The following is a 60948-nucleotide window of genomic DNA, read 5'->3' on the forward strand; positions in this document are numbered from 1 at the left end:
AAATCACAAATTAGGGGCACCTGGGTGGCTCAGATGGTTAAGCGTCTGCCTTTGGCTCAGGTCATGATCCCGGGGTGCTGGGATCGAGCCCCGCAGCTCCTTGCTCAGCAGGGAGCCCGCTTCTCCCTCTGCTTGCCACTCCCCCGGCTCATGCTCTCTCTCTCACTCTCTCTCTCTCTCAAATAAATAAAATAAAATCTTGAAAAAAAAACCCTAGTAATTTTACTTGAGATTATCTTTTAATAAAGAGCTATTAGGATCTGGATCTTTGCATCGTCATTCTCCAAAGACTATCAAAAGGTTTAGTTCATTCCTCTCACAGGTGGTGACACATTTATTATTTAGCAAATATTTAATATCATGATTTCTACATGCCAGACGTGGCACTGGAGCCAGGGAATATAAAAACCTTCATGCTTGAGAACTTACTCTGCCCAGTAGATGTTTATAAGTATTAACTCATGTAATTCTTAATAAAGTACACACCTATCATTCTCATTTTACACATGAGGAAATTGTGTCAGAGAAATCAAGTGACCTACTCAGAGTCAGACAGCTAGTAAATGGTGGAGAAGGAATTCTAACTCAGGCAGCCTGGCTCAGGAGCCATGCTCTTAATCATTACCCTACTGACATATATTATGTACCTCCTTACATACAGCATTCGTATGAGCAGATAACTGCCAGAACCCCCATTCATAGATCCACTGCTGCCCCCTGGGATTTCCCTTGCCAGCATCCCTTCCTCTGAGGCCCATCTAACTGAGATATAGCCCAGCCTCCAGGATCCTCCAAAATAAGAGCCTTGATCTTTACTTCCTCCAGACAAGATAAAATCTCTAACATCCTAAGCATGTTTTGGTGGATGTCCCCACCCAATATGTATTGAAAAACACAAGTTCATGATAAACTTAACTATGCTATAAGAAAATAATTCTGTTTGAAATTTTTAGATATAAAAATTCTACAAAAGTTTATTGAAGCTCAATCAATATCTCTTCTCTCTTTTTTCTTTCCCCTCTCTATTTCTTTTCTTCCTCTCTCTCTCTCTCTTTCTCTCTCTCTCTCTCTCTCTCTTTCTCTCTGTCTCTTTCTCTCTCTCTGGTACTCTTACACAAGTCTAGTCTTCATGTGGGTAATCCAGTTCAACCTGGCCCAGTATCAAAGATGGACTTGGGTAGGGTCTTCAGGTCATGCCCATCAATGGAGACTCTTCCACCAGACTGCAAGTTCTTAAGCAGAGATAATTGCTCTCCACAAAGAGAGATGAGCCTCAGTATCAACCACTGTCTGAAACTTCTTAAAGTTCTTATGATCTCTAAAACTACTTGACTGCAACCAACAACTCCAGGTTAGCTAATATAATCATTTTTTTTAACAATGAGAAATGAGAATACCATGACCTATGGCTTCTGTAAAGTTTTGGTTTATGTCTACCACACACTGTTCTGTGCATTGATAAATGTATTTAGTATATTAATTAGAAAGATAAAGAAATTGTATTTGAAAAAAAGCACATAAATCAATGTCTTCACACTATCAACAAAGTTTCTCCTATTATGTCTTCCTCTAATATATATACTTGGGCTTTTTGTTAATCAAAATTAGAAATAATTAAATCAATTACAAAAAAGTAACAATGCCAACTGCACATGGACTATTCTAAGTAGAGCAGAGTATAAGGCTAGTATAAGACAGTTATTGGGGAGAGATCTAAGTAGATTAAAATCACAAAGTAATAAATTCCCATCTACATCATGATATAGGTAAGATAAACTATTGAAACATAAAAGAAAGGGAGGTTGCTTTTGCCTGAAGTGGTTAGGAAAGACTTAAAGACAGAGCTGGAGTTTTCCTGGGCCTTGAAAGCTGAATGATTTTCATAGGAAAGAGATGAGGGAAAGACATTTAGGTAAGAGACTGGCAACAGCAAAGTAAGAAAGCAAGGGCTGTGGTTAGGAGGTAGGACTAGCAATTTAGCTAGAGAGGAGGACTTATGTAGAAACAGAAGTGAGAGCTAGCACTGGAAAGATGATTGGAAACAAAGTATGAAGAGCAGCAAACTACAAAACAAGGAATTCTGGTTTTATCAGGTTGACCATGGGGACTACTGAAGGTTTCTGGGTAAGTGCAAACAATGAAAATGGTACCTGAGAAGTAAACTGGCAAAGATCATAGCAGTGTTTCTTAACCTTTTTAAAGAATTATTGCCCCCCAGACGAACCATGAGAGACTGTGGACCCCGGGAAACAAACTGAGGATTTCAGAAGGGAAGGGGGTGGGGGAAGGGGGTAACAGGGTGATGGGTATTAAGGAGGGCACGTGTGGTAAGGAGCACTGGAGTTATATGCAACTAATGAATCACTGAACACTCCATCAAAAACTAAGGATGTACTATACAGCGGCTAACTGAACATAATAAAAAAAATAATAAAAGAATAAAGTTTAAAGAAAGAGACCCCCAAAACATAAAATAAAATATGAATTATAAAAAAAAGTTATTGCCCCCCAACACACAAGGGATTTTCATAGCCATTTTTTCCCTAATGCCCACTGCCCATGAAATTTTAATACCACAGATATGCCGCTTATCTGTTCATGTACTGTGTGTATATATCTGTGCTTTAGACACAAAAAGAGTAAATTTTTTTCAGCTCCCAAAACCAATTTCTATCCTCTTAGGGATGATATTGCCCCCATTGAGGATATATAGATTGTAGGAATTGGAGAATTGGAGGATGATATGTGAAGAGATGAAAGTACCAAGTATCTCTGTTATCCTTGTAGCAGCCCAAGCAAGCAATAAGTGGAGAGAAGATGGTGCCTAATGACAGAAAATGTGTTAGGTCAGAGCACAGTTGGAGGCAGACTGAAAGAACAGCAGGAAGGGCAACCAGGAGGACAAGGAAATGTTCAAAGAGGTGGCCACCTTAGCGGACAAACAGACAGCAACTTGCAGCTAGATTTCCAGGAGAAGGTAGTGAGGGCCCAGTGACACAGATGGTCCACAGTAACAGGGAATCTGAGATGGTGACTGGGGCACACTGGCCATGATCATCTGGCAGGTGTGCTATGCTCTGGTTGACTCGTGAGACTACCAACGGGCAAAGAGAAGAGGCCAACACAAGACAAAGTTGTTAGAAACAGAAAGAAAGGAGAAGTGAAGTCCCAGGAGTCTGGGTATAAGGGGCAGGAGAAGTCATGTCTTCAGGACAAATCTGGGACCCAGAGATCAGAACTAGGACTGCCGTCTATAGCCGAGCAGGGCAACTAGGATCATCCTCAGTGAGGGAGGTACAAAGGTGGTTTAAATACTACAGTTGACCCTTGAACGATGTGCGGGTTAGCAGTACTGACCCCTGTGCAGTCAAAAATCTGTATATTAACTTTTGACTCCCCAAAAACTTAACTACTGATAGCCTACTGTTGACTAGAAGACTTACGCATAATAGTCAATTAACACATAGTTTGTATGTTTCATGAATTATAGATTTTATTCTTATAATAAAGTAAGCTAGAGAAAATAAAATGTTAAGACATTCTCCTATTAAGAAAATCATCAAGAGAAAATACATTAGCAGTACTGTACTGTATTTATAGAAAAAAATACACACATAAGTGGGCCCATGTAGTTCACACCCATGTTGTTCAAGCGTCAACCATACACTGGCCTGGTAATAGGAATAGGACTGGGCTTCTGGAAAGAAGTCACAGCAGTCTCACAAAGGGAAACAAGGATGAGAAGGACATGGGGGATGAGGCAGGACTGGTAAAAGGCACTGTGAAGAGCATGGGCACTTGAGAAGTCATTTTAGAACATCCAGTTCAAGATGGCAGTCTGAGCAATTATGAGCCCTGGACACTATTAAAATGAGAATCAAGGCATTAAAAATCTCACAATAAAGAGAATGACAGGGAAGCCATCAGCACAAGAGAAATGTCATCAAATTTCTAGGAAATGGAAAGCTGAAAGAAGAGTGAAGGCAAGTGATGAAGCCCTAACTGAAAATATACAGAAAAGAGGCTGCAAGTGTAAAGAAAGGCAGTCTTCTCTGTGGCACCCCAGAAAAGCCTGTGACACAGATATCAAGTAGCATGGAGGTAAGGATGACATGCAGGATGACATGCAGGACCTAAAACAGAAGAATTAATTGTAAATCTGTATATGAAACAAGGCTCAGTTACACACTATACCCTGGAGCTCAGAACCTCTCTCACCAACTTCCTACCCCTATACTTAGCCAGAAAGAAAGGAAATAAGGAGGGAGGGAAGAAGGAAGGAAGGAAGGAAAGTAGGAAGGAAGGAAGGTAAGCAGATAGGCAGTAGGCCTAGAAAGAAAACAGTCAAATCAAAGGATGGAGCTGCGGGAAAGAAATCCCAGGAGGAGAAACGTGGGGAAGGTGCTAGATTTCCAGGAGAAGGTAGTGAGGGCAACATCCAAGCATTGGTACAAACACTTAAGAAACAATAAATGAGGGCGGGACATACAAGTACAAAAGAAGGGAAATGAAATCATGGAATGAAGGTAGGTTAGCTATGAGTTGATAATCTGAAATTCTTTATTCTCAAATTGTAGAATCAATATACTGACAAATATAGTGACTTAATTGGGATTATAGAATAGAACGTAAACAGAATCAATGCTGACAATTTGAAAAGCAAAATTACAGTTGACCAGAGTTGGAAGATGGAAAGGGGAAAGGAGAGAAGAAAGGTAGTCTCTAGTACCCTAGCCTTTCAAAATGAGGAGTCTAGAGATTCTTTCTATAATGGTTGGAACAAGAAATAAAAATGTAAACATATTGCTTAAAGTTACATAGATAAACAGAGTAACTTAAGTATGCTGAGAGGAGGTAGAAGAGAAGATGGAATAGAGTAAATGACCTTAAATAGTCATCTATTATAGCAGGAACCAATAGAAAAACGTGAATGAAGAAGAAAATAGTAGTTTATATATATCACACAGGAATATGGGTGGAACTACCTGGGAAAAAGGTAGGAATTAGACTTCAAAATCTTGGGGCAAAGGATAAACCAGTGCATTGCGGGGGGAGAAAATGCCCTAAGCCCAGGAAAACAGGATGATTCTAAACCAAGTGCCAGATAAGTAATCAAAAAGGGGGTTAAAATTTAGATTGACTTTTTGTCTGTGTGTTAGAGTGAGGACAATTGTATAGGAAAGCCATCTGATGCTGAAAAATTTTAAAGTTTGCTACTATGAAATAGAAGCGGTTTGAATGTGATGAAAGTAAGTTTATGCCAACAGCACCACCCACTGGGCATAAGATAGACTGCACAGGCCTGGCAGGAGAGGCCTCAGAGTGTGCACACACAGACTGACAAACTGATTCTTAACTTAGGTGAAATACAAACACACACAGGCATATGAGGAAGGAAAAACTTGTCCCCGGAGGGTTTAGATGATTGAAATTAAATACAAGTCAAAAAATCAAGTAAAGAGGGTCGCCTAGGTAGCTCAGTTGGTTAAGCGTCTGCCTTCGGCTCCCGGTCATGAGCTGGACTCAAGCCCCAGGACAGGCTGCATGCTCATCAGGGGGCCTGCTTCTCCCTCTCCCTCTGCCTGCCGCTCCCCCTGTTTGTACTCTCTCGTTCGCGCGCTCTCTCTGTCAAATAAATAAATAAAATCTAAAAAAAAAAAAAAAAAATCTAGTAAAGAAATGCTTTTCCCCATTTATGTCAGCAGAATTAACCAGGCATCTACTATGTGGCAGTTCTGTTCACACGGAGAATGTGGAGCAGCACTACTGCCCTAACAGAGGCAATCCTGTGTATACTACAAAATCATTTCCTGAAACCATCTATAAAATGTCCCCCACCCAAAAAATATATGTGTCCTTGTCTTAACCCTCAGAATCTGTGACCTCCTATGACAAAAGGGAATATGCAGATGTGATCCTGGGATGGGGAGATTATCCTCGATTATCGGGGGGGGGGGAGGGCAATGTAATTGCCAAGGGTCCTTCAAAACGGAAAGAGGCAGAGTAAGAGAAAGATGTGAGGACAGAAAGCAGAAATTAAAGTGAATGCTGGCTTTGAAGATGGAGGAAGGACCCAAGAGCTAAGAAATGCAGGTGTCCTCTAGAAGCTGAAGTAGACAAGGAAATGGGATTCTCCCCTAGAGCTTCCAGAAGGGGACACAGCCTTGTCAACACCTTTATTTTAAACCAATGAGACTTATTTTAGACTTCTGACCTCTAGAACTATACGACAATTTGTGTTATTTTAAGCCACTAAGTTTGTGATCTATATAGATATATATTTGATGTCTATGTATTAAAAATTATATGAAACAAGACAAAACCAGAGGGGGAGACAAACTATAAGAGACTCTTAATCATAGGAAACAAACTGAGGGTTGCTAGAGGGAAGGGGGGTGGAGTGATGGGGTAACTGGGTGATGGACATTGGGGAGGGTATATGTTGTAATGAGCACTGGGTATTATATAAGACTGATGAATCACAGACCTGTACCCTGGAAACAAATAATACGTTGTATGTTAATTAATTGAATTTAAATTTTAAAAAAAAGACTGACATGATCAAAATTGTTTATAACAATTGGAAATAGAGTACAGAATATTTTAGGGCATCTTATTTCTCAACTATTCTGCCAACACCCAGTGATGTGCAATGATTAATTTTGAGATAGATTTTTAGTAAACATTTCATTTTAATTAAAAAAATTATATGTATTCGATTTTTCAGTTTAAAACTTTCCAAAAAACATTCCAGGCCCAAATGACTTCACTGGAAAATCTACCAAACATATAAGTAAAATTTTCATGCCAAGTCTACACAAATTCTCACACAGACAGAATAGGAAGAAACACTCCCAACTTATTTTATGAGGCTAGTATTACTCTGATACCAAAACTAGACAAAAATATTTCAAGAAAAGAAAACTACAGGCCAGTATGCCCCATCAACACAGAAATAGTTCTCAAAAATATAGTAACAAAACAAATCCAGCAGTATTTTAAAATGATAATACATCATGGCGAAGTGGAATTGATCCTGAGAACTCAAGATTGCTTAACATTGGAGAAAATCAATTGATATAATTCACCTTATCAATAGAAAAAAGAATACTCACCTCCTTCCACAGACACACCAAATCTACAACTATATATGGAATAATTTCCTCTTAAAAAAAAAAACAAAACAAAGGGGCACCTGTGTGGGTCAGTCTGTTGAGCATCTGACTCTTGATTTGGGCTCAGGTCATGATCTCAGGGTCGTGAGATTGAGCCCCGAGTTAGGCTCCAAGCTCAGCGTGGAGTCTATCCAAGAGTCTCTCTCCTCTCTCCCTCTCCCTCTGTCCCTCCTCCTGCTCGTGCTCTCTCTCTTCCTCTAAAACAAAAACAAAAAACTAGTTGAGTGACTGCTACACATTGGGCAAACAAGAAAAAACCCACCTGGGAATGGGCAGGAGAGACCGGCACAATCTCCCCGTAAACCACACCCCTGGAAGGAGAAGCTACAACCCACAGCCGCAAGGGAACTCACAACCCTGAGCCTCTCCCTGGGAAGCACACGGTTTGAACCCCACAGTTGGCACTCCAACTTTTAAGCCCTGCACCTGAGAGATGAGCCCCCAAAACATGTAGCTGTGAAAGCCAACAGGGCTCGCATCCACAGGACCCACAAGGCTCTGGCGAACCGAGACACAGTTCTTACAGGGCTCATGGGGGCTCACCCACTCCGGGAGCCAGCATAGAGGCAGCCAACCGGAAAGCACCGAGACTTTCTGTGAAACAGGCCTATTTTGCTTATCTTAAAGCATCAGCACGGAGGGGCAGGCATCTAATTTAACGCACATCTAAGGAAATCATCTCCAAAAAGGGAGGTGTGCAAGGCACCACTTTTGTACTCTCCCTCTGCCTCACTCCAGGTCCCCAGTAACTCCCAGAAAGGCACGTGTCCACTCCTGGGAAGTCCCGTTGTGTGCGTCTGCCACCCAGGGGACACCGCTAGATCACCAGGCTCCGGTGGATAGCAGGGCTGACGCTCACAGGTCCCAAAGGACTGTAAGCAACAGAGAAGGAGATTTTAACTGTGCACCACCCCCAGGGGACAGTAGAGAGGTGACAGAGAGGGGAGCCTCATCTGTGAAAGAGGCCTAGTAGGTCTCATCACAGCTGCAGCCTGAGGGGCAGGCTTGCTTAAATTAAACACACACCCTTAGGGCTGACTATAATCCTCTCCAAAGCACTGGGTATTATAGAAGACTGATGAATCACAGACCTGTACCCCTGAAACAAATAATACATTATATGTTAATTAATTGAATTTAAATAATTTTTTTTTTTTAATATTTTATTTGACAGAGAGACACAGCGAGAGAGGGAACACAAGCAGGGGAAGTGGGAGAGGGAGAAGCAGGCTTCCCGTGGGGCAGGGAGCCCGATGCGGGACTCGATCCCATGACCCTGGAACCATGACCCGAGCCGAAGGCAGACGCTTAACGACTGAGCCACCCAGGCGCCCTAAATAAAATTTTTTTTAAAAATCCTCTCCGAAGACCTCAGAGGACTGGCACTGTCTTCTCACTCTCCCCCTGTGTGATCAGGATCTCCGTTGCCCCCATTTTCAAGGCTGCCACCCAGGAGACAATCCCTTTGATCACCTGGCTCTGGCAGCCAGCAGGGCTAGGGGTCGTGGGAAGCCCGGGTCTGGATCAAAGGAAGAGATGGTGCGGGCCGGCTACCACACCCAAGCACAGGGAGGGCAGACTGAAACCCACCCTCAATCTTTTTGTGAAAGAGGCCTATTTGCTTGTCTTAGAGCTTCAGCCTAAGGGGCAGGCTTCTGGTTTAGCAGCCCCCAGGCCTACCAAGGTGCTCTGGGTGACAGAGGCCGCAATGGGCGCTCTCTCTGCGCCTCCCACCACCTTGCTCGGGCTCACTGGTGCTCCTGGGTGGGAGCTGGTGCACTCGTCTGATTGTTACAGCTGCCACCAGGGGATACCTCTTGATCACCTGGCTCTGGTGGCCAGCATGGCTTGTGCTCACAGGGCCTGAAGAGCTGTTACAAATGGAGAAATAGTTTCCACCAGCTACCCGCCCCAGGGCAGAGCACAGAGGTAGCAGAGTGAAACACGTGCCCAGTCTTTCTGTGAAAGAGGCCTATTAGCTTATCTTTATAGTTGTGGCCTATGGGGTAGCTTCTAATCAAATAGAAGCCTAGAGGCTGACTACAATCCTCTCCACCAATCAGGCAGACTGGCAGGTGCCATCCTCATTTCCTCCCTCAGCCCCACTCCAGGTTAACACTCCAGAAAGGAGTTTCTATAGACGCCTGGGGCACCAGCTTTCATGGCCAATTCCAGAGGACAAATCCCTTGATAACCTGGCTCTGGAGGCCAGAAAGGCTCTGTTCACCAGTTCAATGGGAGAGTAACAAACTAAGAAACAGTTCTTAACTGGCCATACCCTAGGACTCAGTGCAAAGAGCAATGAGGCAAACAGAAATGCCCATCTCTCAGTCTTCCCCTGACAAAGGTATTTTTGCATACCTTAAAAGCTGCCGAGAGTCTGGATTCCAATCAGCCTCAATCTAGGTAATGACTGAGATCCCCCACTCTAGGACACTAATAGGTCTCGGCACACCTTCAACTCCTGGGAGCCACTAAGAACAAAAGTAGGCTGCTTGGACAATCACAAAGGTTTGAGAGACAACCCATGTTCACTGCAGCATTATTTACAAACAGCCAAGACATGGAAGCAACCTAATTGTCCATCAGTGGATGAATGGATAAAGAAAATGTGATACGTAACAGATTATTTAACCACAGAAAGGAAGGAAATCTTGTCATTTGTGACAACATGGGTGAAACTTGAGGACATTATGCTAAGTGAAATAAGTCAGAGAAAAGATACTCTATGAGCTCACATGTGGAATCCAAAAAAGCAACATCAACAAACCAAAGTTACAGAACAAGAGATCAGATTTGTGGTCACCAGAGATGGGCAAATGGGGAATGGGGTAATTGGATGAAAGTGGTCAAAAGGTACAAACTTCCAGTTTTGAGATAAATAAGTACTGGGGATATAATGTACAATGTGATGACTATGGTTCACACTGCTATGTGGTGTATTTGAAAGAGACAGATCCTAAGAGTTCTCATCAAGGAAAAAAAAAATTTTTTTAATTTTTATAAGATGACGGGTGTTAACCAAATGTATTATGGTAATCATTTTGCAATATATATAAATCAATTCATTGTGCTGTATACTTTAAACTTACACAGTGACATATATATAGCTTGAAAAAAGGTATCATTGTTAATGGTATTGTGCTCAGTGAAATAAGACAGAGAAAGACAAATACCATTTGATTTCACTCATATGTGAAATCTAAAGAACAAATGAATGAACAAACAGCACCTGTGTGTGAGATAAGCAGACGTAAAGCATATCTTGCCCCCCTCTGTCTTTGGAGCACTGTTTGAATGAAAAAACAGCATCAGACCTATAAATACGGAGAACAAACTGATGGTTGAGGGAAGTGGAAGACGCAGACTCCCAGTTACGGAATGACTAAGTCACAGGAATAAAAGCAGCAGCATAAGGACTATGGTCAATGATATTGGAACAGTGTCACATGGTGACAGATGGTGGCCACACTTGTGGTGAGCACAGCACAGAGAACCTGAATCACTATATTGTACACCTGAAACTAAAGGAGCCTTGTATCAACCAAAATCAAATAAAAATAATTTTTAAAAAAGTTTTTCTGAACACACACCCACACATGAGTCAGGGGGAAGGAAATGTTTATTTCTCATTAATCTTTTGAATGCAACCACCATAATTTTTCAGGTTTAGTTTAGTAGCAAACTTGATTAATAACAGTTCCAGGAGTTCATCATTTTAAGGCTAAGGTTCCGATTAAGGAAATACAGTTATCAATTTAATATAAATGAAGTTTTTTAAAAAGGCTAAAAGCAGTCGGATCTTCTAAAAGAAAATCTAATTGACCCAGACTTTAGACTTTAGTAACGTAAGTATGCTTCAGTACTACAAAAGACAAAGAGAAAGAGCTTTACTGAACATCAGCAAGAAGCACCGCTATTTTTCTTCTGCAACATGTATGTTTTGGTCATTAGCATGCTAGTATGAATAAGGCAATGCGTCAGGCTCGGGCATACAAACAAGCACAGCGAGAGGCTTAGGAAGGTCGCGGCAGCCGAGGCAGGCACGGCGCAGGATCTCTCTCCAGCTGGTTATCTCAGTCGTTCTCTCCTCCACAGAGCAGCAAGAGGGCTTTCTTATAGTCCCCAGACGTATCATCCTGAAACCCGAATGTACTCCGTTACCCTCCATGAGTCATAGAAGCCACAGAAAATCAAAAACTAAGTGTCTGGCAACAAGTTTTATTCATGTGACTTTGCTCCCAAGTGGATAATCTCTGTGTATGTGACTTTCACATTAGGAATGTTATACAAGGAGTTTCCTACCAATGTAACATGTGTTTAACTTTCTAATTTTACCCCTTAAAGGCACAGCTCTGAGACAATGAAGTATGTTCGTCCCTCTGGTAATGCAGAGAACAAGGAAGCTTTTACAATGACATTCAAACCGAGCTTTCTAAACCTTTAAGTTACTATCACATATTATGTGTCTGGCTAAGGGAGGCAATCCTGGGACTGTGTGGCTCTTATGTTTTTGCTTCAAAGACAGAGGGGCAGGATATGCTTTACCTCAGCTTATCTCACACATAGATATATGTGATAAATTAATGTTTCAAGCAAAGAGTGCATGTGAGAAGTCTCTAGTGCCCTTCAACCCAGCCACACCTACACACAAAGTTCAAAGCTTGCTTAGTTGAGATCCTGCTTTGCATATGGCCCACTTTCCCTTTTATCAAAAGAAAGAAGAAAGAGAGAGAAAAGAAAGGGGAAAAAAGAAAGAAAGAAAAGAAAGTCAAAAGGCCTTAAGCCAAATTTAAATATAGGCCACAGTCTCCCTAGCTTTTAAAGACAAAAATGATAGTAATACCTAAACTCTTTACTTATTTCTGATATGACCTGGCTGGTTCTTTCCTGAACTACGAACTAATACCAGAGACAAGGTGATAACAGACAATAAGGAAAGACCGAAGTGAAAGGAAGGAGGCACTGATAAGGACAGCTGGAACTGATAAAAGAGAGAAAGAACAAACACATTATCTTCAGTGGCGGGGGCTGGGTTTGATGAGTCATCTGTCACCACTACTAAATAATGTTCCTAAGCTCCCCAAGAGCCTCAGCCCCACCAAGAGCCCATCTTTCACTTGGGAGCCATCATCTGTACTTTAAGGAAATATTATAAGCCAAGCTTTATAAGTCATGGCTCTAATCACGCCACTAAAATTTGAAACTTTACACAAGTGGGTTCTCCCATCTGTTGTCTTACATGCTATCTATTAGTCTGCTCTGAATTTCTGAACATAGTTTAAACAAAGGTTCTACTACCTTAATCATGGAATAGAGAGAGGTGGCGAAATTCTTCCTGAACTCCTTCCTAATGTTAAACAAATCAATCTCGCTCCTGGACACCACGACTCTGATGAGGGTATGATCATCCGTCCCCGCTCCCTGTCAGAAAGAAAAAAAGGGAGGCACACTTTCAAAATGTCAAACACAGCATCAAACTTCCCTGAGTTAAGATGAATTGAGAAAGTAAAACAGTTTGGTAGAATTGAACTGCATGTTTTAAGGAGAAATAAAAAAAAACAAACCCAAAGTCTATCATTTAAATCATAATAATACACAGGGAAAGATAGCTAGAAAGATAAATTAATTAGATGGAAGATTCAAGATACGCACTTACCTTCATAGCATAGTAGAGGGTTTCTGCAAGGTAGGAGGGTATACTTCGAATAGATTTCACTAAGAAAATAAATAATATGGTCAGATGCTATACTGATAGGAAAAGAATTAGTGATTAAAAATCAAAACTTGCTTCATGCTTATTGCTCTACTTATTTACAAGCATAAAAGTAACCTACACTAAAAAACTGCTCATTTGCAGGCTGATCTGATCTCCATATTCACCAAGTATTTTCTTAAAAACTGGGATAGAATTTCCTTAAAGTTCCAAGTTCTGCAGAGAAAGTCGTGTAGGACAGGGCCTGTGAGGTTTTCAACACCCCTCTGTTCTGAGCACCTTTCTGCTATCAGAGTTTGGGCAGCCTGGGCTGTTACACCACAACCTTCTTCACCCTCAGGAAAGGATACAAACATCCTGAAAGTTTTTGATCCAACATATTCAAGCAAATAACACAAGGTACCCACTCCATCTAATCTTTGACAAATCTTGGGACTATCTTTCTGTAATCTTACCCTAGGTATTCTCTCCAGATTCCTTACTATCCATGATTCACATAGAGCAGCATGAGACTTATGCAATTCAGGAGAGACACCCAGATAAACTGGTAACAGAAAAGAGTATCTTCCCTGAACGTGTATGTATCTACTCTGTGTTAGGGCTGCTCAGACCTCAGTCAGCTCAGCTTCAGAAACTATCCCTATAAAAATTCCTTAATATATTGAGAAATAACAATTCATTAATTGGGGGGTGGAGTTAATCTCTCTCCCAGTGCTTAAACAAAACTCAAACAGTAACTAAAAATGCCATTATTTTAAGTGTATTCTAATTATGAAGGGGTTGTGTGAAAGTTTTCTATTAAAATTCATTAAGTGTGGAACTCAAATCAAAGACTACTATTAGTGCCGGTTCATGCACAACTTTAGCTTATTCTCCAGAAGACAGCACAAAAACTCAAGCTCAATGCCAAATACTCAGAACAAACAGAGGTTCACTACAAATCCATATGAAAACTAGGGTCCCTGGGAACTCACAGACTAGATTCTCCCTGGATTTGGACAGTACATAATACTACCATAAACTGCACAAACTCAGTTCTCCAATTTTTCCAGATCATTCTGAATATTTAGCTAAAATAAATTTCCAAAGTATCTGAAAACAACCATCATCACATCTTCCATCATACCAAAGATACTTTTTCTAGCTCAGATGCCAATTTCTCAGTCTGCCTCAAAGCTGTGAGGACAGTATCCAAAAGGATACTACAATTCCACCCAGTATCAGAAACAATATTTACAAGCCTCTGCGATAATGCCCACACTTCAGATTCATAACAAAATAATAATATTTTTAATAAAGCTTCAAAATGATTTTTATAAACAGTTGCTTTAGTATTTCCATAGGATTACATGAACTAACCAGATAATCATGTATTTCCAATATCAAAACAGACTTTGAATTGGAAATGTGGGAGTTTGCTTCGCTCAAATATCACAAAGAAGTGGTTATTTTCAGATACAGCTTCAACTGAATGAAACACTTTAGCTCTTAACACCATTAATATTATATACATTGTAACACCACCTACCAACAGCAAGGAGGAGTTGCTCCAAATTACCAGAAGTCTCTCGGTCAATGGTTTCCTCAATCTGAAATCCTGATATAGTCATGTACTTATCAAACACTATAAAAAAGGAAAATGATTTCTCAATCATGTAAGGATTATTCTGTACAGAAAGAAGATATTTACTCTAACCAGGTATTGTCCCACTGAATACAAATCTCCCCTTTTTCCTTGCTGACAGAACCCTGACTTTGTCACAGAGCTTCAATATACCCAAGCCCTAAATAATGGATTATAAAGGTTCTTTGTTCACTGAGTTCCCAGCCTCTACTTACTAGTTATAACCAATGTAACCCAAAGGTAAATCTACCAGAGAGGATTCTGAGTAATCTTTCCTTATCAAGAATGATAAACAGATATGATTAGTTTACCCCTTTCTTTTCTTCTTGCTGCTAATGTTGATAAATTTGGAGTTACAGTAGCCCTCCTGTGACAATCGGGTACAGGGCATGAGAAAGAAAACCCCAAAACACCAAGGACAGTGAAGCAGAAAAACAGAGATAGCCCACCCAGGTCCTGCCGAATCAGCCACGTGTTTAAGGCCCCAATTAGTAGGGTTTCCTGTCACTTGAACTCATTCCCACCTGATACCACAAGAACTGATGAATACCCAGCGAAGAGATCGTGGGTGCCACTATTTAGGACGAAATGCTTGAAGTGAGCCACAGCTCAGTGATCAGTGACTATGAGAGTTAACAATCTAGAGGCCTAGCTCCCTCATCACCCTGATAGCAAAGGGGGGACTAAGGATCTCTAGTTCTGTAAAACTACAACAGCAGCAAAGAGAATGATGAGATTTTTCAAGGTTACCAATAGGAAGAAATACAAAAACCGATTCACTCAGGAAGTGCCTATTATAAAGCACGTATTTTGGCATACTGGCTTCTGTACTTACAAAATTAACCGAAGTACCTGTACCATACACATTCTTTTCACTCACCCCTTCTCAAATGAGACACACTTCGTGTCCCAAAGATGGTGATAAACTTTTCTTCATCTGTCCCCCATTTCAGTTCTCCAGCCTGAAACAAAGCCTGTGAAAATTTCAACCTCAATTAGTAAGCCGTTTCTCCATCTCATTTCCAGGTTCTGAATGACACCGGTGTTTCACTCCCTGTACATTAATTAGCCTGATTCATCATCTTCTACTTTTCAATTCTAATGTTGCCTAAAGTCTCTGAGGTGAGTTTGGAGCTATCTGGAGCTTGCCACTGAACTGTGCCACAGAAGATTAATGAGTCAAAGCAATAAATCACAGCAACAGGGCAAGATTAAATGTTCCCAAAATGTCTACGGGACTTCCAGGCTTTCGAGGGCAATGGTGTGGTTGGTAGAAATTTCTGATTACCTCACTGTTGACACATCCACTTACAGACTGGAAAAGAATTTAACTAGGAGCTTAACTATGTTTTGTGTTTTCTTTACTCGGCAGTTGTTCAGCAACACATGATAAAAAATAAACTCCATATTTTCTTTTTTCAACTACAGTTTAACCAAAACTAGCTACAAAGAGTTTTCACATTTCTAAAAGATCATAACGAATTTTTAAAAGGTCGTGGGTATAGCACAATGCCTGGCATGTAGTAGGCAACTAATATATACTTTTTGAATAGTTTGAGTGTCTATATTTACTTTTTTTACATGGAAAATATATGCTTTTTAGTGTTCCTATAATTGCTGAAAAAATAAAATTATATACAAACACCATCATTAAACCTGAGTCCACTTATTGAGATGTGGATAATTTATTAAAACCCAGTGAATCAACCTTTAAAATGTCTACACTACCCTTTTGTTCATTTCTAGTTAAGTACACCTATTAAACCAAGACAAATGCAGTCTGCTGAGCCTGCTACTCGGAGCGGCCTTTCTGCTCACAAGCGGCAAACCAAGTAAGGACAGAAGGTGGTGTGATCATAGCACGTGTTTGGATGTAGAAATTTTGATCATAGTGTGTTTAAGAATGTAGATTTTGGTGATATATATCTGTTTTTTGTTGTATTTCCAGGGAATTTTGAAAAATGTATCACATCTTTACACTCAGTTTTGAAATTAATTTAACGATAAAAATAAATAATATCAATCCTGGTTATGTGAGCATGTTCTTCAAAACTGAGAAGAGACTTACTATGAAAGGCATGCAAGTATCTCAAGTTTAGAACTATATCATGGTATTATAGACCCGTCTTAAAATAACTTTTTAAATCTAATAACAAAAATAACATGTGTTCACTGAAAAATTTTGTATGAGATAAAACATGAATAAGAAAAAAATTACCATGAAGGCCAATATCCCAAAGATATTGGTTACCACCTCTAATATGTTTTCTACACATAGATAAGATATACACACACATTAACACCTAAAAGAGAGAGAGGGTGCATCCCCTAGTATACTACAAGCATTCCTGAAGCACTCCTTTCTTAACAACTACTCCATATTTCTAGAAATTTTCTCTGGTAGGTACAGCAGTCAAGCCTGTTATATGGAATAATTTGTGAAATGGCTATTTTAAACTATAACTCTTCATTTTATCAAAAGAATTATGTTTGAGATCAATATCTACTCTAAAACTATTAAGTAAGTCATATGCAGTAATGATAATCTTCATGTGGAATATTTAAAAGTTTTGTTTTGTCTTGTCTTAATGTAAGAGTGCTTTCTTCTAAATGAGGATGATGAACATCCACGGAGCAGCTCTGGATGAGGGCCCCTCACACCTCCTCACCCTCCCCTCTTCCCTCAGAGGGGGCTTTACAGTTGAGCACAGTTTGATAACCTCTGGTTCAGTGCAAAGTGCAGAGGTTTTGGAGTCAAAAAGACCTGGGCCTCATCCTTATCTGTGAGATCTTAGATGAGTTAATCTCTTGAGTCTCCGTGTCTTCACCTAGAATAGGATTAATATTTCTACAGAGTCATTAATGGAGATTATGCAACTTATATAACTAATGCATCAAAGAGTGTCAGGTAATCAATAGCAGGTACTCAGTAAACATTGATTCCCTACCCTTTCCCCTTTCTTCCGCCTCCTTCAGGTTTATCTCCAAGATCAGGAAAGGAGGTTTTAGAGAGGGAGGAGGTAAAATCAGTTTAACACATTAAAAATGTAAGAAAGTAAAAAAAAAAAAAAAACCCACTATAAATAAATGAATCAAAATAAAAATGTAAGAAAGTAAAGTGGATTATCTACAAAATGCTGAATTCCCAGGTGAATGACTCACTGTGGCTTATCAAATCCCTGAAATAAAAGGAATCCTCTTAGTGCCAGGTATCAGCAGAGAAAAAAATTCAAAAGCTTATATAAGGGCCCTTTGTTTGTCTCAGCTTACTCTCGGTTAAGAAAACTTAAATTCCCATTAGTGACAACAGTCCAGCTGCCCTTGCTACAAGAAAGAAATGGGTGTGTTCTTTTTCATAACACCAAAAGGAAAATTATTTTTAACAAGCTGAATTCATTAGTAATAATACATTTTTTTTCAAAGATTTATTTATTTATTTGAGAGAGAGTGCGCGCGGGCACGCATGTGAGTGTGAAGGGGGGGAGAGGCAGGCTGGGAGGGAAAAGGAGAGAAGCAGGCTCCCCGCCGAGCACAGAGCCCCAGGCCCTGAGGCGGCCCATCTCAGGACTCTTTAGATCAAGACCTAAGCAGAAATCAAGAGTTGGATGCCCAACCAACTGAGCCACCCAGGTGCCCCAATAATACATTTTAAAGAATCAAAGACTAATAGCCAGTGTAGCATGTTCTTTGTTGTTCCTGATCACCGAAAGGGTAAAGAAAACCTGAATTCTATTCAAGGGATTTTTTTTTAAAGATTTTGTTTTATTTATTTGAGGGAGCTGAGAGAGAGAGAGAGAGCACACGAGCCAGGGGAAGGGGCAGAGGAAGAGGGAGAAGCAGGCTCCCTGAGACCCTGAGGTCATGACCTGAGCCAAGCAGATGCTTCACCGACTGAGCCACCCACATGCCCCGCTATTCAAGGGATATTTTAAAGTAACTTCATAAGACAGTTTTCAGATGTATAAAGGTTCCCCTTCACGGTCCTGAATGGGCATATGCTCTGCACAACAGGTAGGTGACACCTATACAGCCCCGGCACTCAAAGTGTGGTCCCAAGACCCCAGAGGCATCACCTGAGAGCTTGTTAGAAACACAGAATCCCAGGCCCCACCCGGACCCACTGAGTCAGAACCTGCAGTTTAAGGAGATCCCCAGGTGATTCACAAGCACTTGAAAGTCTGAGAAGCACTGCTATACACTGAGTGCTCTGAGGAGAGAAATCAATGAAAATGAGGGGAAGATGCACTGTTTCCACTCCCTGGCCTCACACTGCAGCAATCCTCTCATTGCATCACCAACTGTGCTGGGAAATGAGCCCACTGCCCACCAATGTAGGCCTCATTGCGGTCATCTGAGACTACTAGAGTTGGCTTCTTCCACCGTGACCACCAAAAAACAGCTAGACTACTCTTGAGAGTCCGAGGGTGAGAATCACACCGTTTCCTATGAAGCTCACAAATAATTAATGCTTGGAAAGAAATAACGTTGTCTCCAACAGTTGGGAGTACAGTTTTGAAGGCCTGATCTAGCACTTTCTCCTCAAGGACACAAATTCCTTCCTCCAAGAAGGCAGAGTTAAGCTGGATTTGTGCTTCCAATCTACATTTAATAAGCCTTTTATATGGTGTAGGTGCTGGGGGGAGAGGAACTAGCAGGCAAGAACACAGACTGTTGTCTAGTTGAAAGAGAAAGGGCTTTGGGGTTAGACAGGCCCAGGTATGAATCCCAACTCCACTACTGGTCAGTGGTGGCCATGGGTTTGATTCTCAAATCCCTGAGCCTCAGTTTCTCTATCTATAAAAGCGAAATTATTCCCCTGTACTTCAGAGGTATACACTAACCCATTCACCAGTTATATACCGAGTGCCTACTGTATGCTAGATCCAAAGGATACAAACTGAACGGACAGCTCCGAGTGCCCTGGGCAGGCAGTCAAGTAAATAGACAGCTTCAATATAAGGCAGCTGGACTGCCCCTGTAAGGGGCACCTGACATACACTTGGGGGCGGGGCGGGGGGGAGAGTCAGGCAGGGATACCTGATAAACAACTAACCTGAGGACTGACTCCTGAAGAGGAAGTAGTCAGGTGAATGGGTGGAGGAAGGGGCAGGTGGAGACAGAGCAAGAGATGCTGGAGGTAAAAGCAAGCAAGGGGCAGATAACAAAGAGGCTTATAAATCACATTTAGGGGCTTGAACTTTATTCTGAGGATAACGGTATCCACTGAAGTTTTAAGGTTTTATATAGGGACATGACACAAGAGGTTTGCATTTTATGGAGGATAGTGAGGGAAGCATCAAATACTGCATAGACAGTCCCCAGTACATGTCCATTTGCTTTCCTTCTGTCTCCAGCAAGGCAAAGAGATGACAGCATTCTGAAACCATTATAAAATCTACCCACCCAAAAGAATAATAATGCTCTCTCTTTCCCATTAGCAAATTCAGATTACACATCCAATTGTTGTTTCATAGAGAAGAGTCAACTGGAGGAGTGAAGATGGCTCTTCCTTTTTCAATGGTGTATGACTAACAATCAGAATTATATATTACTTGGGGCGCCTGGGTGGCTCAGTCGGTTAAGCATCTGCCTTTAGCTCAGGTGTGATCCCAGAGTCCTGCTTCTGCCTCTGCCTGTCTCTCATGAATAAATAAATAAAATCTTTTTTAAATATTTAAAAAAAAAAAAAAAGAATCGTTTATTACTTGAAACATGTGACCAGAGAAACAGGACTACGGTATGTGATTCTATGAATGCAAATAATTCCTTTATTACCAATTTCCAGTTTTCAAGTCTCATGTTTCAAATTTCCTAATATTTATTTCTCACATTTGACTACTTATGTTTTTAAGTTTTTTAAACATATTTTAATTCCAGTATAGTTAACATACAATGTTATATTAGTTTCAGGCGTACAATACAGTGATTCAACAATTCTATACATTACTCCGTGCTCATCATAAGTGTATTCTTTAATCCCCATCACTTATTTCACCTACTCCCCTGCCCACTTTCCCTCTGGTAACCATCAGTTTGTTCTCTCTAGTTAAGATTTGATTACTTGCTAACAATAGTGAGACTATACTAGGATTTAAAAGCCACTTAAGTACAGAATTTCATTTGGAAGTCACTTAAAAGCAGCTGACAAGAGAACAATCTTATTTAGAATTCTATCGAAAGAAAGGTGGAGGAATTCCCAAATACTACGGTAACTGATAATCTACTGTGTATTAAAACACCATTTATCACTAAAATACCTCATTCTTTTTTCTTTATCCTCTCCTGCCAAGACACCTACTGCCTCACTAGCAGTGGAATCAATAATACCTGTATTTTTTGGTAAAATTACCCATTTTGTGAAGTTCCATAATCACCAAAAAAATATATATATCTAGGCAAAATTCACTATTTATATGTAACTCATTTTATTTCATTTCCCTTTTGGGACAAAATATTTAGCTGGCCAGATCAAAATGAGAAAAATATACTTATGAGTCTTATGATTTGTAAAGGGCCCATAAATAACATTATTTTTAGATGCTATCACAATCTATATTATGATTTTCCATTATCATGGATTCTTTTTTTCATTCATATGTCATAATAAAGTCACCACATATCACATCTCACCTGAGCATCTTGTTCAACTTGTGCTTCATCAATTCCAGCATCAGGGTCTCTATTAGCCTACAAGAAATAATGTCACATTATTGAATTACATGAGCATTTTTATTCAAAAGGAAAATTAGTTCCACCTGATGGTTGTGCACATAAACCTCTTTCTCTTAGGAATAATACGATTTTAAGATAGCAATTCTACAATATTTCACATCATTACACAGCACTGTCCAAAACCAATCTGACCCTTTTGATTTTAAATCCTATGAATGAAAGAGAATAGTGATATCTTAAATAAAAAAAGCAAAAAAAAAAAAAAAAAAAAAAAAACCGTAAGTTAGCTAGCTATTAAGAGTTTAGGTCAGATATTCTGAAAAACAAACAAACACAGGCAACAGACAACCACAATCAGGCAAGTATGAGAAATGATTACAGAATTTTAAATGACCTTACTTAACTAGATTCAGACAAGTCCAGCTTCAGATTTTTTAATCAAACTGTAAATAGTCTCCACCCAATACCTGAAGGAGAACCACCAACATCCTCTGGTAGAACCCTGATGTATCCCCCACCACGTCATCTTCCAGACTTGAGCCATATTCTGCAACAGAATAATTTCATACTTATTTATAGCTTCTTTCAACTAAAAAAGATATCCTGCCATGAATCAAATGGAGGAGACATAAAGGAAGGAATATTTGATTAGTATAAATGTTCTCTACTCCATCTCTGAGTGCTCTAAAGACTAAAGGCAAACGCTTAAATGAATGACTGGTAGAAAACAAATTAAAGTCTCTCAAAAGCACTCAATTCAAGCCTAAATCCAGACTCAGCCATTCAGAAACACTCTCAACCAATGCAATTAATACTCTGTAGACATGTGATGGGTACAGGAAAACCTCTAACATACAATTGATCATAATTTTAAACTCTGTAATGCTTTCTTTCACAAATTTTACATGATTAGTTTCCAAAGGTCTTCTATTCTCTAAAATTCTGAGCTTTTCTTTCTTTAGGCACGGCCATTCTTTCCCCTAATAAGATATTTTTTCCTCTGCAGCAAATAAAGTTAACTCTGAGAGACAGCTGTGATGTTTTAAAATATGCCCCCTCCCAGCTCTATTTCCAGTTATTCCACATAATGCCACAGGAAAGGGGAGAACTGGAATCTACAAAAGTCTACGCACCCTCTTCACTAACTCAAACAGCTGCTATTGAAGGCAGCTCTAAGACATTTAAATATTTAATCATTATTTGAGGGGCGCCTGGGTGGCTCATTTGTTAAGTGTCTGCCTTCAGCTCTGGTCATGATCCCAGGGTCCTGGGATCGAGCCCCACATTGGACTTCCTGCTCCGCGGGAAGCCTACTTCTCCCTCTCCCACTCCCCCTGCTTGTGTTCCCTCTCTTGCTGTGTCTCTCTCTGTCAAATAAATAAATAAAATCTTAAAAAAAAAAAATCATTATTTGAAAGCAGACAAACTTTAAAAGCCTGACACTTCTGTTTTAAAAGATCTAGAAGACCACAGGGACAGGAGGGAAAACTGAATGGAGAGAAATCAGAGAGGGAGACAAACCATGAGAGACTCTGGGAAACAAACTGAGGGTTACAGAGGGGAGGGGGGTAGAGGGATGGGGTAGCCGGGTGATGGGTATTAAGGAGGGCACATGTGGTGATGAGCACTGGGTGTTATACACAACTAATGAATTGTTAGAACACTACATCAAAAACTTATGACATGCTGGCTAACTAAATATAATATAATATAATATATAATATAATATTAAATAAATAAATAAATAAATGTCTAGAAGAGCTCCATCTTTATTTCAACCAGTTACCTAAATACAAAATGTTGAAGGACTCTTCTATCCCTTCGCGTACTACAAAACCTGTATGTGATTAACGATCAGACCCTTTCACATAGTTCCCCTCCCTCTAATCTATCCCCGTCATACCTCCCACCAACCTATGGCCCACCTAGGTTGGGCCTTAATGGCCTAGCTTACCTCCCCACATGTATAGCTATCTAATCAGCCTCTTGATTCAAATCTCCTCCCTTCAGTACTCCACCGCCCATTACACCACCTCTGAATCAAGTGCAGAGCTCTCACCCAGTCATGTAAAACCATCGACAACAGAGCCTGCATTTACTCTGTTTATCTCCCGCACGAGACATGCACAAACCCTCCATGACAGCCAGCTTCTTTCCACTCCTTCCATATACTGTTCTCACTCTAGTCCCCATGCCATTCCAGACAGGGACGAACACGCCAAAAGTGTTTTCTTCACCTCCCCAAAACCTACCTCGTCTGGAAACCTTGTCTGACTGCACCACAGGGCCTCCTCTAACAGCAAGAGCCTGGATGACCTCTCTGCTCTAAATGAATTCTGGCATGAAACATTTTTTGGTATTTGACTTTAGTTTGGGTTTTGCTATCCTTGAACAGCTGCAGTCAGTTTCCAAATCACGTCACCCCTAAAGAGACTGCGAACTCCTTGAGTACGGGAGCTATGGTATGGGCACCCTTTGTGTCATTCCTGACAGCCAGCGCACCACCAGACACACAGCCAGGGCGCAGTACGTGACAGCACCCCGTCTGTCACCCAGCACACACAGGCTCCCTCACAAATGTCACCATCCCCAGAGAGAGATCTTTGAATATTACATCAAATAAAACGCAGAGGTGATCTTCTGCAGTTACATTACATGTATCCCCTCTGCCTTAGTGGTTGGGACCTATCCAACTTTAACAAGAGAAGCAGGAAAGAAGATCCAGCACTTCAGAAAGTTAATTATTTAAATTTCACACTGTTCTGACTTTCTGAGTTACAATGTCATTTCTAAGATAAATAAACTAATGCCAAGACAGGGACCCATTTTCCTAGCTGAAGGCACTCAGCTTGTTGGTCTGCTGACTGAGCTGATAATTTCAACAGTCTGCTCAGTCAGGTAGGGGAAAGGGTCTGGTACAGAAAATGTGACGAGCAAAGAACACTCTACCTTTACTTTTTATTTCATTTGTTTGGTTCCATTCATAGAACATACTTCAGATTGAAATGATAGATTTTTTTTTCACAAAAAAAGTAAGGCACACCAAAGAGAAAAATTAAAATGCAGAGTATTCAAGCACTGCCATTGACTAAAACGACACACATTTACTCAAACATTTTCATCAACTCTGGTCTGGACAAGGTTTCTTTTCCCAAATTCCAAAAGGGCCTTTTAGGTAACTCTTAACTTCTACTAACATTAAAACTGATTTTTTTTTTTTTTTCAGGAAGAAAAACCACCTACATCTTGAAGTTCATGTAAAAGAAAAACAACCTGTATGTCCCTACACTAGTTGCAAATTCTACATAAAAGTAAACTCCTATCTTCATCAGAAGCTTCTCTTAAGTACCAAAATAGATACAGGTCTAGGAAAAAGCAGTCTTTTCCTTACTGAAGGAAAACGAGCTTAAATTGTTGCTTATTCATTCATTCGCTCACTCGTTTATTCAGCAATCACGTATGGCCTGCCTCCTATAACCATGAAGAACTGCACTCACTTTAGAAAAGTGTAAAAGTGACTGGAGATGAAGGGGAAATAAAATTCCAAATGTTTACCTTCCTCATAAACTTGTTTTATGGCTCTCAGTTCTTCAGGTGTCCTTGAAGCAATAATTTCTGTCAGTACTTTTTCATCTGTCCCAGCTCCCTGTTTGGAAATTTATTTTTAATAGAGAACATATGTCAATAAGATGAAAGAGTTATTTTCCTAGAATAGATGTTACCCAAATTGCATAATTATATAATTATATAAACTATCCAACTTAATATTCACTTCTTTGTATACAAGTTCTATTAGTTACAGAATTAAAAAATTTCCAATTTATTTTCTCTCCAAAGACAATTTTATCCTTTTTTGTCTAATGAAAAACGTTTATTGCATGTATGTGATATATGACACATAAGAGATTATATAAATTTTTAATTTTATTCTAAATAGTTTCATTCTAAATAGTTTGAAAGTAAAACATGTTAATGAAACATGAAATTAAGAAGACTGAAAGAGTAAAAATGAAAACTTTACATAAATTTACATGGAGGAGCACTGATACTTAAACAATTGTATCTCAAAACATAAAGCCCCTGCCCTCAAATTTAGTTTTCCATGGAATTTCCAATTCTGTACCAAAGGAAATAATAAATGTAGCATTGCTTAGTTACTAGGAACTGGATCAGTACAAAGGAATTGAAACATGCTTTCTGGATTTTTGGAACGTACAGTTGACCTTTGAACAACGTGGGAGTTAGGGGCAATGACCACCTCCCAAGTCGAAAATCTGTGTATAATTTTTGACTCTCTAAAAACTTAACTACTAAGAGCCTACTACTGTTCGTCGGAAGCCTTACTGATAACATAAACAGTCGATTAACACATGTTGTGTATGTTATATGTATTACATACTGTATCCTTACAATAAAGTAAGATAGAGAAAAGAAATGCTATTCAGAAAATCATAAGGAAGAAAAAAAAAAAATCATAAGGAAGAGAAAATACAGTAACTATACTGTACTGTAAAAAATCAGTATATGTACAGTTCAAACCTGTGTCTTTCAAAGGTTAACTGTAATTTTAGTTGGTTTTCTTTCTTCTTCTGATAAAAGTCTATCTACACTGCTAAATTAGAAGCTACAAGCAATGATAGAGCTGAACTTAATTTTTAAAAATAGCATATTTAAGCCTACAACAAAGAGTTGTATCTCTGTTTCTTTTTCAAAAATCAAGCACAAGGGGCACCTGGGTGGCTCAGTTGGTTAAGCAACTGCCTTCGGCTCAGGTCATGATCCCGGAGTCCCGGGATCAAGGCCCGCATGGGGCTCCCGGCTCGGGGAGGAGTCTGCTTCTCCCTCTGACTCTACCCCCTCTTGTGGTCTCTCTCTCACTCTCTCTCTCAAATAAATAAAATAAAATAAAATCTTTAAAAAAAAAAAATCAAGCACTGAAAAACCTATGTTTATGCTCTGGCAGAATTTCAATTACTACTGACATTTCAGAAATACTCCACAAAAAGGCCCTTTTTCAATAACCTGAGATTTTGTCTACTCCAAAAGAAGCACTGTGGGCAAATGAAGAGAATAAGCACAGAAAAGCTCCTAACTTGATAAGGCCTCTTCTCCTTTCACTCCATAAGTAAGAATCCCTGTGCTATATTATCTCCTTGTTGTTAAATCTCCTTTTGCCCATTCAAAATCTACTACTGACTGTACTACTTCCTGTCCCATAAGTCTAAACAAATGTTTCAAAGTAGTCATATTTATACAATATTCCAAACACCAGTCGAGGGAATGTACATTTAGTTATTTGCTACAATGAAATTATAATAAGATTATCAGCTACTATTTTGGTATTATATATATACTATTTTAGTATTTAGAAGTATAGGAAAGAAGGGAAGGGTATTAGAAAATCCTTCCTATCTGAAAATTCTCTCTGTAGCGTTATTTTTTTGACCTAAAATGATTAACAATATTATTATTTCATAATCGGGCAACTTTCTATTTTAAAAGATAAAACACTTAACCTGTAACATTTTTTAAACACATCTCAAAATTAGAAAACAGGCATGAAGATAAAATACAAAGAGCTACAAAAAATATTAAAATTTTAAATAGCCACTATTACTGAGTTAACTATACAAAAAGATTAAATGACACACTTGTAATTTTCTCCCTCCTTTTCTTCTTATTGCCTCCTACACAATTTTGTCCTCCAAGAAACCCTCACAGAAATAATTCAAAAATTTTTAAGTGTAATTATCAACACAAAATAATAGTATTCATGACAAGAATGTTCCTTTCACTAATTCTTTTACCTTAAGAGCATGCTTCAGTTCATAGGCATCATAAAGCCGAGAAGGTTTCATCAGAGCCACGATTAATTTTTCAAATTTTCCAGTCAATTCTGATTTCAGGTCATCCAGAAGGTCCTAAATTACAGAAAATACAAATCTGTGAACCAGGCAGAAATTTTAAGGAGATTCTTCTTAAATATAAAGCATAGCCCTTTGCACGAATGAATTATTTATGTTGTCATCTCCAAGCAGACAAAAGACATGTGAGTTAAACAAAACCCCAGTTTTGAATAATGTACTTTTGACATCTGACCTAAAGCTTAAGCTAAAACAAAGCCACTTATGTGTCAAGGTATTTGTTTTTAAGAAACGTTTTTCTGAACTTCAACAATTAAAAAATGAATAAAAATAGGTTAAAGAAAGTTTAAAAATACTGTTTTGAGAAACATGTGTATCTTTAAAAACAATTTTCCCAAAATAAAATCATAAATGCATTTTTACAGATGACAAAATCTAGCCTATCATACCTAAACAAAATAATTTTTTCTCTCAATATTTATTAATATTCCAATACATAATGAATTATGTTTATAATTATGCTCCTGACTACCAAGAGACAGCTGCTACTATGGAGAAAATATAATTATGAAAAGAAAAGCAGTATTCCCTACCCATTCCAGTTTCAGCACATAGGAAACCAGAGACTATGTTCAGAATACTCTTTTTGTTTGTTTGTTTGCTTTGCATTTGTTTCTTAATTAAATGATAAACACAAATTTTCAGAATAACAAAATTATGTTTAAGTTTCTCATATACACAGTAATTCATTTAAGTAACAGTAATTCATTTAAGTAACAAATTTAATTTTTATTTGATCTGTTAATCAAATAAGAGCATTTAAATCAATGAACTAAAAACACATTTATTAAAATACCACTCCACGAGGAACCAAGAATGTAACTATGTCACAATAAAACAGACTATCATATAGGTTTGCATCTAGAAAATAGCTAATAAAACAATCCTGAGAAGGAAGCAGGCAAGAAGAGAGGCAGCTATCACCATGGGATCTTTTGGCACTTTGGTAGCATCAAGCAAGGGAAAACAATTATGGGGATAAGTTGGGTGAACACTGTAAACCAATAGCTGATAATTAAGAAACTTTAAAAATGGGGCGCCTCGGTGGCTCAGTCGTTAGGCGTCTGCCTTCGGCTCAAGTCATGATCCCAGGATCCTGGGGATCAAGCCCCACATCGGATTCCCTGCTCCGCGAGAAGCCTGCTTCTCCCTCTCCCTCTCCCACTCCCCCTGCTTGTGTTCCCTCTCTCGCTGTGTCTCTGTCAAATAAATAAATAAAATCTTAAAAAAAAAAAAAAAACTTAAAAAGAGAAAAGGAATAGTAAAATCAGAATAATAGAATAAATAATGTTTACAAAGGAATATTCGTAGAGTTCAAACTAGCCTTAAACCATATCGGGGCTCTCACATTCTCATTTAGGATGAAGTGCAGTCTTACCCTGCCAAATAGAGTTTTAAAAGCCACGGCGATTTCCTGGCGCTGAGCATTACTTCGGGATGTCAACAGAGTCAAGATGCTCTCCTCATCAGTGCCTGCAATTTATGTTAGAAGAATTACATCTTGGCTCCCCCATGCCCACTGTCTCAATAACCTTTGGGACCAGCGCCCCAGTCACTTTGATTCCTTACCTCATAAAATAGACTTATTAAATAATTCATTAAGCTACAAAATGCACAACATATAACATGTTATATTTTCAATATAAACTATCCCCTATTCCTGATGTATTGTGAAGTAGGTAGAAAAATATTCCTGACTTTTTAAAAACTGAGCGCACCTAGTTTTTCTTGCAACAGATAGTTACTCAAACAATGGATATTCACAAGGCCGGTGTTGAGTGTTATAGCAGATTAAGAGAGGAGAAAGATACAGACCCTGGTTTCAAGTTACAATTTAGGGTAAAAAATACAAATACACATGGACAACCTTGAGCTAAGGCAGACTGTTACAAGTGCCTCAGGAGAGGTCCAGGTGTTGAATGGGGTTTCAGAGGAGGTTCTCTTAGCTGATAGGTGGAAGGAGTTTTGGGAAAACTTCATGGAGAAGGTGACACTCAAAAGAGTAGTGAAGGATGGAAGGGTTTTATCAGGCAATGATACAGGGAAAGAGGACAGGCCTTTAAAATGAGAGAGAAGCTCAGCAGTAGGAAAATACAGGGTTTTCATGAATAGCAGATAACCCAGCATGGTTGGGTCAGAGAACACACGGAGTGGTAACATGAGCTGAGTCCGACAATGTGGGCTGGGATACTAAGGAAGGGCGTGCAAGGCCAGAAAGCTAACGCTAATCCTGCTACAACGGAAATCTCACAAGATGTTCAGAATGGAGAGAGAAGGGGTCAGAACCAAATTTGAAGAAGGTGGATCCCCACTCATGGACACTAATATAGAAGGAGCCTGAGGACAGAGGATCAGTTCTGTGTAGAAATCCTCCAGATGAGAGGTTTATACATGGCTAGAAAGGAGACTGGGGAAAGAGAAGATAGTTGAATGCAAGAGACTGCAGAACTAGACACCTGATCGGGCAAAGGGGACAAAGGCCTGCACAGCTGATCACTCTCAGGAATGTCTGCTTATCTACTTGGTCAGCTACCTCCCAGGTAAAGCTGAAAAGCTAAAAAGCAAAGAGGCCAAATTTAACTTCCTGTTCAGTTCTAGAGATTGAATATTAGGGATGATCAGTCATATTATTTTGTTACCTTCATGTATCTTCCCTCTTTTTATACATTTCAGATAAAATATTCTAAAATTAATCTTACTGTAAATCAGTGACTTTTTGTTTGGAAAAACAAATGTCATGTGTTTGTTGTTGTTTTTTTTTTAAGAACAAAAGGAAGGTTGAATTTACCCAGGCCTTTCATGGCCTTCCGAAGAGTTTCTGCATCAGCCCGCTCATCAAATCCAGGGAAGGCAACCACGGTGCCTTTAAGAACCTGGGACAGGAAACACAGTGATATTATTCATGGCATGACCAATACAGACAAAGCAAATAATAACAAAGCAAGCCATTGCTCTATATCATGTTCAGTCTTTAAATAAATTTACCATTTGATAACCCCATTTGAAATGGGAAGAGGACCGCTTACAGTTTGGATTAGCAGAACCAATTCAGTGCATGAGCTATCCTGGTCCACCTGCAATACCATTAATGGGAAGGTCTGGCTTCCAAGGCCTTCATCCCTTGGGCATCGCCCCCAGTGTCCATGCCCCGGTGACACCCCCAGATTCACAGAGGGCACTTCCTTGCAGGATTCCTTCCATTTAAGTCTCTTGCCACTTTGATCGAGGGCATGCTGAACCTGCATTGAAACTTGATGCCCTGCCCTAGGCACTCAACTCCAAGCAGTATTTTCACTACGTAACTTTTCATCTAGTCCTGTTTCTTTATATTTACTTAGGGATTTTAAGATAACCTGGTAAAGCCTGAAAAGATATTTGGTAATTCATATGCCAAATCTTTAAATTTAGAACTTTATAAAAGTAGGGACACCTGGGTGGCTCTGTTAAGTGTCTGCCTTTCAGCTCCGGTCATGATCCCAGGGTCCTGGGATTCAGTCCTGCATCGGGCTCCTTGCTCAGCAGGGGTCCTGCTTCTCCCTCTGCCTGCCCCTCCCCCTGCTTGTGTGCACGTGCTCTCTTTCTCTGACAAATAAAATTTTTTTTAAAAAAAAGAACTTTATAAAAATATATTGGAAGACATTCGTCATAAGGTTTGTTGTTATGCGTATATTATCATACATGTAGTGCTTTTATTTATTTATCTATCTATCAGGGAGATTGAAAGCACGAGCAGGGGGAGTGGCAGGCAGATGGAGAAGCAGGCTCCCTGCTGAGCAAGGAGCCCGATGTGGGACTTGATCCCAGGACCCTGGGATCACGACCTGAGTAAAAGGCAGACGCTTAACCGACTGAGCCTCCCAGGCGTCCCCATGTAGTGCTTTTAATCATCAAAATATTTTAAGGCTTCCCCCTCAAAATCTGCAATATCATTAGTTCTTTAAAATCAGAAGGCTTTATGAATACTGAGTCCTAAATTTTTATCTTATGATAAAAGGAGGATTCCAGCATTAACTTTTACTAATAAATGCTTTTGCAGTCCTTCAAAACTCCTGTTAAGGTTCTATCTAAAACTGAAGAGGGGCGCCTGGGTGATTCAGTCGGTTGAGCATCCAACTCTTGGTTTTGGCTCAGATCATGATCTCAGGGTCCTGGGATCGAGCCCCACCTTGGGCTCCCTGCTCGGCGGGAAGCCTGCTTCTCCCTCTCCCACTCCCCCTGCTTGTGTTCCCTCTCTCGCTGTGCCTCTGTCAAATAAATAAATAAAATCTTTAAAAAAAAAAAAGTGAATAAATACCACAGGTTCTCTCAGTGTGAGAACCTAGGACTGACATGACAGATAACTTCGTTCTCTTGTCTGTTTATTCATTCACTCAATAACCATTTTTTGAATGCTTTCCACATGCAGACTAATTGTACTAATCACTAGGAAAAAGTGATGATCTCTAAAAGCCAAGAGAACATGCCAGGCACGTAAATAATCAAGTACAGTAGAGTATACACACACACAGGTTTCATCAGGGTACATATACACATAAAGGAGGGGCTGAGTTGGGAAGAGTGGAAAGAAAAGATATCAGAAAAACTTCCCAAAAAATGTATTGAAAGTTGCCTGTGATTTTCCAAGGCAGGTTCAAGAAAGTAGAGAAGTACAGGAAGGTATAATCCAGCATGCATAAAAACATGAAAGAATGAAAAAATCTGGTGCTTTGGACAAAGGATTAAGAGTTTGAACAGACTGAAACAAACAGTAAGTATGCAGAGAAAAGCAAATGGTGGTCATGGTGGGAGGTAAGGAGGAGCTGCATGGCCATGCTAAGAAGTGCTGACTTCATCCTGTAGGCAAGGGGAAGTCATTAGGGGACATTTCAGTAGGGAAGAACAATGTCGACTGTGCCCAGTGATATTACTGGGGCAGCAGTGGAGACAACGGAATGGACTAGGCAAGAGTGGAGACAGGAAGGCTGTTGTAAAAACAACTAACCGAGGAAGAAGAGAGGGCCTGATCCAAGTCAGGAGCGGTGGAAATGGAAAGGAGAAGACAGAGAGGAACAGAACCAAGGCAGAAGGGAACCAATTAGGATGATTCCTTTTTTGGATGGGCAATAGGATGACTGGTCTTACGTTTCTCCCCAGTAGGTATACTGGAAGAGAAGCAGGCTTTGTCAGTTACCAGAGTACATAAGTGGTCAGTGGGGCTGTGTGAGGAGGCTATCACAAAAGGCAATGTTAGTGGGGTGGCAAGGAGAACAAGCAGAGAAGGGAAGGTCCCCTACAATCAGAATGGCAGCTAAGGGGCGCCTGGGTAGCTCAGTCAGTTAAGCATCCAACTCTTGATCTCAGCTCAGGTCTCGATCTCAGGGTCATGAGTTCAAGCCCCTGCATTGGGCCCCTAATATTTGCTCAGTGTGTCAATGAGCCAAGCACAGTGTTCAGAGCTTCACATGGATCATCTCATTTTACAGGTGAAGATACACATTGGCTTAGAAAGGTTTGGAGAATCATCCAAGGGACCATCAAGCAAGTAGCAGAGTCAGTACCTGAAGACAGGCCATAGAACTGCAGGCTATTAATCATGATGGTGCATAGTCTCCCAAAAACAAAAAGGAAATCTCCGAAGATGGTGGTGATGGCATGGAGAAGCCAAAGGGGAAAAATGTTCCAGGAAGAAAAGAAGAAAAGGCAGTGTCCAATATCACAGAGAAGTCAAACAGGAGGTGAGAGTGAAAGGGTCCACTGCACTTGATAACGAGGAGGTCTTTGATGGTAGTAAAAAGCATGACTGGAGAACACCAAAAAAGCGAATTGTGAGGCAAAGCATCTCCATGAACTCTGATTTTACAAATGATGTTTTTTTTCTTCTTTTAAAAAACTCACTTTAAAAAAAAAATACTTTATCCAGTTTATAGGCTATGGAGTTGCTAGTAGATCGAGAAGTTAAGAACAGAGGAGATGAGAGATTTGCCTTAAAAAGACATCTGACCCCTGAGACTGAAGGAAATGAGGTGAAAGATGGAAGGAAGTATCCTCAGAATCTCAGCGACTGACTATGAAGAAGAAATAACTGATTGTATTTTTGAAAGCTTTCTAGAAATTGGGAAACACGTGCTACATTCCACATGATCCGAGTCACTGTCAAAGCTAGCCAAAGCCAAGTAGTGGTAGTAAGGGACCAGAAGTGAATCACAGACGTGAGTCACAAGGGCAGAAACCTTGTTTGGACATCCTGTCCAAATTCCATCCCAGTCCACACAAAATTGTCTGCACTGGGGAAATGTGACTTTCCATGACTCATGCTAGAGGGCTTCTCCTTTTTCCTATAGCCCCACTAGCCTCAAGTTAAACATTTATACCTTACCCAGGTTAATTCCAACTGTGAGTAGGTACTGCTCCCTTCCCTCATCCCCAGTTCCTCGTCAGTTACCTTCACTCCCTGCCACCAAGGTCTTCTCAAGTGCATTAGTATATATTCTCAGGCCATACATGGCCAAAACATGTAATTCACTCTTTTAACTCTCACCTTCAAAATTATCCACTCTCCTAGCTCTATAATTTTGTAGTCTTTTTTTGTTCCTTTATTCTAAATGAGAAAGTTCTTTACCGTCAAGGACTAGGTGTGCCAAAATAAAATGAACACAATTAAACCAAAAAAAAAAAAAAAAAAAAAGTGAAGGGTTGCTTTTCTAGACAAAATTTAAAGAAACGGGAAAACAACAACAGAAACAACAACTTCAAATTTAAAGATGAGAAAACATTCACCTGCCTGGAACCTTTTAAACTGAAGCCTTCCTGAAGGCACAGAAGAGAACGAAACCCTCTTTAAATCTGTCCTCCAGTTTAAGGAAATCAATACTTAATCAAACACCTACCCAGCGTTCCTCGTAATACTAATCAGGAAGCCAGAAACCAGGAAGCAAACCACTACAGCTGAGCAACTGCTAAGCGGCCACAGGGTGATTTTTAAGTATGGTTCTTCTGAGGCTCAGGTTTGACAAAAATCCTCTGGAGGCTGCCCAGAAAGGTGGGGAACGGGGAAGTCCAATGGCAGAACTCTGCCTTCATTCCCCAGCCAGAGCAGTTCAGGTCTTATCTGACGTACACAGTACAGGCCCCTTAATATTTCCTGTGATAATGCGTCCCACTGAGGAGCAAAAATTAAAAATCACTGTACCAAGAAAAATAAAATGAGCAAGAAAAGAGGGAAAAACCAGCATGACATGATTATGATCGAAGTTGCAAGGTAAAATAAATATCAGAAGAAAAAAAACCTAGAATCTCCAAGAGGACTGAGGGGTATAAACATAGACAATAGGGGGTGAGAAATAAGATCTCAAGCCCTAATTCTTACCCTTGCTCCAAATTTATCAAAAAAAGTGAAAGTTAAGTTCAAAGCCTTAAATTCAAATTGGTTTTTAGCCATTACCTTGACCCCTTTCTTAAAATCAAGTGTAAGAGGGGAAAAGTATCACTATAAATAATTTAAGTTCTACACATAAAGGTAGAAAAGAAGTTTTGAAAACGAAATAAAGGTTTTGTCAGTATGATTTAGGTTTTTGTTGTTTCTTTAATGCTCCCATGACTATGACTCCCTGACAGTGTAAGAATGCCTTCCCTTGGCAAATACCAACAAATGGAAAGTTAAACTGTCCATGAATAATGGTGATGCCTTGAGTTAGTTGAAGTGGGCAAATGCATTAGCCTCCAATGAGTACACATTTGAGGTGGGGAATGGGGGGGGGGCAGTTCTGTTTTACCTAACTGTTCAACTGGGCATTCTATGAATAGTACTTGAAAAGCTGTATCACTAACCAATTCATTAACCAATGCTTCAGGAAACAAGCTTATAGACTTCTCATATTAGAGAAGAGTGTGCACGGATTCACAACTTTTTTTTCCTTTTGTTTCTAAACAAGGGGCAGAAATCTAATAAACATGGCTGGTCCTACACAAAGGTAGGAAATGTTAGCCTCAAACCATTTTTAGTTGTAGGAAGAGGAATAATACATAAATAAATGACCTACAGAGATGAAAGAGGATTTAAAGATCATATATACCCTGCTGCTTACTAGACAGCACCTCTTAAATGTTTTATAAGGAACTCAAATTCAACAGATCCACTACTAACTCTACCTTCTCCCCCCACCTCAAAGCCGTATTCCTTTCTCAGAGAAAAACACAAATCAACCACTCAGTCAAGCAAGCCATTCATCTTGACCCTGACCGGACCCTTCACCACCAAGGACCACCCCACTCATGCACCCAATCTGCCTACTCTTCTGACAGTCCCCTCCTATCTCAAGTCCCAGCCACTGCCTAGTTTGTCTTTAAGATTTCACTGGGATCGTAGGGGCAGATTCCTAAGTGGTCTTCCACTATCCCACTTCTCTCTCCTTCCCTCCCACCCCCTGCACCATCATGCGGTTTCTGCTGCCCTCAGAAATGCAACATCACACCAGAACCAGGGTGATCTTGGTTAAATGCAAATCTAACCATGGCACACCCCAACTTAAAACTCTTTGATAGCTTCCCTCACCTACAAAATGGTTCATATTCTTTAGCTCTTTCTGGCATCCCTTTCCAAGGCAAGGCTCCATCTCCCCACCTGACCGCTTCACTCCAGCATACTATCTTGCCTGTGGCTCCTGGCCAGGCCAAACTCCTTTATACCTCTGAGCATTCACCCTGGCCGGTGTTGCCTCTGCATATAATGCCTTTCCTCCTTGGCCCACCTGACCACTGCCAGGTAAGTGACCTCAGTTTTCTCTTCTGTGAAATTGAAATAGTAATACTGATTTCTGAAACTGTACTGTGAGCACTAAATAATGCATACAACGGACTTAGCAATGCATCTGTTATACCAATAAATTTTTGTCCCATTTCCTTTTTTATTTCCCATGTCTAACAATACCTGGTGCATAGTGGGAACTCAAAAGCTTCATCCATTCATAAATGCACGCATGAATGGGAATAAAGAGAACAGTTAGGAGCAGGTGTCCAAAGAAATGATACCAACTGGAATATGCATTCATTCCAGTAAATCAACTGCATACAGGTTTACATATTATATAAACTACTAAACTGAAAGGATGGGTCCAAAAAAAAAAAAAAAAAAATTTAAGCAAAGGTCTTAGGAGCACTAATTTTTGTAAAGATCAACTAATGTGTTTGTGAAGTTTTAGAATAGTATACAGGTTATATGAATAAAGTTTATTTCAGAAATTGATCTATTATGTAAAAATATTATATTTCTACCATTTTAAATTTCTAAGTCACTAAAGAGGAGAAAACCATAGATTGCCCAACTCTCACTAGCTCTCCAACTGTGTCCAAAGGGACCAGATCTAGATAAGGGAATTAAGATTTGCTGAATGCCAATGAATTGCTCAGTGGCTTCCCAAGAAGCCAAGCAGTTTTGGGTCTAGTTCTCAGCATCCAAAATGTAAACAAGAGTCAGAGGTATCAGGAACTGAGAGACACTAACCCAAAGCAGTATAGGTAATCCTGATCTAAGATCCCAAGAGAGATCTCTAAAGAGAGAGTTGACCTTAAAGTGAATGGCATGAAAAGATAAAATCAGTATCTGGTCAACTCCTCTAGAATGAAACTCATCTCAAATCTATTTACATTGATCCTGCTTGTTCTGCACAGGCACTTTATAAATTATCACAGTACGATGATTTCAAACCAAAAAAATTTCTAAGCAAACCTTGCACAATTTATGCATGGAGGAGAGAAATCTGATGTTCATGAAGTTTCCAGTGAAAAATTATGTTGCCTGATTTTGCTTCATGACATTCCTGCTGCTTTAAATATAACTCTATAAACATTATAAAGCTAAGTTCAGATTGCCCAAAATCTATCTTTTAAAGAAAAATTATTTATTTATTTGAGAGAGTGGCAGAGACAGAGCACGAGGAGGGGGGAGGGGCAGACGGAGAGGGAGCTGCAGATTCCCGGCTGAGCAGGGAGCCCAATGAGGCAGGACTCCCATCCCAGGATTCCGGAATTATGACCTGAGCCAAAGGCAAACGCTTAACCAACTGAGCCACCCAGGTGCTTCCCCAAAATCTATCTTTTTTAAAGTTTGGTTATCATAAACAAAATTATACAGACTCAAATTGAATTAAAATATATTAAATGGATCATTAATCTTTGAAATGCAGCCAACTCCTGATTTTTCCAAACCAAAAAATACAGAAGTACAGAATGTACTTTTAAGTACCTAAAATAAATTAGAATATCTGTGAAATAATTTGGCTCTAGCTAAATAGTGAGATTTTAAAAACCTGCATGAGCAAGTTAAGCAATAAGAGAGAAATAGGTCAGGATCCAGTTTAAGAAATCCAACCCAAAATATGGTTAAGTCAAATAGAGAAAAATGACCCTAAAAACTAGTTTTTAAAAAAAAGTCACATATGGGCGCCTGGGTGGCTCAGTCGGTTAAGCAGCTGCCTTTGGCTCAGGTCATGATCCCAGGGTCCTGGGATCGAGTCCCACATCGGGCTCCCTGCTCTGCGGGGAGCCTGCTTCTCCCTCTCCCTCTGCCTGCTTCTCTGCCTGCTTCTCTGCCTACTTGTGCTCTCTCTCTATCTCTCTGTCAAATAAATAAATAAAAATCTTTAAAAAAATAAAAAATAAATAAATTAAATAAATAAATAAATAAAGTCACATTTAATTGCATGGAGCACTGGGTGTTATACACAAACAATGAATCATGGAACACTACATCAAAAACTAATGATGTAATGTATAGTGATTAACATAATAAAAATTTTTTAAAAAGTCACATTTATATAATCACAAGTTGACCATTGGAAGAAAAAGATGAAAGGATTCAAAAAATATTATACTCTATATAGATAATTCAGGCAATTAACAGCTCTTTGGCCATTCCTTAGTAAATATCTTGAACTAGCTTGTACCCAAATTTAGTACATTAGAAAACATTAGTGATCTAAGAATCATAATAATTTATCATTCATTTAGCAAAGTTTATTCTAAAACAATATGGGTGCTGTGGTTCCAAATCAGATAAATACAAAACCATTCAAATGAATGATTTCAAAGATAAAAAAAAAATAAATATTGTCCAGGAACTGTTTACATGCAGGTACATTTGTGATTCTTATTTTTCTTGCATGTCACGGAAAAGATACAGTCAACCAGTGTGTTATCTTTGAGAAAGACTGGGAAGCTTCATGTTAGACTACTTCTCTCCATAATAATAGTCAACTGGTAGACCCCTACATGTGTCAATGCTAGTGGATGAGGATTAGGACCAGAGAGAGAAGGGCAGAGCTCAAGGGGTGGTTATTCCACAAATACCCCCAGCTCTGAATGTATTTACTCACCATGATAATATAAATCACTTTTTATGTAGTTCACAATATCTGTTATGGATTTGTCCCCCTATACTGACATCATTAGGGTAAAATTTTAAGAATTTACAATGATATGAATTATATTAATTATGAGATAAAACTTATAATTTATTTATATAACAAATAAACAAAAAATATTAATACGAATATACACAAGAGTATAAAATATCCCTAGTAATATTTTTCATATACAAACAGAAACTCCAATTATCTACTGAAGATCAGTCAGTGCTTTCTCTTTAAATTCTTAACAAGACAGTCACGCCCACGAGCTACATATACAATTGATTCCTGGATCTTTGCAGGCTGTGACTGGCAGGGTGGTCCCAAGGTCAAGTAAAAAGACAAAACACTGGTATGGAAGGTACAGTTTATAAACATGAAGAATTACTGCTGTGGGAGTCTTTTTCATTCTTAAATAAATAAGAGACAATATTTAATGATACATTTTAAATGGCTGAAATATGCACCTCTAAGTCTCAGGCTTAGATCTGATTTCACTACTTTCCAAATGGCTAGAGTAGAGGTCTCTGGTTCCCATAACCACAGGTCAACAAAACACACTACCATAGAAACCGTTTGAAACCTAACACTGAAACTACTTCAGCTTTCCTACCATTACACTGGGGTCCAAGGGAATTTTTTTTTTAAGATTTAATTTATTTATTTGACAGAGAGAGATAGACAGCACAAGTAGGCAGAGCGGCAGGCAGAGGGAAAGGGAGAAGCAGGCTCCAGGCTGAGCAAAGAGAAGAAAGTGGGGCTCGATCCCAGGACCCCGGGATCATGACCCAAGCCAAAGGCAGCCACTTAACCAACTGAGCCACCCAAGTGCCCCGGGAATTTTTTGACAGTAAAACTGCAAGTCCTTAATGTGGGCATTCTGCATCCCATCAAATGTGTAAGTATAAAAACAACAAAACTCTATCTTAATGTTAATATTTTAACAAAATTTGGGGGTGCCTGGGTGGCTCAGTCATTAAGCGTCTACTTTCGGCTCAGGTCATGATCCCAGGGTCCCGGGATCGAGCCCCTCATCAGGCTCCCTGCTCCACGCAGGAAACCTGCTTCTCCCTCTCCCACTCCCCCTGCTTGTGTTCCCTTCTCTCGCTGTGTCTCTCTCTGTCAAATAAATAAAATCTTTTTTTTTAAAGATTTTATTTATTTATTTCTTAGAGAGAGAGAGTGGGTGAGAGAGAGTGAGCAAGGGTACAAGCAGGGGGAGCAGCAGAGGGAGAAGCAGGCTCCCTGCTGAGCAAGGAGCCTGATGCGGGACTCGATCCCTGGGCACTGGGATCATGACCTGAGCTGAAGGCAGACGCTTAACCGACTGAGCCACCCAGGCGTCCCAATAAATAAAATCTTTAAAAAACAACAAAAAAAACCTTTTAACAAAATGTTTTACTTCCATGGTTTCCAAGGAGAACTAATAACAAAGTGCAAAATTCAACACTGTATCTTTCTTAACATTACTTGTAACTTTTATGATGACTAAACACTGTGGTTTTGATAGAAAACAGTCCTGGAGTTGTACTGTGATAGAGATCATGCACCCAATTTTATCATGCAAACCACCATTCTTCCAGGTTTTGTATATATAACATCCTTTACACTTTTCATAGTTTGAAATTATTAATGTCCACAATTGGAAAAGCATGTTCATTTGTGCTATCTGGAGTCTACATAATTAGAAGGAATTGATTGAAAAACTTCAGACATCACTGGGTGAACTTACAAAAGAGATTCAAGAAACAGCCAAATGAGCAAGGATAAAGGGAATTATTCTTTGATGCCTGATCAGTCATCATTTACATCACCACACCAGCATATCAAGATAAGAAAAACAACTCTTAGTGAAGGAAAGTTAGTTCCACATAAAAGTATTCTTTATATGGGGAAGAACCTAAACCAAAGTTTCCATTTGAAGTAATAGGAGAATTGGTTTATTGTAATATTTCCTAAGTGCAAAAGAGGAAGTAAGAATGGAAGCACTGTAGAAATTTAATAAAGTTACCAGGTCATCATAATCCTCCCAAGTTCTCTTGGAAAGGACCCTGAAACCTCACTCAATTTTGATGTCAGTTTTGTTTGTTTTGTTTTGATTTAATAAATGAAGAGTATAAAGAGAGGACATTGTCTGAGCAGTTAAAAAACTGGTTTTAAAAAAATTATCTGGACTCTGACAAGCCAATTTGATTGCTGAGATCTGTAAAATTAGTTTTGCGGTGGAGTTGTTAGCACTGATATTTAATTCACAAAATACTGTACAACACGGTCGGTTTTTTTTTTTTTTTTTTAAGACTGCTATATGAATGATTTTTTTCTTTCTGGTATTTTTGACAAATGTTAAGAGCAAAAAAGACCAATATTAGGTAACCAAGTTCTGAAACAATCCGAAGGCAAATTCAATTTAGAACTCGTTCCACGAGTTACTTAAGAAACGACGCTCTTCTGTTTAATCTTTTGCCCGGGGGGTGGGGGGAGCAGTGCCTACAAGGAACAGTTCCTTTCAGTAAAATTGGGTTGAGCAACTGGAAAAAGCTCACTAGAGCGCTACTGGAAAAAGCCATGCCCACTTGTAGTATTAAAATAATACAGGAAAAGGCAGGGAAAGGAGGGGAGGGGAGGTGAAGGGAGGGGAAGAGAGGGGAAGGGAGGCGAAGGGGGGTAAAGGAAGAAGAGAGGAAAGAAGGAAGGAAGGAAGGAAAGAAGGCAGGCATGCAAAGAAAGAAAAAGACAGACATGGAAAAAAAACGCGTTCGTCTCACTTGACCGCTAAGAGCTTTTCCTGCTCTGGTTCTAATTTTAGCGGTTCTTTGGATTTGGGGGAGAGCGCACTTTTACACATTCACAAAAAGGGAATGCACACAAATCCGGCCACGTCACCGGCTGCTGCGCCCCACCGGCTGCTTCGCGGCAGGTTCCGGCGGGCACTGGACGGGAAGAAGCCGGGGACACAGAAAATGGGTTGGAGGGGGGAGCAACGAAAGGAGAAACAGGAAAGGTGTAACAGATTTCTCGAAGGCAGATTTTGTTTACTCCTAAACTTTTTTGGCTTTCAGACAAATTCTAGAACTCCCTTGACACAGCTGACAAAGTTGGCAAATGCGAGCGCGGCGCTGGGGGCGCACGGCCCTACCTGTGCCATGGCGACTGCTCAGGTCAGGAGAAGGCGATGCAAACTGCAAGACAAGAGACACACCGCGGGTTTAGCGAGCCGCAGACCGGTCCTCCCCGCAGCCCCCACCCCCGGCTAGGCGAGCACTCACCCGAGGGTGACAGAGGGACCTAAGTGCCCCGAACCTCCCAGAGGGCGGCGGAGCGCGGGGCGGCGGAGCGCGGGGCGGCGGCGCGCAGGGCAGGGCAGGGATGCGAGCAGAATAGGCTCCAGGCAGCAGCTCTCAGCCCACTCCAAGCAACGGAAACGCCACCCGCCCCTCCCGCAGCCAGCCCCGCGAGCCGGGCCCGCCCCTTCCCCGGCCTCGCCCCTTCCCCGGCCTCAGTGCGCCTGCGTGGGGCGCTGCTCGTCCTAGTCCCAGCAGCCTGGGTGGGGCCGGGCGGCCGCTGCTCGGGAAGCGGGAGAAGGCGCGGCTCCCGAAGGGCCGCAGGACTGCCTTGTCCTCGCGCAGCGGGAAGGGCGTCAGGGCTCTGTCCAGGACTCTGGGTTTTGGGTCGCTGGGGCTTCTCCTCCCTCCGTGGCCGCAGGAACGGTGGCCTCACAGAGCTGCTGCGACGTAGCTTGGCGTAGCCGACTTTTGCAAGGCGAGACGGTCGCTGTGGCCAAGGACAGGGCTTCTTTGACTACGGTATAGAAAAAAGAGTGAAGCTTTGAGTGTGTGTCTAAGTAAACAAACAAAAAAAGTGCCAGTGGTTACTTCTTACAGGGCCCTCTCTGAAATGTATATAGCCCTTTGGTAGCTTATGTAGGAAATTTCAAAACCTCTGCCTGGGTCAGTTCCTATTTTACAAACCACCCTAGAACTTCAATGAAACTTAAATTCGAGGTATACTCTATATTAAGTATGAGTGTGAAATATGTAAGTGTGAGACAGAGAGTGAGAGACAGAGACTGACTCAGGATATTGTACTAGGCCGATACAGAAAAAGCAAAGATAGTGCCCTCCGTAGGCCTCCTAGTGTGGGGGAGGAGAGGCTCCAGGGCAGGGGCCACAGGGCAACAGGGGAAGCTTGCAACACTAGACAAGATCACATACTCTCAGATGAGAAGAGCAATGCTGTGGAGGTTTCAGGATAAGAGATTAGAACCTAGTCTGCTTTGGGGAACAAAGAAGAAGCCTTGTCAAATTAAATGGAGAACTAATGTGATTCTTGGTATAGAACATCTCATTTGCTTTCACATGGGAGCCAAGTGCTTAATCAGGCCCTGACAAAGTCACAGCAGAGGGCTTGTTTACTGGAAAGGGAGCCAAAATTGAAAAGTATGTGGAGCTTGCAACATACACATACCCTCCCCTTTTAGCTTGCCTTCCCTCTCTCTGGGAGCCTCTCCTCAAGCAGCCCAACATCTCTGTATGTCCCCCAGCTCTCCACTTCACAGCTCCCCCAGCATTCTTGACAGGCCCATGCACCCAAAGGCAGCCCTTTCTTCGCATCTTTCTCTCCTCACTTATGCTCTGTCCTTTCTTTCTGCCTTTCACCAAGGGTAGCTCCTGTAACTGGCCTAGAACATTCTTTTTCCCACACACATCTACCTGAACTCCATTTATTCATTGCCTCTCTTGTGTCCTGCTCTCAGAGTAATGAAATGACATAAGACCTAACAATCTTTATTGATTCTATAAGGATATGCCCATCATGGGTTAATGACTTACTCTGTGTCCTGCAGCTAAGTACTGATAGAACTAATGAATGATCAGATCCAGTGTCTTGATATATCCCAGTTGGTATTTCTTTCACTTCCAGTTACATCGATTTATTCAACCCCTACTCTGGACCAGGCACAGTTCTAGGTGCTGGGGAAATGAAACAAAGTAGGTCAGAAATTCTGTTGGAGGAGACAGGCAATAAACAAATATCTATTATGTCCAGTATGATACATGCTATAAAGAAAATAAAGCAGGGCTAGGGACTGAGGGTGTGGGAACATTATTTTGCAAAGATGGTCTGAAGGCATTTCTTGAGGAGAAACCTGAATTATTACAATTTAATTGTATTTGACCACTATTTACGGGGCACCCCAAAACTAAAACAGGAGACAAACTGTACATCATAAAAGAAATGCAATCAAAATGCAACTGGTTTCAGAGGAAGGACCACTAATATCTTGTCAGGGGATTCTAAAAATTGATATGACATTTGAATTGGACTTGGAGGATATTTTATAGGGCAATGAAGAAAAGAAAGGATGGTCCCTGGTTAGGTGAACAGCAAAACCAAAAGAAGGAAAGTGCTCTTTTGTGCATGGAGGGAAAAGTGCATAAAGAGTAACTGCCACTTAGATGCTGCTTTGAATGGTATATTTAACTGATGGATTTTGAATGACTGATTTTTTTAAACTCCTGGTTATAATAAATAGTGGGCACTCAGAAAATTTCCTTTCATATCTCTTAAAAACAAATATCTATTATCCATTTCCAAAAGGCCCTGATCAGTGTCCAAAAGTCATTCTCAGAATCTCCACCAGACCCTTCAGTTAACTCGTTCATCCTCCTAAGCTTCTCTTTCACGCATTTAAAATTAAAATCCTTCTCACTCAGTGTGTTGTCTTTATATTGTGTTAAATTTAACTACTGCATAATAATTTGGGGTTGATTGTTGTACTGTTCTTGGGTACAAATAATAGATTTCGGCTGTTTTCTGATGAGATAATCAGGTGGCATTCCTACCTAAAATTTTCTTTTCATTGAAGAAATATACTAAATGTCGAATAACTGATTTACAAACAAACTTTTGAAACTCAATTTTCTTTGTAAACTCAGGATTTTCCCACTTTCACTCTTGCCCTCCATTATTTGGATCATTCAGGAATTAGCTATTTTATTCTAAACAAGTCACTAGGCTTCTTGGTGTTGCAGTTTCTACACCTTCCAACTCTAATATTTTGATCATATATCCACTGACCCACTGTTTCCCTTAAACATAATGATCGATAAAGAGAGAAAAATGGGTAATAGGCTTTGCATAAGTAAGTACAAGACAACTTTTCCCTAATTTTAGAAGAGTGGGAGTCTTATGTTTTAAAGAATTATAAAATTTTCAACTACTCTGATTTTAAAATTGATTTTGTTTAAGGAGGCCTGGGTGGCTCAGTTGGTTAAGCATCAGACTCTTGATTTCGGCTTAGGTCATGATCTCAGGGTCATGAGATCGAGCCCTGCATCAGGCTCCTCGCTCAGTGCAGAGTCTGCTTGAGATTCTCTCTCTCTCCCTCTGCCCCTCCCCCTGCTCATGCATGCTCTCTCAATAAAATCTTTTAAAGAAATAAAATTGTTTTTGTTTAATAAATAGAGTTGCTACAAATTGTAATTACTTAATTGCCTGAGAAGGAAGATAGGGGATAGATACCAAGTGAAAGTAGGAATGCCCTACCTCTCAGACTAGAGCTGGAAAGAGCACCTCTGCTGAGGTCAGGGAGAATTGGGTTCAAACCCCCACTGTGCTGCACACCAGGTGTGTGATCCTAGGTTTCCTTATCTAAACTGGTGGTTAGGATTAAATGAGCTAAATTGTGAAAATGCCTAACAATTTGTTAGCTCAGTTTCATTCTTCCATGGTTGATTCTCCTTCCAAAAACATTATGATTCTCAGCTCCTATTCTGATGATTCAGCCCCCACCCTCACAATGAAAGCAAAATTAATCTCCTGTGGTCCCACAGCTCTACTGCAGCAGGACCTGTCCTATCACCTGCCGATTCATGCCTGGCAGCCCCCAACATTTGGGAGCCAACCTGGTGATTCCTGGTACCATTTCCATCCAGAGTCTTCCATCAGTGGCCCCTATTGACATACAGCTAAACTAGACTCTGCTCCATAAGCAAGCCCCCACGGTCCCCATCAGATGGTGCAAGGACACCAGAAGCACTTGGAATTTAATTCAAGCCACTACCTGGCCTCAGCTCATCCATCCATGAGTATCTTGGGGTGAGAAAAGGAGGTGCATCTGTCTGCAGATTTTGCTCTTTCCCCCATCACTTCGACATCCCAGCAGTAACACTGGGATGCAGCCAGCATTCTGGTGGCCCCCCATCCTTGCCCTTTAGATTTAAAGTGATTGTAGTGTCCTTAGGGAAAATAGGTCCAGATTTACTTTCAGAACCTTGTCCTGAGCCAACAGTGCTAAATTATTAGAAGATCCTTTAATCTACCCTTACTGAGATCAATGTGCACACCAGAAATTAAAAGCAGAGACTTCCCAGGAGATGTTTAGCTATAGACGTCTTTCCACTGTTTTTATTCCAAACAATATTTCTATTTATCCAGTAAAATGTACATCAATTTCCTTAGCAGGAGACTGGAATGTAGGTCTTCGATAAATATTAGGTAAAGAAGATTCTCATAGGAATCTTTCAGACAGAATGTTTTAAGCTTGATTGAAACCTTCAGAGCTATTAGCAGTAACAAAGAGTAAAAATACTCAGCCTACTTATAAAAGCACAAGCATCCTGACTCTCTTTTTCTCTTTTATTGCTGAATCCCTGGCACCTAGCATGGTGCCCAGCACTTAGTAGCTGCACATTCAATATTTTGAAAGAATGAGCGAATGGATGAATGAATCCATTGTGGTGTGCTGTGGGGTTTTTACAATTTAACAGTGGTTGCTATTAACTGAAAACCATTGATATTCAGAATGATGAGGAAGATTGAAAAAAAAGTTAAAAGGAAACCTTGGAAGAGAATTTTGCCAGAGAAATAGATAATATTCTCAGACAAGGATTCTGAATTCTAGAGCAGACTTGTCCCTGGGTGGGTAAAGTTTTGCTTTATGACTTCACTAGTGTGTGACCTTGGACAATGATTTGATTTTTCCTAATATGGGGTGGTGGTTAGGATTAGATGAGTTCACTTATTTAATGCCTAAAAATAAACAGGAAGACTGGTTTTAATTTCTCATCCCTCCTTCTTCCAAAAAACTCTCACCGCTAAACCCCACCCTCATCTTCCATGCTGATGATTCAGTCCCCACCCATCCCACTCAAAAACCAAAATTAAGTCCCCATGAATCTTTACCCCACTGCTGCAGGACTTTCCAATTTCTCAGCACTCACCCCCCCAGCCCCAGGCCACTCCCACTCCTGGGGTCAATTTATGGTCCTCTCAGCATTGGTTTCTTTATCTGGGGGTTTTCTTCACTCCTTCAACAAATGTACTGTGTCAACCCCTGGCATATTAACTGAGTATACAGTGATTTAAAAAAAAAAAAAAAGATACACAGGATCTGTCCTCCGTCTAACAGGCTAAATGAGGTGACAAAGCAGAATTCTACTAACATCTGGGTAGAGGTAAGAGGGTAGGAGGTAGGCTTATACAAGGAAAGCCTTTGCAGGATGGGTGTATGCCCGTCCCAGCAGTCAGCCTAGCAGGGATCAAAGCATGTGATGGATGGAACTACAATATTCCTCTTTTTTTCCCCTTTATGCAATCTTATTAGTTGGATAAGATGAGAATGAACATTCGGGGAAGAACAACTGAGGAGGGATTTTGCCTGAGAAAGGCGAGGGAGAGGACCCACCCTCTGAAGGATGCTGTAATAGTCACCCCCACACCCCGGACACTGCCATTCTCCTCTAAAATCTTCCAATCTAATCCCCACTCCCTCGCTGCTTCCTCCTGTCTTCCACATTCTCCCACCATTCCAGCCACGTCTCCTATTACTCTCGGACATCACGCAAACCTCTAGTTCCTCTCTTTCCACCCAGCCTACCGACCATTCTACTTCCACTGTCTTCTCTGTCCAGCCCCCAGCCTCACATCACAGCCAGTCAGAGTCATAACAGCCACCATCTTGTCATTGTTCCCACCCTTCTCTGTCCTGTCTACTGTCTTCACATGCCCCATGGACCTGACCACACCATCATCTGCCCAACATGTGGGCTGCTGAGTGTCACTGGACACAACCAATCATACCACAGATTGGCCCTGCAACACATATGGGGTTATCAGTCTCAGTGGGACCCTCAGCATTTCTTAGCAACCCTTTAATATGTCCTTGTTCAGCTCTTTCTCCACCTGGCATGATATTGATTTTAGTCTTTCACTGTTCTCCTTAAGATCCTAGCTTTCCCATTTGTCCCAGCAGATGGCCATAACTCCTGCTCAACAGGCCCACTTGCCCTGAATTCTCATCCTTCTCCTACAAATGCGTCGTGTCCACACCCATTCTTACTTCCCTTCTTGCTCAGAGGGTGAGAAGATCCTCTTCCTCCCTGAGGTTTAAGGTTCATTCTCCAGGATTATGATCTTACTCTTACCTATATTTAAATCTTTTCCCTCTACTCTCTTCGTCCTCTCAGCCCAAATTAACAAAGCTGTTTAAATCAGGACTCTCTTAGTTTCAAGTGACGGAAACCCAACTCAAGCCAGCTTAGGTAAAAAGAAGGATTTTTTTTTTTTAAGGTGTCTGGCAAGATCTTTAACTGTAAAAAATAAGAACCCATTCTAACTATGGTCAGCAAAGAATTATTAAAGGATTTTAGGCACCTTGGCACAATGTCTGGCAAGACTAGGAAATCATCCTTGATGGGCACGCAGGCTGGACAATGCCCAAATCACACTGCCAACTTCTCCAGGGAAGAAGCTACCGCCGGCAAACTAATGCTGCACATAAACCCACTAGAACGTGGCCCTATTGCCTCTGAAAGCTTGCATCTCTCTGCACTACTCTGCCAAGATCTCAGAAGGTGGATCCGTGGAACGTTTGTGTCCTTACTTTGCTGAAGTGGTCACACCCCAGTCATACCGTGCACACTACTGGAGTGCTGGGCACCATCCACATCTCTTTACAAGGTCTCTGCTCCACCGTGGATGAAGAGCCTGGAAATACAGTCCCCAGAACCCTTTGCTAGAATTTGTCAATGAGAAGCATTTGCCAAGATTTGGAAAATAGCAGAGGTGAGAGTTGCACTCAGAGGCATGGGCCGGACGTGAAATTCCTAGCAAGTTCCCGATAAGGTCTGGTGAACCGGTGGCTCCCAGTCCAGGGCTGCAGAACAAGACAGTGGACTTCCTGAGGATTGCGGCAGCTTCCTGGCCAGCTCTTGAGAACCCCTACTGTCTTTGGCACTTCAGACTGAGGTATTCAGTGGCACTTCCCTGATCTGCACCGCTGTCTTTCCAGCAGTTGGTGAAGCCACTAATACCCTATAGTAAGCTTTTCATAACTGTATTGAACAGAGTGGCCTTTCTTTTCTTAACTGAACCCACACAGATTCAACTGATTTGGAGCCTTGGCAAAAATAAGCATGCTGCTGCATAAATTTGGCGGTTACAGTAAAATAACATAAAGGAGATGCCATCAGCAAAACATACCAGGAGACAGCAATTTGGGAGATGTCTGGGGGGAAGGGGGCTTCTCAAATGTCCCCAGGCCTCATGGGAGACATGCCTGGGTTTGCGGTGATGGCATTTTGTCTATTTAGGGCGACGTCCTGCCAGACTGATCCAACCATATCACTGCGACACCACAGCACGTTATCTTTCCCTTTCACAAACCACAGGGATCTAACCTCTAAGCTCTGGATGATTTCTTTTTTCTGCCACTATCATGAGCCTGCTGCTACTTTGTCCACAATTTTCCCATGAGGTACACAGTCATTTTGCAACTATACACAATGTTTAGGGGCCAAGGGGGACTGAGAAGGCAGGCCTGGTCCAGCCCTGACAAGGTTACCCTCTCCTGAATCAGTCTCCCGTAGTCGGTTCTGACTGGTAGAACCTAATCACATGCCCTCTCTAACCTTAAGGTGCCTGGGAAGTAAGCTGCAGCTTCAGCTTTATGGAAGCAGGAAACTTCATTCCCACATTAAGTTCATAGGGGGAAAAGAAAAAAGCCAGAAATGCCAATAAAGGGGAAGTATGACAGATGACATACGCACAGCTCTCTCTGTCTCATTTTTCTCTCTCATACACCAGCTTTCTCTTTATGGCAAGAACATGGCTACCATTACCTCAGGATCACGTCCTTCCAGCTCTACAAAAGCTTTCTTTCCCAAGTTCAACTTGGAAAAATCTGACTGACCAGCAAAGTCACAGACCCTAGTCACACCCCCCCCCCCCACCATAATCACATGATCTGGTGGAGTATTTCCTAGAAGAGATTATTTTTGTAAATCAGGGCTTCTCAACCATAGCACTTTTTTTTTTTTAACTAATCTCTACAACTAATGTGGGCCTTGAACTCACAACCCTGAGATCAAAAGTCACGTGCTCTTCTGACTGAGCCAGCCAGGCATCCCTTAACCATGGCACTATTGACATTTTGGGCTAGATAATTATTGGTTGTGGGGGTCAAAGAGAGCTGTCCTGTGCATTGTAGGATGTTTAGCAGCATTTCCAGCTTCTACCCACTATTTGTCAGGGGCCCCTCCCACACACACGTTGTGACAAACAAAAATATCTCCCAATTTTGGCAAATGGCCCCTGTGGGGCAGGATTGTCCCCAGTTGAGAACCACTGATTTCTTGCTGAGCCACAGCTCCGTGTTCCCTTTGTTCCCATGTCACCCAGCCTGCAAGCAGCCTGTCCATCGCCAACTACCCTCCTGAATCACCAAGTGAACTCTAGACTCATTTATCTACCCATCTGCTACTCATATCTCAACCGGGACATCCTAAAGCTAACTCAAAACCAACATGCCCAAACCTAACTCATCATTTTCCCTCTAAGATTAACTCTTCCTTTCACATTCTCTGCCCTGGTTAAAGACATCAGGGTCAATCTCTCACGCAGAATCCTAGCAATACTTCTAGATCCTTCACTTTCCCTCATCAACCCCATCTACCACCACATGTGAGGGAGCAGATGCTAATAACTGCTCTCCTTGTCTTGCATTGGCTCCCTTTCCCCACTTACTATTACAATAGTCTTCTACTAGCCTCTTACTTTCTCCTCTAATACCTTCTGAATGCAAATCCGATTGTGTTACTCCATGCTGAAAAATCGATAGATTTTTAGCAGATCCAAACTGCTTGTGGAAAATAGAATTCTTTAGCAATGTGCATAATGACCTTTCTGAACTTTTCCTCCAGTTTTACTCCCACCCTTTGCTTTCTTGCTAACAAACTACTTAAAAGTTCGTGATTTTGCATTTGTTACCTCCCCTGCCTGCCTCTACCTTCCCCTACATTCTCTTAGTTCAGGGGGTGAAATCCTATTCCTCCTTCAAGACCTGTTGTAAACATCTTTTCTCTTATTTTTCTTTCTTAAGGTTCCTCTTAACCATATGTCCTGATATCTTGACAGCAACTTCGTGAAAGGCCCTGAGCCACCTCTACCCAGCTAACCAGCTCCTAAATTTCTGACCCAAAGAAATGGTGAGGTCAAAAAATTATTTGCTATTCTAAGCTGCCAAGTTTGGGGGTAATTTGTTACAGAGCAACAGATGATTAATTCAAATAGTTTAGTCACAGAGGTCAACATGAATGAAATTCTAGACCCAAGTTCCAAGTTTAAGGGGCTCAATCTTTCTAGCTCAAGCTTCACCTTGCTTTTGAATGATACCTATGAATTGTTTTATTTCTCCACTTTCATTTTGAAACACAGGAAAAATAATTGGTTAAAAAATGTGTTTGAATGGGGGCGCCTGGTTGGCTCAGTCGGTTAAGTGTCCAACTCTTGATTTCAGCTCAAGTCAGGATCTCAAGGTTGTGAGACCCAGCCCCTCCTGCGGCTAACGCTGGGCATGGAGCCTGCTTAAGATTCTCTCTTTCCCTATCCCTCTGCCCCTTCTGCCTCTAAAAAATGTGTTTGAGTGAATTAGCTGCTCAATATTCATAGAGTAACTTGCAAAGGAAGAGTTCAAAATTCTATTATTATTTAATGTGGCTTTAAAGATTCAGAATGGGAACTGAGGGATCATCCAGACACATTTTCCTTTACATTCAAATTTCTGTCTTTCAAAGAAACAGTCTACAGAATAGGGACAGAGAATCTAATTCCAATTTTCTAGTTAATCAGTTAGGAATGTAATTTTGATTTCATAAAAAAAAAAAAACTCTCCACTATAAAGAAAAGTTCTAAATTTTTTAAAACATTTTACTTATTTTAAAATTCAGTGTGTAGGAACAACTAAAATGGTCACCAAAATGGGAATAGATAAATGAATTGAATATTCATGTAATGGAATGGTATTCAGCAATAGAAAAGAACACAACAACATGGAATAATCTCAAAAACATGTTGAACAAAAGACGACACAAAAAGATACATTCTATCTGATCTCACTTACATGAAGTTCAAGAACATGAAAACTAAGCTATAGTGATAGAAACCAAGAGCAGTTTTTGTAGGGGTAAAGTGGACTAAAAGAAGGAACAGGAGAACTTTCTGGGAGTGATGGAAACGTTCTTCATCTTGATTTGAGTGACAACTACATGGGTGTATATGTTATCAAAACTCATGATTTAGGATTTGCTTATGTTCATTTCACTGTAAATTTTACCTCATTCTAAAAAAGACAGCATTAAAAAAGAGTGCATATACCAAAATCTAATTATGTTTCCCCGTTAGAAGGATAACCTCTCTTTTAGAAGGTATAAACAGGGGATTCAGAACACCACACTGAAAGAGCCTTTACATCACACAAGTGAACCTAAGTAAGTATTTCCAAAAACTACCTTTGAGGAAAATAAACCTCAGCCGCCAGAGCCAGGATAACTACCCGCTGATTCTTAGCACCAGCCCATTCCTCTCAGGCTGGACTTGGGTAGAAAAGCATTCACTTCTGCTCACTTCTGAGACTGCCCTGTTCAGCACACACACAGTAGACACAGGAAGCGGACCCTCCAGAAAGGCGCATGGAGCGGAGCCCAGCAAACAAGTCGCCGGCAGTGGGCAGGTGTCCCGGCGCTGCGCGCGTGACTCCGCGTCCAGGAATCCCACACGTGCGGAGGAGGAGAGGTTCTGGCACAGAAAGGAGACTAAAAGGGAAAAAGCATATTGACAAAGCCTTCACAGTTGTGAAGGGGGGCTGCAGAGGGGCACGTGGGAGCTGCTGCTGGACCCGAAAGGGAGCATTTGACACACTTGGTCCAGACCTGAGAAGACCAGGGGCCTGCGCGCCACAAAAGGGGAAGGCAATCAGGGACAAATGCACGGTGTTCCCATCTGCGAAGGGGAAGGCAGAAGCATCATTGAGGGGGTCGGGGGTGGGACAATTTTGTATAGAATTCGAGTCTCTACCAATTAAATACAGACACCAGACTCCTTACCTGGTCTCCCAGGATCCGCTTTGGCCATGCTGCTCAATTCGATTCACCCTTACCCCGGGATTAGATTCAGACTCAGGAACACGGTTTGTAGGGTCTTTGTTATTTTTCCCCAAGACGCGTATCACAAATGCCCCTTACTTTCTCAGGGAAATACAGCTCTACCTGCAGCCCCCCACCTCCAGCTCGTCTGTGTCTCCCTAACGTGGTAGCTCCAAAGACCTTGCTTTGGGAAGTCTTTCCTAATCAACGCCCCTAGCCCGGATTAGGTGCTTTACTCGGGGCTCCCTAGCACCAAGCACCTTCTTCCGCTGTGGTAAAACCTGGCCTCTGTGTATTGTGGCTGCCTGTTGATTATTTTCTTTTTTTAATTGTGAAATATCTCAAACTGTAGAAAAGTTTAAAACGATGGTTTGTTGCCAATTAAAACCTTGTTACAGGGGCACCTGGGTGGCTCAGTCTGCCTTCGTCTTGGGTCATGATCCCGGGGTCCTGGGATTGAGCCCCACTTCCTTCTCTTTGCTCAGCCGGGAGCCTGCTTCTCCCTTTCCCTCTGCCTGCCACTCCCCCTGCTTGTTCTCTCTCTCTCTCTCTCTCTCTCTCTCTCTCTCTCTCTGCCAAATAAATAAGTAAAATCTTAAAAAAAAAAAAACCTTCTTACAATTAATACCTTGTTAATTATATATATTTTAAAATAAATAAAATGTTACAGACACAGAATAGTACTACCATTGTTATTCCCTGCTTATATATCTTAGTTATTTATGTTTTTCCTTAAAGATTTTATTTATTTATTTGAGAGAGAGAGAGAGCATGGGGGGGAGGGAGGGGCTGAGGGGGAAGCAGACTCCCCACTGAGCAAGGAGTCCATTGTGGGGCTCAGTCCCAGGACCCCCCGGGATCATGACCCCAGCCGAAGACAGAGGCTTAACCAACTGAGCCACCCAGGCACCCCAGTTATTTATGTTTTTAATCAAAAACAATATATAGCATTTTTAGTATTTCTTGGTGTGTTTCAAATTTAATATAATTAGTAATTTACTACACATTAACAATTCTTTCACTGTACCTTATGTTTTGATATCATATTCATGAAGAAATGAAGACATCAAAGAACAAATCATAAAAGAAAAACTAACCCATTTCACCGCATTAAAATTAAAAACTCTGAACGATAAAATATTACATAAATGAAGTTAAAATGTAAGCTGCTGACTATAATTGCCTCTTCTAAAAATAATTATTGTTTCAAAAATATTCGTGTTCATAATTCTAAAAGCCAAGTTTTTTAATATGTTTAAAATTTAAAAGTCTCTTCCCTTACTTGCTCCTACTATTAAGTTCTATTCTTCAGAAGTAGATTTTTTCAACTCTTTTAACTTTTTTTTTTCTGGAATTAGCTTCCATGTTTTTTAAACATGTACTTTTTTTAGGATAGTACCTATTGACTCCACACCATTGAAGGCAATGATTTATGAGCTTTCGTCACACACACACTCTCTTGCTCCTCTTTGTCCACCATCTCAATAGATAGAACTTCTATCTATTGGCTAGAAGTGGAGCAATATCCCGTGCTTACATTAGCATGATTATGGAAATATAATTCACAAAAGAGCCATGTAAATGTCTCAATTTCACTTTCTTTCATCTATAACTTTTTGTTTTCTCTATTGTCTCCACTACCCTCATTGGTTTCATTGCCTGTGTGCCTTTATTGATCTCTAAACTCCCTCCCAAAAGAGGAATTTTTTTAATATTGAATACATTCAAATTCACCAGGAAATACACACACACACACGTATGTAAGTATGTATGTATGTGTTTTCCCCTGGATGTATTTTCCAGACCATCCTCCTCCCTGTCTGGTCCAGTTGTCTCATGTCTGCTGCCACTCTCTGCCCAAGACTTCTCACTGCTATCCTAGACATAGGATGACCAACTCATCCCAATTCGCCAGGGACTGGCCCGGTTTTAAAGCTGAAAGTCTCACATCTGGCACCCCCCTCAGGCCCAGACAAATTGGAACAATTGGTCAACCTACCTGGACATCCCTTTGCCTCATTCTTGGTTCAGGTCTTGTTTCCTGGATCCTATCTCTTCTTCTTGGTTTCTTTCCTTATTTTGTAGAACCCGTTCTCCAGTGTTTTCCTAAAAAGGACGTAATTTTTTTTCTTTTTTCTTTAAATTCAATTTAGGTAACATATACTGCGTTATTAGTTTCAGAGGTAGAATTTAGCGATTCATGAGTTGCATGTAACACCCAGTGCTCATTCCATCACGTGCCCTCCTTAATGCCCATCACCCAGTTATCCCATTCCCCACCCCCACCCCTCCAGCAACCCTCAGTTCATTTCCTACAGTTAAAAGTCTCTTATGGTTTGCCTCCTTCTCTGTTTTCATCTCATTTTATTTTTCCTTCTCTTCCCCTATGTTCATCTGTTTTGTTTCTTAAATTCCACATATGAGTGAAATCATATGGCACTTGTCTTTCTCTGGCTGACTTATTTCACTTAGCATAATACCCTCTAGTTCCATCCACGTTGTTGCAAATGGCAAGATTTTTTTTTTTTTTTTTTTGATGACTGAGTAATATCCCATTGTATATATATACCACATCTTCTTTATCTACTCATCTGTTGATGGACATCCGGGCTCTTCCATATTTTGGCTACTGTGGACATTGCTGCTATAAACATTGGGGTGCATGTGCCCCTTCGAATCACTGTTTGTATCCTTTGGATAAATACCTAGTTGTACAAGTGCTGGGTCATAGGGTAGTTCTATTTTTAACTTTTTGAGGAACCTCCATACTGTTTTCCAGAGTGGCTGCACCAGTTTGCATTCCCACCAACAGTGTAAGAGGGTTCCCCTTTCTCCACATCTGTGCCAACATCTGTCATTTCCTGACTTGTTAATTTTAGCCATACTGACCGGTGTGAGGTGGTATCTCACTGTGGTTTCGATTTGGATTTCCCTAATGCTGAGTGATGTTGAGCATTTTTTCATGTGTCTGTTAGCCATTTGTGTGTCTTCTTTGGAAAAATGTCTGTTCATGCCTTCTGCCCATTTCTTGACTGGATTTTTTGTTTTGGGGGTGTTGAGCTTGATAAGTCTTCATATATTTTAGATACTAGCCCTTTATCTGATAAGTCATTTGCAAATATCTTAAGGAGGTAAAAAGTTTTAAAACTTGCATGTCTGGGGATGCCTGGATGGCTCAGTCGGTTAAGCGGCTGCCTTCGGCTTAGGTCCTGATCCCAGGGTCCGGGGATTGAGTCCCACATCTGGCTCCTTGCTCAGCGGGGGGCCTGCTTCTCCCTCTGCCTGCCTCTTCCCCTCTTGTGCTCTCTGTCTCTCCCTCTGACAAATAAATAAATAAAATCTTTAAAAATAAATAAATAAATAAATAATAAATAAAACTTGCATGTCTGAAATGTTTTTATTCTGCCTTCACACTTGTTAGAAAATTTGACAGAACGGAAATCAAGATTTGGAATAATTTTCCATCTGAATGTTGAAAGGATTACTCCACTGACTTCTAGCTTTCCGTGGGGCAGGTGAGAAGTCTGGTGCTTTTCTGATTCTGGATCTTTTGTATGTTTTTAATCTCTGAGAATTTGTAGGATCTTTTCTTTATTTCCAAGGTTCTGAAATGTTACAATGGCATGCCTTACTGTGAGTTTTTGTTGTTGCATGCATTATGCAGGGCATAAGTGAGCTCTCTCAATCTATAAGCTCATATCATCTATTCAGGGAATCTTCTTGATTATTTCTTCAAAAGTATCCTACCCTAATCTTGTTGTATTCTCTCTTTCTAGAACTCCTGTTTATTAGAGTGTTGGGCCTCCTGAACTCTAATCTTTTCCTTTCCTCTTCCATTTTCCATTTCTTTATTTTTGATTGACTTTCTGGAAGACTGTTTCAAATGTATCTTCTAAACTTTCTTCCAAAAATTTCTATTTAACTTCAAAGAGCAATTTTTGTTCTCTGAATAGTTTCATTCTATAGCCTTTTGTCATTGTTGTCCAGATGCTATATCTCTTCCTACCACATGGGGATATGAACTATAAAGTTTGTTTGTTTTTTAAAGTTTTTTTCTGCTCCATCCATAATTTCTATTTTCTTCACATGTTTGTTTGATTTGGTTCTCTCTGTCATGGCATAGGCTTTCCTTAATTGCCTTGGTAATTGGTAATCTTTGGTTGTCTGTTCATATTTAAAAATAAAGGAAGAAAAGAATCTGACTGGAACAGGCAGGTACACATTTCTGTAGGGTGCTCTGGCTAGGTTGTTTTATTGTTTTTTGTTTGTTTCTTTGTTTTTGTATTTAGTTAGCTTCCCATAGCAGACTCAACCACATTCTCACCTGGAAAGTAGAAGTTTGACTGACAATTCATTTCTCTTACAGACCTGCAACTAACCTTCCCACTGTGAGCACCACCTTCACCCCTATTCTGATATTTCTAAACCTTTCGGGGCTCCTGTAGCTCAGTCAGCCTTCTTAGCTTTCCTTCCCACCAGCTTTGCTTTTCATTGTTAATTCAGCTTTGCCGCTAGTCCATCTGCTTTCTAGTTTCCAATATTCCATTGCCACCATATCTTCTACTTATAGGTATTTCTCTCTTTTTTTTTTCTTTGCCTTTATAGGTTTGTGCCAAACAGACAAACAACAAAAAACTCTATACTGTCACTTTTATGCAATTTGGGGAGGGAGGGTGAGTAAATGTGTGGTTACTTTGCCGTATTTCACCAGAAGTCTTGAAACTGTCTCTTCCTTGTCCATGTGTGTCCCCTGCTGGTTCTGGAGGCAGCTGAGTTGAGGACTGCATCTCATTCATCATTGCAGTCTAGTGTCCAACATTTTGCCTGGCATACATTAGGAGCTCAGTAAGTAAGAGTTTACTGAATGAATGTAGTACAGTCATTTTTTTTTTTGAAATATTAACCAATGTTTTGCTTTGTTTTTCTCACCAGTATTTCATTTTCCCCTTTCCAGTTAGGCTAACGTGTTGTCATGGTTTCAGGGAATGCGTGGGACAACAGAAAGCAAACTATTGCTGGATTTTGAGTTTCAAAAGTTTAAGTGTTTGGAAAAATTGAAAGGCCTCATAGTATAAACAAAATATTGGGGCAAAATACTGTGAAGCATCCCTCTACGTTTCCCCTGGAATTGGAAGATTGATCCAAAAGAGAGTCAGAGCTTAGCTCCCCGGGAGGCAGCAAGTCCTATAGAAAAAACAGGCAGTGTGTCTAGAGAGTCAGGACAATTTCATTCCACTAGAATGGCTCAGGAGCACCGGAAAGTTTCTTGCACACTCAAGAATGAAAACAAGGTAAATGGAGAAAGCTCGCAGATCTAAAGGGGCCTTATAAATAAGAGTGAAGGTTAAGAAATGCCAGACTGGACCACTGAATGGAGAGACAGGATGATGCTTATGTCACTGGATACATCATGGACAGATGACATTGAGCATTAGATTCCTCCCAACCCGGATGCTTTGGCACTATGTAAGTCCCTTGTTACTTAAACACAATCCTAGGGAAATCCACAAATGAACTGAGACTGCATTTCTGCCACCCAAGTAAAATGGGAGCCCAAGATTGAAATTAAGTTGACTTACAAAATAATAAAATTACATTTTCACAATATCTGTACTGGTTAGTTGAAGTTCATATATGCTGAACAAATATGGTGATGATGATCACCAGATTATTCATCTTAAAATTCTTTAAAAATTCACAAGTATTTATACATGAGATGAACAAATATGTTAAGGTAACACCATGCTAAATTGAAGTACAGATTTACTTGCAAATGACAAATCATCCATGAAATCAACCAATGGTTTGTAGAATAGGTAGATTACTTGGCTAAACTGTTTATATTGTTAATCTTAATGGAATAACTAAGGAATACAGAAACCTCTATCAGGAGTGTATGTTAGGACGGCCACCTCCAGCCAAGGTGAAGGCCAGCACTCTCTCCGAGAATGGCTGCAAAAGCTGCATGAAGTACACAAAACAATATCTGCTTGAAGGCATTAAGGAACTTCTGGGGAAACTTGGCCTTGAGCAACAAGATTCCGGAGAAAGAAGAAACTTGGAGAAGAGAGTTGGCATTGTGCAATTGATTTTTCCTCTGGTAAGATAGCATCTGCATACTCCGAGCACTGAGCACGAGGTCAAGGACCAGGCCATGGATGTGGGCAGGAGGTCACCAAGAGGCAGAGAAGGCAACAGAATTTTTGGCAGTTTTGGGAGCTGGAGAGAAAAATTGGAATCTTATGAGTCTGGGATGCCGGTGAGATGGGTGGGTGGAACGTTGAGCCTGACATTTGACCTATTTTCCCAAATTCCGATGCTGCCTGAACAGTAGTAAGAAACTGAGCAGAACAGGGGCGCCTGGGTGGCTCAGATGGTTAAGCATCTGCCTTCGGCTCAGGTCATGATTCCAGGGTCCTGGGATCGAGCCCCACATCGGGCTCCTGGCTCAGCAGGGAGCCTGCTTCTCCTTCTCCCTCTGCCTCTCTCCCTGCTCATGCTCTCTCTCTCTGTATCTCTGTGTCTCAAATGAATAAATAAAATCTTTAAAAAAAAAAAAGAAACTGAGCAGAACATCTGTGAAGGTACAGCTGAGATTTTGCAGTCTCAAAGGAGTCACCAGGAGGTAAAGGTCACAGTAGGCACCCCAGATCCTCAGGTGGAATCTTAGGAGGGTGTGTTGCTATACCAAACATATTACACATTATTTCTCATAGTTCTGGAGGCTGCGAAGTCCAAGGTCAAGGCGTTGACAAATTCAGTGTCTGGTGAGAGCTGACCTCCTGGTTCATAGACAATCATCTCCCGCTGTGTCCTCACACGGTGGGAGAGACGAGGGAGCTCTCCAGGGTCTCTTCTGTAAGGCACCACTCCCACTCATAAGAACTCCACCCTCGTGACCTAATTCCTTCCAAAGCCCCCACCTCATACTGTCACATTAGAGGTGAGAATTTCAGCATAAGAATTTTGGGGAGACATAAACATTCACTCTATAGCAAAGGCTTCCTTTCTAGAAACAGGGATAGATCAGAGATGGGAAAGAACTACAAAAACTGTAATGTACTGTGTGACATTCTGGAAAAGACAGAACTATGAGGACAAAAATAAGATCAGTAGTTGCCAGGCGTTTGGGCTTGGGAGGCATGAATAGGTGGAGCACGGAGGATTTTTAAGGCAGTGAAATTATCCTTTTTTTGTTTCTTTAAAGATTGTATTTATTTATTTGAGAGAGAGAGAGAGAGAGAGAGAGAGCACGAGCTGGAGGAGGGGCAGAGAGAGAAGCAGACTCCCCACTGAGCAGGGACGGATCAGGACTGGAGCCTAAGGCAGACGTTTAACCAACTGAGCCACCCAAGTGCCCCAACAGTGAAACTATTCTTTATGATACTATGATGGTTGATCCCTGTCATATACATTTGTCAAAACCCAGATAATGGGTTCACTCACCTAGGGTGAACTCTAACGTAAACTACAGACTCTGAGTATAATGATGCGTCATTGTAGAGTCACTCTTGGTAAAAAAAAAAAAAAAAAAAAAATGCACCCTTCTGGCAAGGGATGTTGATAGCAGGGGAGGCTATGCGTGTGTAGGGGCGAGGGAATACAGGAACTCTGTACTTTCTGCTCAACTTTTCTGTGAACTTAACACTGTTCCAAAAAATAAAAGCTAAAAAAACAAAAAACAAAAACCCTGTAATGCAGCCTGCAGTCAGATCTATCTTTGATTGGATTAAAGTGGTCAGCTCCCTAGCAGAGGAAGGGGTAAAGCCTCTCTGGAGAAAGATTTCACCCCTAAGCCTCTACAATGTTTAAAATACAATGTCTAGTATATTCAGGAGACATTTGACAGACATTCCAGGAAACGGAAACAATTACTAAAAACCATAAAGAAAAAATAGAAATAGACATATTAATCCAGATATTTTAGTTGTCAAAAACATTTAAAATAAGTATGATGAGTATACTCAGGAAAAACAGATGAAAAGAATGTATATTATTGGTTTAAATATAGATACGAACTGTGGAGTGCAACATAT

The 60948-nt window shown here is 40.7% G+C and overlaps 1 protein-coding gene across 1 annotated transcript; it reads right to left on the reverse strand.

The window, feature by feature from the left end:
• Window positions 1-10779: 10779 nt before the first annotated feature.
• On the reverse strand, window positions 10780-41950 carry ANXA5 (annexin A5). The gene is made up of 13 exons (XM_032412756.1): window positions 41759-41950; window positions 41629-41671; window positions 29900-29984; window positions 28490-28584; window positions 26995-27108; window positions 24743-24833; window positions 21655-21734; window positions 21146-21202; window positions 15396-15489; window positions 14420-14515; window positions 12835-12893; window positions 12477-12599; window positions 10780-11314 (listed from the first exon to the last, which is right to left on the reverse strand). Exons 2-13 carry the CDS (start codon window positions 41635-41637, stop codon window positions 11252-11254), a joined length of 966 nt encoding a protein of 321 aa, XP_032268647.1. The 5' UTR covers window positions 41638-41671; window positions 41759-41950; the 3' UTR covers window positions 10780-11251.
• Between the last annotated feature and the right edge of the window lie 18998 nt (window positions 41951-60948).

The sequence above is a fragment of the Phoca vitulina genome, unplaced genomic scaffold (assembly GCF_004348235.1).
Source record: "Phoca vitulina isolate PV1807 unplaced genomic scaffold, GSC_HSeal_1.0 scaffold14, whole genome shotgun sequence".
Lineage (NCBI taxonomy): Eukaryota > Metazoa > Chordata > Mammalia > Carnivora > Phocidae > Phoca > Phoca vitulina.

Coding starts and splice junctions, on each gene's coding strand:
- ANXA5 (XM_032412756.1), bottom strand. Junction 27,109..28,489: donor TTAAAACTCTATTTGGCAGG/GTAAGACTGCAC, acceptor TCTGTAATTTAG/GACCTTCTGGATGACCTGAA. Junction 12,600..12,834: donor CCCTCTACTATGCTATGAAG/GTAAGTGCGTAT, acceptor TCTTTCTGACAG/GGAGCGGGGACGGATGATCA.